Source organism: Vulpes lagopus, chromosome 12 (genome assembly GCF_018345385.1).
Source record: "Vulpes lagopus strain Blue_001 chromosome 12, ASM1834538v1, whole genome shotgun sequence".
NCBI lineage: Eukaryota > Metazoa > Chordata > Mammalia > Carnivora > Canidae > Vulpes > Vulpes lagopus.
In genome coordinates this window covers 81,888,241-81,960,329 of record NC_054835.1, presented here as the reverse complement: position 1 = coordinate 81,960,329, position 72,089 = coordinate 81,888,241, and the positions used below count along the sequence as shown (strand labels likewise).

Below are 72,089 nucleotides of genomic sequence, written 5' to 3'. Positions count from 1 at the left end.
TGATAGTTGTTTTGACATCCTGACCATACACTAAAATAATGTGCTTCCAGATTTATTTTTTTCTCTATAGATACGATTGTTCATGTGGATCCAGTATATTTTCCTTAACCCCAAATAGTTTCTAAGTTATATGGTAGTAGAAATTAAAATGAAAGTACAGTTTGACAGTATAGTAGCATTGTATGTTCTAGTGTCTGGCACTTTGTTCATGTTAGACATTCAGTACATGATTGAAAGAGTGCAATTATGTGCCAGCCTTTAATAATTAGTTTTTATTCTGCTGTCTTCTGCCGTTAGCTATGAAATCTGCTTGCCTACTTATGATCCTGAAATATTTCTTTAGTGCCTCTCAAAATTCTAGGAGACCCTTAAAAAAATTAGAGAACTGAGAACCAAAAGTAACATAGATTTGATGTTGCATATATATATATATAACCAACATGTTCTTGGAACCAGCCTTGCCTAAGAGACAGGAAATCCTCTTATTGAGGCAGCCCTGTCCAAAAGCTCAGAGTTTTGTTTATTTGTTTGTTTGTTAGTTTGTTTGCTTTTTGACACTCATTAATGACAAAAAGTTACAAAATATCCTGTAGTGATTCAGTTTTCTACTGAGGCATCTCAAATGAAAATCATTTCATGGGTTTATAATTCTGAAAGCTGTTACTAGATGATCAAACACAAGGTCTGCCTTAATGCTATCAAATTAAACCATGGCAACTGATACATTTGGGATCCATCTGTTTCAAATTCCAATTTAATGTTTGAGTTTATATAATAACTGAAAGCAATCAGAATATGTATATATTAGGTATATCATATATAGTATGTATATTTAAATATGGTAGCTTGGTTAATTAAGGACTTGGAGAAAAAGTTGACGTAAGATACAGTTGGGACCTTCAAAGGCTTTATTTTATTTTATTTATTTATTTATTCATTCAAAGGCTTTAAATGAATTTCTTCTTCTCTTCAGTTTCTGTTCTGGGCACAACAAATGTCACATATTTGATTTGAAAACTTTATTATCTAGGAAATAAAGTTGAGAACCCCTATTTAAACATTCGTAATGTACTCCTACTTGAAATTATCATTAATCTTCTTGGTTTAATATTATACAGTAAATGTAAAATAAAGAATAATTGCATCAATCATGGCTTTTGGGGGGATACTTTGGAAGAAAATAGGGTAACCTGTCTAGTGCAGCATTTGAATTTCAGACTCCAACCGCAGTTGTGATTGTTTTTAGTTTGTTAGCTACCTCGAGTGTTATTTTAAGAAAGCAGAAGCGCCATCATTTGCACATTCCTTATAGATCACACACCTTAACCCTGACTTTTTAGCTTCAGTTTCTCAAAAAGAAGTGAAGTCATGATGAAGAACTATTTGCTTTTCTGGGGAGTCCTAGCCATTTTTGTTAAGGCTGTTCTTGTGACAGGTATGTGGTATTTTGAAAATTAACCCACATAAAAGGAAAAATATAACACAGATCTGCTCTTCAGATTTAAACATTTGTGTTTGTGCTTTGGTTACCTAGCTAGCTGGCTGCTTTTTCTAACATACCTTAATCTTTATATGGGCAGTGATCTTTTGTAGAGAAGATTCACTGTAATTCTTTTTATTCTTTTTTTTTCTCTTATTCATTTGCCTACTATAACTTAGAAAATATGTATTTCTGGATAAGTATTGATAGCTATACTTATATAAATATTCATATTGAATCTTGAAAATAAGTAATCATCTCCTTGAGTACCTTAAATAAATATTTTGGAGAAATGAAGTAATAATTACTATAACTACAATATGGAATGCATTGGGATTTTACTTCCCCAGAGACTGATATTAGTTCTAACAACTTTCCTGGATCTGAGCCTACAGATTTATTATGTAAACTTTAACAATGTTTAATGTTACACAGGTTGCCTATGACTTGATGGCATAACTTTGGTTATTTTGTTTGTTAACCTTTCAAACTAATGTAGAAAATGGAATACACTCTGAATATGTAGTAATTTTCACCGAGAAGGGTAATGCGTTAGAAGTGATATAATTTGGCCTGATTGTTTCTAACACTGAGCTTACTATTCTTATTTCAGAACAGGGTATGATGTAATTAAGAATAGTCATTTTACATATATTTTTAACTAATTTAGCATTAGAAATAATAAATTTCTAATAATATTTAAACACAATGATAGTATTAAAACATGTACAGTATTTATAATTATACATAATAAATAAATGTTTATGAACATGTTTATATACCTAAAATATATATAAAAGATCTATCATTTATTGAGTACATACTATTTTCCAGGCATTATGCTTACTACTTTACATGTACTATTCCATTTAATTCTCACAATAACCATTTGAGGATAGGTACTATTAATATTTCTAACATATAGTTGAGTCCACTGTGATTTAAAGAGATGAAATAACTTACCTACAGTCACACAGTAAACATGTGGTAGGTAGAACCCAGGCTATTGGACCTATAGCCCACACTCCTAACTTCTGTCCTATTTTGCCTGTATTGAAGAACCACCTTTTAGGAAACTCATTATGTTCATATCAAGTATGTGTTGTTAAGTATATTTTCTTATTTGTTTGAACTAAATTAAATTTAACAATATTTACTGAGCACCTGGTATATGTCTCAGGTACTCTTGGATAAAGCAAGGCACAATCTATAACAACAGATTTATTTGGAAAAATATTGCCTGTCAGTGAGAACGTTAGAATTTTATAAGTCCTGGTGAATTAACTGTATTTGTACATTTTCTGGTAGATATATTAGGCTGCCTAATATTTTTATGTGATAACAGTAAATAGTAATAAAAAGTGATAGCTATTTCCTAGGTTTCTGGTAAGAAAATAAGTTATATGCTATAAGTAAAATACAGAAATTTTCTATTTAAGACTTAATAGTCAAGTCTCATACTCAGTCTGTATTTTTGGTCAGGCATTACACATTCGTTTGTGTTTTATTGAGAAAAACATTTAACAAAATAAGATGAAATTGGAGAGGGAGACAAACCATGAGAGACTCTTAACTATAGGAAACAAACCAAAGGTTGCTAGAGGGGAGGTGGGTGGGGGATGGGGTAACTGGGTGATGGGCATTAAGGAGGGCACTTGAAAAAATGAACACTGAGTATTATGTGCAACCGATGAATCACTAAACTCTATCTTTGAAACTAATAAAACACTATATGCTAATTAATTGAATTTAAATTAAAAAAGAAAAAACATTTAGGAATATAGGAGCAGCAAAGAGAATACAATTTAAGTCATCTCATTCTTTTCAAAATGTTAAGAAGAGTTATATTATTATCTTGGATTGAATTCCTGATGTTTCTTTTCCAATACTATACACTTTTATCAGAAGATGTATTAAAAAGTTATGAATAATGCCATAATAATGCTTGTAAAGTACTTCCAACAATTAGAAGTACAAAACAATGGTCTAAAGTGTTTTTGTAATGACTGATATCATCAGGACTGAAATACTGTAATTAGGTCCTTTCTGCTCTGGGACACCTCTGAAATAATTAGACTTCCTGTTACAATTATATATATCCCGATCATTTAACCTTTATAACTTGGATTAATGTGCTAAATATTTTTTTAAGTTGAGGCTTGATCGGAGGAAATTTTAACGGTCGTTTAGTTAAAATTATAGAAATAAAAAAACATATTTAATGGGTTAATTTTATGGTATTGTGTTATAAGTTTTTTTGTTTAAGTACCCTACATTGAGTAAAAGCTCACATTAGTAAATTCTATCAAAGTCAGTATTCTAGTTGGGAAATTGTACTATAGTTTTACAGGATGTTACCACTGGGAAAAACTGGGTAAAATGTACTTGGGTTCTCTCTCTAGTATTTATTATGACTGCATATGAATTTACAGTGATCTAAAAATAAAAACTTTAATTTAAAAACAAAATAGAACAAAAATGTATCAAACATCATTATTATTGTTTAATTGTTTTTGGCAAATTTATAGCACTTAACATCTATCTATGCCGTATCTTTAAAAATAATTTCTTATAAGAAATATTCATAAATATAGCACTTATTATTTTATTTGATTGAACCCTTATGCAATAATAACCTGATTGTTATTATGAAAAAGAAGAATATAATCAAGTTTGGGAAAATTATAGTGGAGAATATTTAAAGGTCTCACAAAGTAGGCTTATATTGGGGAAGATGGTACCTGTTTTATTTTTTTTTTTTGTCTGTTTTTTTTAATACATGAGAGACACAGAATGAGAGAGACAGAGAGAGGCAGAGGGAGAAGCAGGATCCTTGTGGGGGGCTGATGCAGGACTCGATCCCAGGACCTCAGGATCATGACCTGAGCCAAAGGTAGATGCTCAAACATTGAGCCACCCAGGTGCCCCCAAATGAGCCTGTTCTTAACTTTTTTTTTTAAGATATTATTTATTTATTCATGAGACACATACACACATACACAGAGAGGCAGAGACACAGGCAGAGGGAGAAGCAGGCTCGATGCAGGGAGCCCGACGTTGGACTTGACCCCTGGTCTCCAGGATCACACCCCAGGCTGAAGGCAGCGCTAAACTGCTGAGCCACCCGGGCTGCCCACCCCCCCTTTTTTTCTCCTGTTCCTAACTCTTATTCAATCTAAGGAGAAAAAAAAGTGTGTAAGTGGGAGTTCAAGAAGGATGTTACACTTCAAACTGGGACTTAAAAGTCTGATGTTATTTTTTGTTCATTTTTGAATAATTACTTTGGCCTGAGAGAAATCTAGTCTATTATTTTGTCATTTGGCACTGATTTTTACAAGGCTACATTATTCAGAACGCTGTGCCTCTGTTAAAAGCATTAGGTGAAAACTAGCCCAAGTTCCCACAGACTGGTGTAACGGAAAAAGAAAACAATTTGTTTGGAGGGCATTTGTATTTCCTTCATGATGCTGTGAGATTCCACTTAGCATTTTAGATTAGGAAAGAGAACAAAAATGGAGAAAGCTGGGGCTCCTGGATGGCTCAGCGGTTGAGCTTTTGCCATCAGCTCAGAGTGTGATCCCAGGGTCCTGGGGTTGAGTCTCATACATCGGGCTCCTTGCATGGAGCCTGCTTCTCCCTCTGCCTATGTCTCTTTCTCTCTGTTTCTCATGAATAAATAAACAAAATCTTAAAAAAAAGGGGGGGGGGGAGAAAGCTGAAACTGATCATAAGACTTAATTTTTCTACTGAAAAAAGATAAATTAACTCAATAAAACTATACGAATAGGCCTTTCTCCCCTTTCTTCTTAATATGTTTTGTCTTTCAAGCCCAAGATGAAGAAGAAAGGACTGTTCTTGTTGACAACAAATGTAAGTGTGCCCGGATTACTTCCAGGATCATCCCTTCTCCCGATGATCCTAATGAAGACATTGTGGAGAGAAACATCAGAATTATGTACGTGGCACTTTAAATTTCTTTTTTCTTCATGTTGTAAGCAGAGATACTTTCTGATATTAGCCATTGTTTGAACGTAATACCTATGTCTCTACTCCTTTCCTTTTCTTTCTTTAGAGAGCACACACGTGAGAGAGTGGGGTGGGGAGAGGGGCAGAGGGAAGAGAGAGACTTAAGCAGGCTCCATGCCCAGCCTGGTGCTCTTTGGGGGGCTCTATCTCACAGCCCTGAGATCATAACCTGAGCCGAAATCAAGAGTGAGCCACTTAACCAACTGAGCCGCCCAGGTGCCCCTCTACTCCTCTTTTTGATATGTAGCACTTACATGAACCTGTTAGATAATTATCTATGTATGTATATGTACACATAGACTTCATGTGAGAATTTTTTTTAAAGATTTTATTTATTTATTCATGAGAGAGAGAGAGGCAGAGACACAGGCAGAGGGAGAAGCAGGCTCCATGCAGGGAACCCGAAGTGGAACTGTATCCCAGGTCTCCAGGATCACGCTCTGGGCTGAAGGCAGCACTAAACCACTGAGCCACCCACGCTGCCAAATATGCAAGAATTAAATATGCTAAATGGACAAAATTAAATATGCTAATAGACAAAAGCATCTAGGACAGTGTTTGAAAACCCATAGTAGACACTCATATGTGTTTATTATCTTTCTCATTATTTAAAGCCTTTTCTGATATTACTAGAGCCTTTACAATTTAATGAAGAATAAATCCATTCACTCATTCATTCATTTGGCAAACATTTATTGAGTTCTACTGAATTCCACTGAGGATTGGAGCTGATACAACAATTTATATAAAACACAGTCCATGCCATGAAACAATTTACAGTCTAATAGGGAACTTTAAAGGATTTAAAAGGCAATTACAATACAGTATTGTAAATGCTATGGCAGGAATAAGCACACGATGTTATAGGAGACTAAAGAGGGGCACCTGGTCCAATCCTGGAGGGTGAAGGGAGAGTGGCAGTGGGAGTCAGGCAGGGGTGTTTGGAATAAGTAGTGGAAGACGCCTTTAGCTGGTTGAGTGGGAGTTAACCGGGTAAATGTGTGTGCGGAATGATAGGGTTGCTAGTTGAGGCAGGTCATTCCAGGAAAAGGAAATGGTTGCTGTGCGGGTTTTATGAGATCATCACATAACATGCTTTCCCTAGTTCCAGGCACACTGAGAGTACTTAGTTAATGTTAGAACTCTTATCGTTTTTGTTATTGTTAAGACTTTGAGATGGGAAAAGCATGGTAAATTTGTGGAATTGCAGGTGGTTGTTTATAGCTGGCATGTAAAGAGGGTGGTATGGGGAGAGATGGGGCTGGAGAGGTGGAGGCATATCCTGAAGTGCCTTCTATGCCATCAAAGGGCTATTCTGTTTTCTTTGTGGAAACACTGTTAAGCCGAGAATATCAGGCTTGTAGTTTAGAGGCCATTTTGGCAATAATGTGACTAATACGTTGGAGGGGTCAAGACTAAAGGAGCGTATTGCTACAATCTAGGAGAGAAATGGCGGTGTCTTGAACCAAGTGCACAGATTAACAAGAATCCGGATCAGTTGAACTGTGAGATGGATTAGATACAGATCATCACGGGGTGGGGGGAACTCAGGGATGATATCTAAGGTTTTGGCGTGATATCTATGTAGATAGTCCTGCTAAATCCCTCTTCACGTTTTCCTTTGTGCCACTTGGTAGGGAGGGGTGCATGTGTGGAGGAATGATGACATATATGAAAAGATGTAAAAATTAATGAAATCACCTCAACTAGTTGATAAGTGTTACTTATTTTTTCATGGAACATGACCAAATCAAGAGGTCTCGAGTCCAGTTACAGCTTTACTATTTAGTTGTGTGAACTTGGGTAGGTCATTGAGATCTCTGGCTTATAATTTCTGCATTCCAAAAATACGGATAATAATATCTGTCCATTTATTCCAGAAATATTGAACATATTATACACACCACACATCTAGAAAGGCACTGAAAACACATAAGTGGCTTTGCCTCAAAGAATTTATGTAGTCTGGGGAAGCAACTTCTCTGTAGACAAGCAACTATGATATGGCATTTGTTATAATAAAGATATGTGAACTTCAGTGAAACAAGAGGAAGGAGTTTGTTCAGGAGTGAGAATGGATCATTATATAGAGGGTAAATCTTGAGCTGGTTTTTGAAGGAAAAATAGGGATTTGCCAGGAGAGCAATGATCATTGACAGAGGAGTTTCTGTGAGGTTTATTTTGAATGAGAAATGTTTCAAATATGGCAAATTACTGTGAAATCTGAGCAGTAGTATTACTGTGGAGTGCTTTTAGAGTGTTTAGAGTGCTAAATGTACTAAATTCCCGATGAAATAGTAGGTACTGTCTCAGCAATATACCTATTACCAAAAATAGCAATATCTGCTTGTTTCATTATTTTGATTTCTTTTTTCTTTTTTTTTTTAGTGTTCCTCTGAACAATAGGGAGAATATCTCTGATCCCACCTCACCAGTGAGAACGAAATTTGTGTACCATTTGTCTGACCTGTAAGCGATTTTCCTTCATGCTAACATAGATATAGAAGTTAATAACTTTAAATTTGTTAGTAGGAATGTTTCTGAAAATATGGGGTGCAAACATTTACCAATACAATTTGAGATTTTGAATGCATTAATTTCTATGTTAATTATTAGATATCATAAATTTATGACTTTATCACATAAAAATTAGCTATAAATTCATTCTAAATAAGATATTACTGCCATTAGTACAGGAAGGGCCAGTTTGTCTTAATAGTAAAATAATTGGACTTCAGACATATTAACATGCAGATTTTCTTTAGAAGCTATGGAATCCAACAGCAAACAATTTCTTTTTCCTAAAGATATTCTGCTTTCCTTGTCACCATAGAAAATTTGTTTAATCCCAGTATACAGGTGGAAACAAACCTAACAGAATAGGAGTTGCTGTATGGTATAGACAAAACAATCATATTATCATAGCATTAATTACATTGTTTACTTTCAACTAACTTTTATATATTAAAGATTGAAAAATCCTATAAACTATTCTGTATTGGAGAGTAGCTGAGGTCTGAAAGAAGTTATGTTTTGTCCGTTGTCAGATCTAGCTGATTTTGGATAGGAATGAACAGTCACTCAGATTCTGAGGCAACATTTGATGGGGATTGTCTAATGAATTTATTTATTTTTCAGCTGTAAAAAATGTGATCTTGTAGAAGTGGAGCTGGATAATCAAGTAGTTATTGCCTCGCAGAGCAATTTCTGTGATGAAGACACTGAGACCTGCTACACTTATGACAGAAACAAATGCTACACAAATCGGGTCCCAATTATGTATGGCGGTCAGACCAAGATGGTGGAAACAGCCTTGACTCCGGATTCCTGCTACCCTGACTAATTTACATCATTGCTAACTGCACGGCTCCTTTTCTTAAAAGGCTCTTCATTTTGGCCCAGAAAGCTAATATGTTTACTACCAATGAATTTGAAACCGTGGTGTTTTTTTGATACTATAAAACTACCCCCAGTAGAATAGTAACATTATTATTTTTATTGAAATTACATCTCAACTGTATGTTCTCACTCTAATATTGAAATCTCTCATACTTATAATAAACTCAAAGAGTAAAGATCAGAAGATATAACTAAATATCACTTTTTTTTTTTTTTGGCCTTGCCTTGGAGAGCCAGAGCTTTTGCACCTTCCACACTATTCTCTTTCTAAAATGTATCACTGTGTAGAGAAAACATATGTAAATATAGGTCAGTTACATATCTTCATTAGAGAAATAATAATTGGAAAACATATTTTGGGAATTCACAAATGATTTAAAATAGGATGTCCATTTAAGAAACTGATGAGCTGAAAGTGATGTAATTAAATGGATAATAGAAAAATATCTTTTGACATAGCACAGGTTTGGTGGCAGATGATACAAACTGTTTTTGATAATCAAGGTAGTATAAGAAATACCCATTGGAAATAATCTATGTTGTAACTGAATCTAATGAAATATGTATAAAAATATGTATTCTCTAACACAGCTTAATTAAATAGATTCATAAGCATATACCTGTGTGAAATAATTTATTGAAAAGTTTACTCGTATTAACTTTGTTGTATATAAGTTAAAATATAAATTACTACTGATGAACAGTTTGTAAGTATGAAATAATTATGCATTAATCACTGAATTCATACACAACATATTTGAAATAGCTTTGTAATTTAAACTTTAAAAGGCAAGGTCCCTCTTGACAAACATAGTGTTGATCATGGCACATAAGAGTTCTTAGGGCAGAAAGCCAAGAACAATTGATGTATATACCCAAAGGTTCTGTGGAATGTAAATGCTTACTCTGGATTTAAAATAATAGGAGGCTGATTAGTAAAAGTCAGTTTTCTGAAGAGGCATTGTTCTGTTTTCTCTCTTTTTTTAATGGTAACAGTAAATTTACATAACTTCCACTGTATTCATACTGATTATTCAGTGTTAGGTTTTTGTTTTTGTTTTATTTTGTCTTAGGGATAAAGCTGGGACACTCTAGTATCAGTAGGAATCATAGTTTTGATGTACTAAAGACACACCATTCTTGACTAATCTAGTGTGTGGTTTTAGCCACGTTTTTGAATTTTATTTAATCAGTAAACATTGATTAAATATTTATCACATGTAAGGAACTGTACTACATTTTTTGGTGATTAAGCTGTGATAAGTGCCCTCAAAACAGTCAACACTACTCACTCTCCAGACATCTGCTCAGTTTTAATCTTCTCATGAAGCTCACCCTGTTTTTAAAAACTGCAAACCTCATTTCTTTATCCTGGTTTTTTTCTCCCCATGTACTAGTGGACTCTATAATTTACTTATTTATCATTTTACGGCCTCTCTCCTCCACTAGGGTATAAGGTCCATAAGGGTGGACATTTTTATTTTGCCCAGTGATGTGTCCCCAGCACCCAGCACACTGTCTGGTATACTGAGATGCTCAATACATATTTGTCAAATGAATGAACACGAATACAGCTTACTTGAGAAGACAAGACATATGCATAAATAACGACAGTCATTTGCCAGAATCTCATAAAGGCAAACAGTGTTCAAGATGTTATGAGAATTTATGGGTGACTTCCTGTTGGGGAATGTGACTGAAAACAGATGTGATCACTGATAGACCTGTGAGCTAGATGTAGGCACTTAGGGTCTTCTCCCCCCTTCCCCTGACTTTGGAATGTCGGTTCCCCTTGGCTTTCTTGCTTCTTGGGGAGTCTGCCCCGAGGACATCGCCTTGAGATAGTGATGTGGTGTTGAAAACACCTGGATAGTATAGGGGAATAAGCCCAGTTAAGACCTCTTTATAAGCTTTTAAGATTCGATGGATGGTTTTGGGGATTTGTTTTCTTGCTGCTGCACAAGGCAAGTCTTGTATGTGAATTCCCTTTGCTATTATTAAAATTGCCACCAACCAACATGGAATGGCCTGCTTCTTTCTTGAGTCTCTCTGATCTCTATGTCAAGGGGCTGCTTTCAGATTATACCAGAAAAGTTCCCGGGAGGCTTGGGAACCTACATTTCTGCCCTCCCCTACCCCCAGTTTTATTGAGATATTACTGACATATGACACTGTGTAAATTAAAATGTACAGCATAATGACTATTGTGAAATGATTACCACGATAGGTTTGGGTAACATCCGTCACCTCTTACAGTTACAAAAATATTTTTTCTCTCTGTGAGAGCTTTTAGGGGAAGGCTCTTTTTGAAGAGGCTCCTCAGCTCTTTCCCCATCCTTGTTTTAGTTTTTCTGCACACTCAGTAGAAAGCATTTTTGGCTACTGTGGACATTGCTGCCATAGGAGACTCTTAACCAAAGGAAACAATTTTGATTGGTTCACTTGTTTAGTAAGTGGTGATGAAAACTGAATCACTGCTATGGTTTTAACAAATATTGATAGAGGCTCTTTGGCAGTCATTTATTCCCACTATAACATTTTCTTAACAACTCATGCAGCATTTTGAGGTTAATGTGACCGATGCATTGACCTCTCAAAAGTCAACTATTTTTTGTACTTTCTGTTCTTTCTTTTTAATTTGAATTAAATGGATATTTTTAAAAGATAGGCATAGTGAATATTATTGGTGATAATGTTTTCCTTCTGCATAGTTCTTGACAAGTTAGCCATTTAAGTGAACCAGTAGAGAAAAATTACATTGACATTAGGAATAATGTTTCTTGGTACCAAGGCCTTAGAAGCCAGTAGACCCAAGCCAAGTGGTTAGTTTTCACTTTAAGACTATTGTCATTTCTGGGACACCTGGGTGGCTCAGCAGTTGAGTGTCTGCCTTCAGCTCAGGGCGTGATCCCGGGATCTGGGATCCAGTCCTACATGGGGCTCCTTGTCGGGAGCCTGCTTCTCCCTCTGCCTGTGTCTCTGCCTCTCTCTCTCTCTCTCTCTCTCTGTCTCTCATGAATAAATAAATAAAATCTAAGAAAAAAAAAAAGACTATTGTCATTTCTAATTGTTTTATATAACTCGATATTAAAAATGAATAATAATTACAGTTCTGCAATCACAAATATACCAATGTACACACATTCATAATCAGATATGCATGGACTCCCTAACCTAGAAGCAGTGGGATAGGAAAATTAACCTTTGATATATTTCCCAGGTCTTGGCTTCTGGGTAGCAGTGTAGTATATGGGTAAATCCCTGGCCAATACAGACTATACTTGGTGACTAAATGACAGGTCATTAATGGCAAGTTCATTGAAAAATGGGAATAAAAATAACTAACTATCTTACAGGCTTTTTTTTTTTTTTTTTAAAGATTTTATGTATTTATTCATGAGAGACACACAGAGAGAGGCAGAGACACCGGTAGAGGGAGAAGCAGGCTCCGGGCAGAGAGCAGGATGCAGGACTGGATCCCAGGACCCCGGGGGTCACACCCTGAGCCAAAGGCAGACGGCCAATTACTGAGCCACCCAGGTGCCCCCAATCTTACGGTTTTTTTCTACAAAAGACTCGATATACATTATGTATGTCAGTACAGCTGTTGTAGCTGTTGTAGCAGTTACTAACCTGTAAATTACAATTGCTTTTGTGTATGAATTGTTTTTTGGCTCTTTCGGCCCAGGCAACAAATCAGGGACTAATGTAAACATGGATTAGATCAGTGATTCTCAAACTTTAGAACGCACGAGGCTCACCCGGAGGACTCATTGTAACAGGTTGCTGGACCCCACCCCAAGAGATTCTGATTAAGTAGTTCTGGGACGCATCGGGGAAGCAGCGGGTCTCCAGGTTCCCGGGTGCGGCTGCCTTTCGGGGACCACAGCAGTAACATCCGAAACCTCTGTTGTCCCCTAGTGGTTAATTTGTGAAACACAACGTATGTGCATTTTTTTTTTTTTTTTAAGATTTATTTTTATTTATTTATGATAGACATAGAGAGGCAGAGACACAGGCAGAGGGAGAAGCAGGCTCCATGCACCGGGAGCCCGACGTGGGATTCGATCCCGGGTCTCCAGGATCGCGCCCTGGGCCAAAGGCAGGCGCCAAACCGCTGCGCCACCCAGGGATCCCCTGCATGTGCATTTTAATACACCTTTCGTTTAATGCTCGAAACTGCCCTCTGAAATAAGGACGGTCTTCATTTTACAAATGACAAAACTGAGATATAAAGAGATGAAATAATCTTAAGATTTTAAATATAGTATATGGAGAACCTATAATTGGACCCAAGAGTCTCAGACTCCAAAGCCATTGCTCTCACTATGTTATCCTGTCTAAAACACATTTTCAGACCATTTCTCTCAGTAATCCCACTTCTGAGGAAATAATAAAAAATAGACAAAGAGGCATAAAGATATTTATCACAACATTATTTATGATAATGAAAATTTACAATAAACTTTGCATCTAGCATTAAAAGGAATGATAGAAAGGTATATTTCTGAACATTTCGCAGACAATGAAAACGAAGCTTTCAGTATTTTTAATTGTATGGAAATTGCTTATATAATGTGAAGAGGGAAATGTAGCATATTTCATAAAGGAGCTACTTTAAGACCCCTGTTCCCCATACACACATATGAGAGAAAATAGGACAAAATACTAACATTAGATGGTAGGATTATGTGTTATTTTTATTTGCTTTTTAAAAGGAAATATTTATTTCTTTTTACTTTTCATTAGTTGCCAAATATTCAAAAGTGAGTGTGTATTTTGTTATTACAAAAATATTAATCATTATTAATTTTTATTTTTAATTAATTATTAAATTTTGGGAAATTCTGAATTTCTATTCATTTATAAAATGTATTTAAAGAAAAAGTGATGTTTATTTGGCATCCATCCTGTGCTCAGCACAGTGCCAGATGTTATGAGGGATATGCAAGGAGGATGAGAAGTGGGCCTCACTTTTTAGGAATTTTCTTTTTCCTTCTATAGGCAGAACTAACACAAGAAAAAAGCAATAGTGATAAAAGACAATGTGTGATTAAATATAAAAGATGATGTGCTGTGAGCCCTCAGGGAAGCTGAGGATATTGGGGCTGGGGTAGTCTTAAAGGATTTATTAATGAATTAGAACGGGAGTGGAACTTGCTGGAAATAACAGGAGTCATGCAGAGAGACAGGAAGAAGCATAATGTGAATGTAGGACTGGCCTGCTTCTCTTTCTCCTTGTGTTCTCTATTCCGCTTACATGCTTCATTTATGCATGTCCCTTCAAGTTGGTAATATTCAGTTTCTTCAGTGGTCAAGACCTTTCTGTCCCTCACCTGGTGAGTGTGCAGTTGTTCCTTATTTATAGGAAATAGCCAATCATTTTGCCACTCCAGCTTTGGTCTACCAAGTAGCTAATTCATCATCACCTGGTGATATTCATAGTGTTCATAATACAGAATCAAAGGTCCTCATTCTAGATGAGGAAATAAAAATCTACATCTTAACAGGAGTCATGTGCACAGTAAAGCTTGCGTAATGCTCGCGTACCATGGGACACCGTCAGAGAGAACCTGAGTCCTCTGTTGGAGATACAGCTGCCAGCGAGATTTTATAGCTCAGGGACTGACAAGGTCCCATCCAAATAAAATTTCCTGCCATTATCCTATTGTTCTTCTGTAAATATGAAATGATTAGCTTCACTCTTTAAGGGTGTGCATATTAGCCAAGTGCATATTAGCCAACGTTTGGGAAGGAATTTTTTTGCCAAGTTAATCACGGCCAATACCTGCTTTGTGCATGGTTATTTGGATAAACTCAGAGGAAATTACTGTCCAAGTTCTGAAGAAGCACAGAAAGACAGGGTGCGGGGTCCTCAGGCAGATGAGCTGGAGCGCTATGAGAGCAGAGGACCTTGCCCGAGCAGGTGACAGAGCATTGAGGGCAGCTGCATCAATTTCACAATTTTGTCTGTGTCAAATTATAGTTCGGTTGCCTCCTTCTCTATTTGAAGCATTTTCCTCTGCCAGCATGAAATTTTGTTACCAGCTGAATCTTGTTTCTAAATGTTATTGGCTATGAATTTAAAATGAGAGAAAAGGTCCAGTGGCTGATATTATTGGATGGGGGGTGACGTGCAGAGGCAAGGAAAAACAGGTGGCCAAAACCAAAAGCTATATTCCGTTGTGAAGTGGTGACGACCTATTTTTCCATCAAGTGTTGTTTTCTTCTGAGTTTTCATTGGGAAGTTGGCCTGAGTCACAATGAAATCCTTGAGGTTTTGTGAAGGAGGGACAAAGTTGTTGATTTTAAGTCCAACATTTCTAGTTCCCCTTTTGGTTTTTAGAAACAAAGTTTGGTTTTCTGAGGGCAAGGTGAATCTTCTTAAGGGTCTTTAGGGTCATGACTGAAGGAGACAGGTGGGAAGCAAAGGCAGAGACGTGCCAAGCAAGTGAGAGAAATAGCTGAAAGGTCATGCCTTGTGAATTTTCTTTGAAATTATATAAAGTTGAGACTCTGATATGAGTGACTAAAGTAAAACATGTTCAGGGGATCTGAGAACCAGAGAAAGAACCTCCATGACCATGGCGACTAGGCCAAGTTTTTGGAGGTAGCTGTCCCCACATTTCATCATTCTACTTTGCTTCCTACTTCAAGTGAAAAAGTGTAAGATTTCCCCAGCCAACTGGATCTATGGCCGATACCTTCTAGAGAAATCTATTGTAGGCTATGAGACAGAAAAGCTTGTAAAACAGGTGTGTGTTCATTTTGGATTATCTTCCATGTTTGTTATCTTCAGGCATCATTTTCTTATTTTCTATTTACTTATTGACTAAAGACACCACCAGGATATAGCCAGTCATTTTAGAACCAGCAGGTGACAGCCTGTAGACATAGGAACTTGCCATAGAGGTGGGGGTGTGGCAGTAAGATGTGGGTGGTAGAAAAAAAGGGGATCACTCGCAGAGCCTTGTGTCTTCACTGTAGGCACCTTAACCTTAGGGTTTATTGATAACTTACCAACGACACACAGACTAATCACTTTACTGTGAGTCACTCAGGCCTGGTGTCCAGTTTTGTACAAGGATACCTGAGCTGATGAGAGAGAGTGATTTTCTATAGAAGAATTTCCCTCTCCCCTTATTTTTCACTCTGTATCCTCAAATTCAATATCTATTGATATTTCTGTCCCATTGTGCTTTTACATTTTACATTATGGAGATCTTAGATGATAATTTAAGCCATGGTGCCTCATAGGTGAAGATGTGTCAATACATCTGCCAAAACAAATATATGATTCATATATTTTATGAAATATTGAAGTGAATGCGGATTTTACAATGAAAGTATTCATATCTAGATTAAAGATCATTTAGAAAGAAAATGAAACAAAAATGTACTTTTATTTTGATGAGGATAATTCTTTAGGGACAGTTTTATATAGAAAAAGTTAATGACTTTTCAGTGTGTGATTAAAATATAAAAGTGTGAGTGGGGGGATTTTAGTGACTAAATAATAATACCTCTAAGATCTACCTAAATAATCTACCTCTAAGATCCCTTCTTACCCTGAGATTCTATGTTCTGCAAATGTTGCTGAGTATAGAAAGCTACAGAATATGACATGGCTAATTCAGTATCTCATATGGTTTACCCACAGGAAAAGCACACCACAGGATTTTCATGGGAGTTTTGAAAGCCATTTTAAAATTGGTAAATCAATATTTATTGGGTATATACTATGTGCAAGACACTGTGCCAAGACCTTCCGTAGACTCAAAGGACAAGATTCCTTTCCTCTTGGTGTTTTCAATATTGTATATTCTAAAGTATCTCAGATCTTCTTATAGGAAATTTTCTCCTGAGAAACTCCTTAGAGTTAGAAGTAACTTTCTAGATAATTCTGAGCATTCTTCCCCTCTAGGAAGGAATATGCTGATAGTAGGCCAAAATGCCATTATTAAAAAACAAAACAAAACCCCTGGATGTATTCTAGCAAGGCAATACAGAAATCTCTACTTTACAAAATAATTTACACTATTTAGTCAGGATATAATGAAACTATGTCTGCAAATAATTCTACCAGGACATGAAAAATAAGACTTTATGTTGGTAGTAGCATATGCCAGCACAGTCACTTAAACTATTAAGGAAAATTGACCATTGAGTGTTTCTCTTATTTGATTAAGATAGTGTTTCCCAAAACGTATTCTCTAGATCCTGCAGAATATGAATTGGTGATGGGGTGTCACAAGTCCCACACTTTTTATCTGGATGCTCAGTCCCAGAGTGGCAGTGTTTCCCTCCCCACATTCTTAAGCCTTTTCTCCAGGCTGCTAGTTCTAGGTCACTAGCCTGTCTTCTCCCATACTTCTTGAATGTGTTCCTCTGGCTAAGCTGTATCTATCTGGTAAAGGCCATAAGAAAGTTAAAAACAAAAGGAGGTACCAGTGTTTACTCTTTCTGAAATATGTTCTACAATGATAATTAGACTGGATCAAAAAACTAGCATAGAATTTGGAAAGTAGACACAAAAAGCAAGAGAGATACATTGTCTTAAGATATGAAAATGGTGTAGCAGGAGAAAAGATAAATTGAAGGGGAGAAGGTCAGAGAAGAAAAGGATTGATTGACAAGTGATCCATTGGGAGACAGAACAGAAAGATGGGAAGAGGGGAAAGCATAATGAAGAAGGTAGAGGTAAAGACTAGTGATGGTTGATGATAGCGTAGTACGTAAAAAGTGACAGAAGGTGGGAAATATGGGGAAAGAAAGATAGGAAGCTATTTTGACAGAAAGAAAACACAGAAGGGAGAAAGGAAATGATAAAGAGGGAAGTGTGGGAGATTAAAGATGTCAGAAGAATATTAGCTAGGAAAAAGCTTGACAAAGACCAACATAAGAAAAAAACTGTACAATCACTTGGATTATACTGATATATAGATATCCATACATAAAATGGAAAGTTCATCTGCCTTTCTGTCTTGCAAAACCAGAGAACTTTGCAAGTATGGAACTTTGAAAGAAAAAGGAAGAATCGACAAACAAAGGGAAACCAACCCAGACAAGTGGCTTCCAAGTTTCAAGGTGATGGAGGTCATAGCCTTTCTGCTTCTTTGTAAGGTCTGTGTTAACTAGTGGCAGTATGGAATCTAGCAACCCCTGGAGGCCCAACCTCATCAGCATCACCTGGGCCACTATGCCTATTGCTGGAATGGGGATAACTTAAGGATCACCAAGAGGGTCAGATAATTAACTGAGTCTGGGAGCGGGGAATGTTGGGGAACCACTGTAGAATATCACATATTTTCTTTCCCCAAAGAGTGTTTTGTTGCAATAATCCCTAGGCCTGAAGCAGCAAGCAGTCTTGTACATGGTCCTGTGGATTGGTCCCTAATTGAAGAGAATCAAATGGAGTGTGTTCACCAGCACTAAGTGGGTCTACATTTATACTCTGAAACTGTGCCCCAGTAGCTAACCTAGACAATGAGTTAGGATTTTCGGTAGGCATAATCGGCTCTTCATCAAATGGGCCTTGCCTTCCGATGCTAGATGGAGTTCCTGTGCTGGAGGAGTGATACTTTGTTATTTTGGAGCCAAAGCATGGTAACTGTATGATGCTTGATGGCCTTTGTTGCTGCCTGTCACCCTCATTTCCTTGCACTTCACTTTGGATTCCTTCTGGCTCAGGGCCTTCATCAGGTGTACCAATAACAAGTTGTTCAGGAGTAAGGTCAACGGTTCTTTCACTGAGCTGGTTGTCTTCAAATATCTCTTCCAAAACATTGTTGCCATCTCCTCCAAGATCACTTGTGAGACAAGGTGTATTCTTTGATTGAAGGGAACCGGCTTCAGGAAACGGCATAATTCCCCTTTGGCTCAGTTGATTCTTCATAGAGCATGGTGTGTTCCTTCTCAGAGTGGACACATCATCTCTAAAAGGACTTAGGTTTTGACTTTCTCCAGGCATTCTTTTCTCTGAGCTGTTTCTTTGGCCAGGTAGGTTGCTGGCAGGAGAGATGGTATCTCGTGCATGATTAGCATGACTATCTTCTGTGTACAGAGGACTGGTGTCTTCATTCTCCCCTGGTGCAAGATCAAAGGGTGGAGTGTAGTCCTGTAGAGCAAGTGGATTGTCCTTGTGTCCTGGGGAGCCACCAGCACAGCAAGGGCCTCTCTGGCTTAGGTGAAATACATGTGCTTCTTTTTGACCTGCTGGGTAACTTGGAGGAATTAAATCTGGGAAAGCCAAATGTTCTCCCTCTGGGGAATTTAACCTAGTAATCTGCATGCCGTAATTCAAATTCTCACCTTCACGCCATGTTGGATTTTTCTGAAGCCCAGCTGGGGAATTACTAGGATAGGGCTGGTTCTCCTTCTGGTGTGGTGGACTAGGGGGCGCTTTGTGTAAAGTTGTTGGCTGATCCCAGTAATTTCTGTTAAAAAATGGCTGCCTTTCTTTCTGTCCTTGGGCTTGAACCCTGTGGTCCCAGGAGTTCCAAGAAGGAAACAGAGGGCTTTCTTCTTGTCGGACAGCATTATTAGCATAATAGCCCCTGCTCTCCACAGGTGGTGGTACAGTGGGAGCTGTATTATATGATGGAAAATTCTCATCTGGGTTCCAGGGGTAAAACTCACCATAAGGGAAATCCTCCCTGGTTTTTGATGGATTATCTAAGGAATAGGGAAGGTATTCCTTTGGTTGATTTACCGTATATTGCTCACCTTCATAGTGCCTAACTGTTGGACCTTCTTTAAAGCTTGGCTCTTCCATTCCCCATCTACTTTGTCCTGGGAAAGTTTCATCTCCAGTTGGATCAATTGGGTCCTCTTCATTGTAAGGGACTGTTTCTTTCAGCTCTGGAGTATTTATGGGATACAGCGAATTTTTGGGTTGCCCTATTGTGTTGGGAGAATCATCTCTCTCATCCCATCTATTGCTTCTAAGGTATGGTGAATTTTCCCTGGGATCATAAGAGTTATAGTCAGGGTAGTAAACACCTCCCCTAGAGCCCTGGGAAGGAGGAGGTAAGAGTTCCTCCTGCCTCCCAGGATCTTCCTTAAAAGATGGAGAGATTTCTTGGTGATGCCAAGTATTTCTTCCAGCAGGAAAATGTTCTCTTGCAGGGGAAGGAATTTCCTCAGGGAATACAGGTTGATATGTACTGTGCTTTAATTCTGGCCGATGAGTTTCTGATTCATATGGGTTTCTTCTTGGCTCTAAAATAATCCCTTTGGGCAAATTCTGGCTTTGGGTTTGTCCATCAGAATTTGGGGCTCTTCTGGAATCTCCTCGTGAGTAATAAGAGTTTTCATGTTGATCAACAGAATTAAAATTTGGGACTAGCACATTACTCTCAGGGGGAGACAGTTTATAGTTTGATTTGTTAACTCCATAATCTTGAGAGTTTCTCCAGGGGCCAGATGGATCCCTTGTCGGAATGACTATTCTTTCTTTTGGGCCTACTGGTTTCTCTCCTGGATTTTGGATTTTTTCATTGTGGACAACAGTACCATGTTTGGGACCCAGAGGAGCAACACTGGTTCCCATAGGGTGTTTATTTGGTCCCTGAGGCTTTCTTCTGACATTCCCCAGATTTCCTGCATGATTAGGAGAATTCCCTCTTGCAGTAGAGGCATAAGCCTTACGATAGATTGGATTTCCTGGACGCATTGCTTGTTTGCGTTCCAAAGCAAAGGAGTTCCACCGAGGACCCCTTTGTACCTGTTGATTTCGGTAAAAAGGCCCATTCTGTCTGTGCCCCATGAAAGTACCAGTGGGACGCCATTGTCTCCCTGCAGGAAAATTTCGGATGTTAGGATTTGGATAATTTTCATGAATATTTGGCTGATTTGGTCCCCATGAGATTTGAGTTCTTGGTACTCCCTGGCCTGAAATATTAACTGTAGCGGGTGAGATAACCCCGTTTTGAGCCGTAGGATTACTCACAGCGTTTGGGCCAGGGCCACTGTTTCCTGTTGGGCTGGTGTCATTTCCACTCTGACTCCCTCCAGGATTTGGTTGAGTAGAATTAGTCTCGGGACCTGTTGAATTACCCGAGGGCTCAGCAGCCGGACTCTCTGCTTTAGGAGGATCTTTTTCTTTGGGTTTTTCAAAATCTTGTTCAAACATCTCTTCTGAATAATAAGGAGGACGACCCCCAAATCCCTGATATCCAAAATATCCAAAGTAAGGATTCTGTAGGGAAGAAGGTGGAAATTGGTAATTACTCTTTGTTTCCCACCATGCTGTGGGGTGGAATTTTTTTACTGTAATAGAGAAATTAGCCACATGCTTCTTTTAAAACCATTAGCTATACTTTTTTTCTTCAAAGTTAATTCTTTCTGTTCCCTTCTGGTTCTCTCTTTGAGTACTCTTTCAGACTGTTAGTTCTCAGTTTTCTTTTCCTAGGCCTGGATCCTAAATCTGAGAGGTTTTTGTCTTTTTAGCAAAGGATTCCATTTTCTATCCTTCTCATTCTTCTTTTCTCATTTTGCACACCTGCCTCAAACAGTCTATTGCAGGCCAATTTTTTCAATACAGATACATATCAGTGACCCCCAATGCCATAAGTCTGGCCCATGACACTCCCTCCTGAGGCTGAAGCAGCAAGACTGCATCACTGAAGATCTCATGGGTACCTGCAATGGACTATGCCCCCCCCCTCCCAAACTTCCTTCTCCCATATTCTATATCTAAGCAACATTTGCCACTATCTACCCAGCTTTCCGGGTTTCTCCTTTTCTCTATTTCCCCCAGACAATTAATAACCAAGTTCTATAAAATCTAAACTTCCATCCTGTCCCTCTTCCTTTATTCCCAGTACCCTTGAACTATTGGAGTAGTTTTCTTACTGGTTACTCCGGGTATAATTTTCCGTCTAATCTTGTCTCTCCACTGCCGTCAGAACAGTAGAGGCTGGGGGTGGGGGGTGGTGGAACTTCTGTCACTTTCCCCTTTAAATATTATTTAAAGTTGCCCTTACCTTACAAGATAAACTCTAAACCCCATATCATAACATAAAAAGCAGCATGGCATGGCCTAAAGAGTGGAGCTCTAGACAGATATGGGTTCAAATCCCTGTTCCTCCAGTATTAATAGTATGACTCAGGGCTAACGTCAGTTTATATATATTTATTATTTGTAAACTCAAGATAATAAAAGGATATCTATCTCATAGGTTGTCATGAGGGTCAAAAGAGATAACATATATAAAGCTCTGTGCCTGGTACTTAGTAAATACCTTGGAAAAGGCAAATGTGGTCAAAATACACCATGGACTACTACTAAGCCTTAAGAAAGAAGGAAATTTCAATAGATGACAACATGGATGAACCTTGAGGACATTATGCTAAGTGACATGACAGGAGGAGGAAAACAGACTTTTTCATGCCTATGCTAACTGCCTGGGCCCTTATGCTTTTATTTTCTCATGTTATTGTTTTGAAAATTTGAAGTGCCAGTTTCTGGGTTGCAGGCAATTATCTGAATCATTTTTATCTGGCAATTCTAATTTCGAAAGGATATTTTTATTTTATTTTTTAAACTTTTTTAATTAAAAAAAATTTAAAGTGTGTTTGTTTATTTAAGCAATCTCCATATTCAACGTGGGACTCAAACTTAGGCCCTCAAGATGGAGAGTTGCTTGCTCTTCTAACTGGGCCAGCCAGGCACACCTTTTTAAAAGCACCTCATGCCATTACTTCCAATGTCATTATTTTAACTCCTTCCTTGCTCCCTTTCCCAACCCCTCATCCTCCAGAGTCATTTCACTGAGGACATATCATATTTTTAGGGAGAAAAAAGGGAAGTAAGCTCCAGGGGTGGATTTCCATGCCACAATCACTATAATGACTTTTTTGATGACACAGGGGCTAGAATATTTTAACAATGTATCACTCTGTGACATGCATTTGGCTCTTCTAGTGTGGTGTGGTAGAGAAGCCATTGGATGGGGTGTCAAACGAGCTCTAGGTTCAATTTATCCACTAACTCAGTGGATAGTAGTTGAATAGTAATTTACCTTTTTGGGGCTTCAGTTTATTTGTTCAATGAAGGAGTTAGATGATTACTTAATTCCCTTCTGGGGGTAACTTTCTAGGATGTGTTTCCTTCCTTCTCTGCTTTTTAGTTGCTCCATCACTGTCCAGAGTCCAAAGACTCTAGAGCAAAGGTTATTAGGTTATCCTTCTTAGAGAGAGACAGAATAAAAGAGAGAAAAAGAGAGGGAGAGAGAGAAGAAGGGGGATAAGGAGAGGGAGGGAGTGGGGGAGAAAGGGAGAGAGAGAGGGAGAGAGTTCAGTACATGTAGAGGAGAAATGATGTGTTTATTTTTGTTACTAGCTTTTTTCTTATATCACAGGCACTTGAGCTACAAATTCATGTGTTGAATTTTAAAAATAGGAATTAAAAAGCACAGGCTAATAGATTGTAATTCCTTTTTTTTTTTTTTTGGATTGTAATTCCTAATGGGGAATGTAGCTCTACTTATACTCACCCCGCCTTCTTCATTGCTGACTGGCGGACGTCCATAACCTGGTGGTACCCTCTGAAATGTGCAAAACATAATGAATGCAAGAGAAAACCACATTCTATACTGCCATTTACTTGTACAGCTCACGGTATCTAAAAATAGTCCAACTCAGTGATTGGGTGTTAGCATTGTTAGTTTTCAGCTTTTGAGTCATTAGCTCTCACAATCTATCTATTAATTCTAATTATTATAATTATAATCCATCAGTGAACACTGGCAAATACAAAGGCTTCAGCTGGATTCTAGATTATCCTACTCAAAATACTATGTATGGTTGCATCTCCTAGCAGTCACCCCATCCCATCACCCCAACACACAGACAGACAGACAGACACAGACACAAACACAGAGACACACAGACACACAAACACACACACACAGACACACACACACACGGTGGTGGGGGGTGGAGAGATTTGAGTGCTGTTGGGATCTAAACATCCATATTAGAACATATAACAATAGAGATTAAATAATGATGCTATTTTTAGAGAGTCTGTGTCACATTTAGGATGACAAACTGACAATTTCTCCTGGATTATTACTATAAGTTTTGTTTTTTTTTATTTGAGCAAGGTTTATTTTCCTAATCAAACTTGGAGGCTGAGTGTTTGCTCAGGGGAAGGTTTAGAAAATTATTCCAACTCCCACAGACCTTCAGGAAGCTCTATGTGGGTGGGATCATAGTTGAGCATGAGAATCATGTTTACCTGCTTTTTGAATCTTTACCTGGTACTGCCTTAGTTAGTAAATACTTTATACTTATATAAAATTATGCCCAGAGTAACCAGTAAGAAAACTACTCCAATAGTTCAAGGGTACTGGGAATAAATAAATAAATAAATACTTAGTTCAGTATGGCCAATGAAAAAAAAAGTCACTCTTTTAAAGAAAAAAAAGTAAGGAACTCTTACTCCTTGAGTGAATAGTTCCTTATTGATAAAGAGTCTTCTTGGCTATAGAGTTATAGGCAAGAAAAACCAATGCTATAAGCAAATAAAAAAATCATCAAATATTTGCTGTTTCTGTTAGTTAAACAACAATTGTCCTTTAAACTTTTCTTTACTTCAAATAGTTTATTTTGTGATTTAGATTTTTAATGCCTGTGATGCAATTTTAATATTATGTTCTGTTTTATTTTATTTTATTTTATTTTATTTTATTTTATTTTTTTAAAGATTTTATTTATTTATTCATGAGACACACACAGAGAGAGACAGAGGCAGAGACACAGGCAGAGGGAGAAGCAGGCTCCATGCAGGGAGCCCGATGTGGGACTGGATCCCAGGACCCCAGGATCACACCCTGAGCCAAAACAGACACACAACCGCTGAGCCACCCAGGCATCCTTATTTTAATACTTTTAAACTTCAAAGGATTCTTGTAAATATTAATCTTGTAAGATTCTTTATAATGAAATATCTGTGGCTAGAAGTAATAAGATATCATAGAAAGCTCTTAATCTAATCATAGCTTATCTTATGATTTTCAAACTCTATTTTGTATCAATTTTCCCATTACATTAAATAAAGACAATCTTTGTATTTTCTATTCTCTTAGGGAAGTGGGGGGATAGTAGTGAAGTAACACAATCCTTTAAAATCAATTCATTAAGTTATTAGTAGTTGGTGATTTCAACTGTTCATGTCACCAATCTGAGTAAAAAATACATTAAACCATTTTTTTCCTACATGATTACAGATATGATGATTTTTTTTCATACTCTCCATATGCCATATGCCACGTGATTGGCATATGGTATTCCATTTAGAGAGTATGAACTCATACCAGTTTGAGATATAACATGTTAGCATTAGTTCTCACTTCTAGTATAAAGAAAAAAACTCACGTGTGGAACTTGCCATGGTGGCTGTTGATAGAGAAATAGCCCATTGCCAAATGGTGGGAATGCCTAAAGAGAAAGCAGGAATCACAGTGATGCAGAAGTGAGAAGAATAAATGGAAAACGAAACAAACCTATTAAATACAATTGTTCAATACTTGGGAGTCTGCATCTCCCTTTGCATTAAACTGTGATTTCCTTCTTTTAGGCCTGAGTTGATAAAAATAACAACAACAACAACAACAACAACAGTTAGTATTAGTATCATTAAACACTTATGTTCTAGGTACTGTGCTGAGCATTTTATAGAGGTAAACCAATTAAATCTTCATTTAAACACAGAAGACATGTGCCAAAGACATTTCCTTTCCACTAAAGATTCTGAGGTTCAGAGAAGTTGAGTCATTTGCCTATAATCTCTTAGTTGGTAAATGATCCAGGAGTGTTTTTTCATTCAGTTTTATATTCTCTACATCTATAATAGTGTCTGATAATAAATAAATAAATATATCTGTTAATTGATGAAGAGACAGCATTTTAGAAGTTTCACACTGGATAGTATCTTGAGAAACCATTTGCACACCTTCTTGTTTTCTGTCAGGACTACTTATGCCACACAGAAGTATTGGAAGCAGTGTTAACCTTTCAGGTATTTGGGATCATCAAAGCATAGATCTGGAAGGAATTTAGAGATTATTTCTTTACTCATAGGGAACCTGGAGTCCAGAAGAGTAAGATGACTGCTCAAGATCATTCAACTAATAAGGGCTGGGGATAGAACTTGAATCTCTTTTCCCTTACTCTTCATGTTACAATACCATGCTGTCTCTGCATTTTAAAAATAGCCCCTTTAAGGTTATAGTATTTTGGTCATTTTTTTAAGAAAATATTTTTTTATATTTATTTGAGAGAGAGAGAGAAAGCATGAATGGGGGGCAGATGGAGAGAGAAGCAGGCTCCCTGCCAAGTGGGAAGCCTGAGGCAGGGCTACCCCAAAACCCTGGTCATGATCTGAGCTTAAGGTAGATGCTTAACCAACTGAGCCACCCAGGTCCCCTGGTAATTTTTCTTTTTAATGAAAAAAAAATTTTGAAGTAATTTGTATACCTAACGCAGGGCTCAAACTTGTGACTATGGATTAAGAGTTGCATGCTCTACTGTCTGAGCTGCCCCTATTTTGGTAACTTTTAATCAAACAAAGGCTGGCAGGCTGAACCTGCCAGGCGATTTTCAGTAGGTGGTGCAGCATCACCTTAGAAGAATGTAAAAGCTAAAGATTCGTTTTCATACATAGCAGTACCTGTATTAAGGAACATTGGATAAATTGTGTATGTGGGGATGGTATAGCTCTCCAAATCCCTCTGAGGCCACTTATTGACTCTGGTTTGGAATTTTGCAGGGCAAGCCTCACCTGAGGTGGCTGGCCTTCCTCTTCTGGCTGTGCTGGGGTAGGTGGTGGCTGCTTTAAAGGTCGCTTTGGTGGTGGTTTTTTCGGTTGAGGCTGGGGTTTCTGAGTCTCTGGGGCTTGATCAGTCTTGCTCTTTTGGCGTTTGAGTGCTGAAGGAGATTTCTGTGGGTGCCCCGTGTTGGGTGGTGGTTGAGGCCACATAGGCATCTGGTACTGTGGGAAGAGCTGAGGCATACTATTCCCATATAAGGGGCCCAGCTGTGCCATCTGCAAAGATAGCAAATAACAGTCAAATTGTGGAAGGGCTGAGATTCCACCTTTATTCATCCACTAATGTTAGTCTCTAAAACTCAACCAAACTTCTTAAAAATTCTATGAAAGTTAACAATGGAAGCCTCCAGATCTTTAGCATTTCTTTAAATGTTGTCTTATGGAAATAATTTCAGTTTTTTTTTTTTTTTTTTTTTTTTTAGAAAACCAACCAAACAAAGCAAAAGACAGAATTAGGTGAGAAATTTCATTTTAAGAATTTGGCTGATAATTTTCTAACTCTGAAGCACTGACTCACGTAAGAAGTGTACAAGTCAGGTTACAGAGGAGTTGACATCAAACTCAAAACTCCTGTGACTTGTTATAAACTAGAAAAGGAGAAAAAGCAGAAAGAAGATAAAGGAAGTGGGAGTGACAAACAGAAAAAAAAATAATGAAGAGAGAGAGAATACAAATTCTTTGTATGAATATCTTTATATGGTGCCTATGGTTTTTGGTTATTGGTGAATTTTCATTAATTCCTTCTTCCTTATTAGAATCTCCACAACTTTGAGGCTGGCAGGGAAGCAAAAGTAGTTATAATCTGAAGAAGCTAATTTATGAATTGACCTCCTATAATGTCAGTTCCCATTCAAACATTCCTACTCTAGTTGAACACCAGTCTCTATTCCCAGTCTCCACTAATCAGTATCTTGCTATCTGTTGGGTGATAACACAAATACTTTGTAAACGCCATGTGGATTAATGGAAGGTGAAATTGTGAATCTTGCATTATGATGCAGAGTTTCATGCCAATTAACTTGATGAAAATTTCAAATCATGGGCAAAGTCACTAGAACCGAGAATGAGAGTTTGAAAGAGTGAGGTCAGTCAATACTTGAAGAGAAAATTGACAAGGATGACGACGATGGTAGGTGAGAAGGTTTCAAAGAGAATGGCTTGAATAACAGAATAAGAGGAAATTGATGGAGTCCTTGATCTTTCCCCCCAGTGGTTCTTAGGATCACCACAAATGTCCAGAGTGACATAATATTGCTATACTGTCATGTAATTTTTTCAGAAAAATTATGCCAAAAGATCCAACTGATACATGATTCATTATTAGTTGGTTCTAAGAATTAGCACTAATGGTTAACCCAAATTTATTTAAAAAAATCATTGCTATATAATTTTAGTGTTATCTTTCAAGATAATCCACATGAAATTTATCCCCCACACACATACAACTGGAGTATTTACTATGCTATTTGTTGTCCTTATTATTTGTGAATGTATGTTGTGTGATCTTTTCCCAGAACCCATTTCTCTTGAATATAAAGAAGGTTGGCAATTAATAACTGATTTTTATTTACATAAGAGAACAACAGTAATGAATAAGAAGAAAATTTGGGGTAAGGAGACAGGTGAGACTTTTCTCCCTTAAAAGTCTTATAATGATTACACTGTAATTAAAACACTGGATTGGTATCTTTATTAGCTATAACAAACTTTATAATGTAATTATCTGTGTGTAAATAAGAAATTGTCAGAATACAAAGCAGAACTTACATGTGGGGAGTTCATAAAGTTGAACTGACCATATCGCATCATCTGTGACCAAAAGAATCCAAAAATACAAAGTGAAAACTTTTTATCTAATCAACCCACAGATCATCAGAAAGAAGTTGAATTTCTGATTTTAACATATAGCAGTCATAATGTCTTTTACTAGCTATGCATGAATTTAAATTAAGTATGCGATTAAAACCTTATGTCACTTTAATTTTTTTAGTTGGAATTTTATTTTGAGAAGAATCAAAATAAAATACAGAAAATAAAAATCTTGTCAACTTTGAAGTTTGTTTTGTTTTTTTTTAAGATTTATTTATTTATTTATGATAGACATAGAGAGAGAGAGAGAGAGAGGCAGAGACACAGGAGGAGGGAGAAGCAGGCTCCATGCATGGAGCCAGACGTGGGACTCGATCCTGAGACTCCAGGATCACGCCCTAGGCCAATGGCAGGCGCTAAACCACTGAGCCACCCAGGGATCCCAACTTTGAAGTTTTTGAATGTTCTACTCAACTTTTGAAGTTCTTGACTTGAGAATGTGATAATTCTATGAAAAGATGATTCTCCTTTCGGATGTACATTGAATTTGGCTAATGACGTTGGCTATGAGTCATGTAGAAGATACTATATGCTTATGTGTCTACCTTCGGAAAATCTTTGGTACAAATGTCAATCTTTGCTGGCTTGAAAACTTAGCAAAGAAACGAACATTAATTATACTTGAACCCATATTTACACTAACCTTGGAAAGGAATATTGAAGTATGTAAGTGTGTATGCTGCTGGGGAAATTACTACTTTGCCTTGACTTGAGAGTTTAAGTCTTTCAAATTTCCCTCTTTCTGTCTCTTTCGTAAGAAATTTTATATAACAGAAAGTTCTCCTTTTTTTAATGGACTCTCAGGACAGGGCTTAGGAAAACTTCTCCCCAGAGACTTAATTAATATACATACCTCCTCACTTTTACTGCTAAATCCAGGCATTCGAGGCATTTGCATCTGGTAGTGAGAGAATATTGGTGACAAATTCAGAACACCAGTTGAAATAAACCCAATAATTATCTCCAAGCTATGCAACAATAGAATACAAAGAAAAGTCCTAAAAAAATTTTGATACTCACTGGCATAGCAAAAGAATTACCAAGCAGACCTAGAAAGACCAGGAGAATCTTCATTTTTCCACTTGGTACCTGGAATACAAAACTGGATTTTATTTTTGGACTGTGAAATGATTCCACTGCTGGCACTCTGCCCAGCTGTCTGTCTGTCACGGAGAACACAGAAATAGACCATGGTGGGGGCCTCGGCTGCCATTTTTGCTTTATAAGAAACTACTAGTTATTACCTGGTACTGTTCTAAACTATGAAAAGGGTCAGGTTAAAAAGGAAAGAGAAAATGGAGAGAGAGAAAGAAGATTGATACTTGAGAAGATGGGAGATGGTTTACAGCACAGGAATATGGACTTTAGAAACTAGGAGTTTACCTGAACAATATGAATATTGGTGACTTTGAGGTGCTAGTTGCTAGGCTGGTTTAGAACAGCATAGTAATGTCCGAGTATAATCACCATTCAGGATGATCTCAGTTTCAGTAAGGGTGGAATCCAAAACCAGTACTTTGAGCTACTTTCTAAGATGCCATAGACAACATTCCATTATATAGAGACTAATTAAATAAGCTGGAATATTCCAGAATTCTATCCTTTTATTCTTTCCTTTATTGTTTTTATTATTGCTTTTATTATTATTTCATCTAAAAAATCATTTCCATTCAAGGGCTGGTCAGAGAAATAGGAAAATATAGGCAAAGGTATATTTATCACTCTGCTAGATACTTTGATTAAATATATGGAGGAAAAGATTGAAGACAGTAGAAGTGAAGTTTGAGAATGTGAACTTACATGTGAAGTTTGAGAATGTTTTCATGGATTTCATTTATCGCCCTCTAGTTATTTATGCAAGCCTTGTCTAATTAAGACTTGTAGTTACATCTTTGAACAAGGTTTTTTTCTGAAGTATTTACTTGTGTAATTCCTTAAGAAAACTCTGTACTATTTGCATATGCAATAGAGGAGAATGAAAGTTTTAATCAGAATGATTTATTTTTGTGGTACATCAGATACAACACAATTCCTAGCATATAGACACCAGTAGTTGCTCAGTCTTTTTTGTTCTTCCTTCCTTTTTCTGGGCATGAAATGCATCTAGAAGTATTTTGAGCCAATGCCATCCTTCTGTTTGCTTCCCATAGGAGCAATATAATTAAAGGACACTTCAGCATTTTCCTAAATTATAAGTGTAATCAATTACCTTTTATATATCAGAAGAATCAGGAGAGTTTAATTAAACAAAGGAAGCAGTAATATGTAAATGCCTTTCCTGTTAATTAAGATTTTTAGAATAATGACTTTGTAGAAAATTAAAAATAACAACTAAAGCTAGTGTTTCCAGTATAGGCTCACAAGAACACAAGGAAACTAACAAAGAGAATATTGGGAAATGTGTTCTTTTCTAAATCTACTTTCTAAGATTATGGCCCAGATTTTGGGTAACTTTTGGTCGTTTAATTTCTCTCTTACCTAATCATCCATTTAATCTCTATAGTAGCTGTTGCTGAGATTTTTGATAGTGTTACACACTTGAATAAGAAGATGTAGTTTTTTATTTTGCCAGTACTAAGTGCCACTTATTTTCTCTTTTGTAAAGTTAATATATTATACTGGATGACTGATAGTTTCCTTCCATCTCTAAAAATTCATGATTGGATGAAAGTCTCTGATTAGCTTTTTTTTTTAACAGAAAATAATATGCATAATGGTTGCTATGGAGTACAAAGACTATGTAAGTTCTTAAGTTTTCATCCCATCTTTGTTTCTCCCTGACATTTAATAGTGTTTTACCCTCTCAAGTGTACTTCATACAATATTTAATATTTAGTTGATATGTACCTGTATATATTATAAAAAATGAATTAAAATACTCACCAAGTTATCTAGCTTAGGAAGAGAGGCTCCATGCCTGTACTGAAACAGCAACATTTTTTCACCAAAATTTTGAAAAATACAGATTTGGCATGAGAAGAAACTCAAACACAGAAATGAGACAAATAAGTGAAATGAATAACAAAACTTCAGCTCTAAGGCAGCGCATGTCATGTTAATTATTTTCTCCAACTATCACCTTAATAGAGGGGCTTCAAAATCAAGCCAAGTCTTTGTTGCTTTAAGAGAAGGGTAAAAGCTAAATCAGAGAGAAAATGGCCCAGGAACAGCATTTTAAGATACTTCTAATGCAATGTTGACAAAACTTGACTGCTCTACAGGGAGATGTACAAAAGCATAATATTAAATGAGATCTAAATAGGTTGGAAGAAAAGTTAGAAGAAAAACAATTGAGCAAATAAACGTAGTTTAAAGTTTTATCAGAAGATCAGTATGCAGACAATGACTATATAACCAACATCAAAGAATGCAATAAGGACGTCAATCAATATCTATGAATTCAGTTCATTTTTGACACTCTGTTATTTATGCTGATAATCTCTAATACTCACCTGATGCCAGTTAGTAGCTCCAATATATAACAAATAACTTTTACTTGAACTTTGTTAGCCTGTCTTTGAAATATATTCTTACTGGTCTACAGTATAAATACAAGTTGCTGAAGCCAAGGAGATCTCAAGGAGCAAGACACATTTATTTCTTAATAATAAAACAAAAATGCTTCATAAAGATGTCATGTTGTGTAACAAAAAGGCTTAAAATAAAAAAAAAAAAATTCCTCCTGTAGGAAAGCTTGGGATAGCAAGGTCACATTTAAGCTCTGTTGTAGACCTGTATAGCCAATCAGCTTTGAGAAAGATGGTTTTGCCATCACAAGAGTTTAAGGTAAAAAAACACATCCAATGTAAATTTATAATGTGTTATTATAGGAGCTGTCAAATCAAGTCTCTTATTATGTATAATAACAGTCCAGGAAAATGAGCTTACAGCTGTAAGATTTAGAAGATGCTTTCCTTGATGAATTTGGGGTTTTTAAAGTATAGAAACTTTGTTTATACAAAGATATTTAGGGAACAAGAGTGAATATTAACTATATCCTGTTGTGATAAATCATTGACTATCATTGAAATCAGACCAACATATACACATACTGTAATGTCATCTATTCAATTAATATTTATTTAATACATAATTAAAATTAGCCATAATGTTGTATACATGGACTACTCAGTGACTTCATTTGGTTTGTATTACATAAAGGCTACCAGGACATAGTGTTCTTTTTGAAGTCAAATATAGTTGAGTCACTTGGGCTTCAGAGTTTTGGATCAGATAGGCAAAATGATAAATGAACTTTCAGCTATTCATGATGATACAACCTCATGAAAATATGAGTCAAGAAATTTACTGAAGAGGTTATGGATGTTTTTTGAAATCTGACTTTTAATAGTAAAGCTTTCACTTCTAAAGAATGGGAAATTTTTGCTTTTCGTTAATAAGAGCAAATTTGCTCTCTTTGCTGTACTTGGATTCCCCTGTTCTCTTATAGCTCCACAAGAGAAAAAATGTGTAGTGGTGATCTTTGCTTATTTTCATGTTAGCATTTAAAAATTAAGAATATTCTAATTTGATGCCAACAACTGGTTCCTACTCGGTATGATTGTGCAAATCAGTTCATCCAGTGCTTTCACAGGGGGCTGCTCTTCCTCTAAGGTGCCAGGGGTGCTTTATCCTTCCTCTTGGGCCAAATAATCCTGCATTTCTTAGCACTCCCATCCACGTCCCACCATTTCCCTGAATCTAGTACCACAATGAATATAATTGCACCAGGGGGTTTGATTTTAAATTAGGTTCTAGATACCTTTTAAGTCTGTCTGTATTCAAGATATACAAAGGTCTACCTGCTGCAAATGCCTGTCTGTCTTGGATTTTGTAGGAACTGAGTAGCAGCTATATTGCTATTTGTACTCTGTGGATGTTGAGATGAAATTTGCAAGTGGTAGGACACCTAGGGGACCGTGTATTCATGTTGGTGAAATGGGAATCATGATGCTGGGTGACACTGGCCTCTGCTGTCCCCTTCACAGAGAGACTGGAGTTTTTCTTTTGGCCTTAGCCATTTAGGTTATTTTGAGTTGTCACTAAACTTCACTTTTATTTTTAAAGTTAGCTCTAGGCCCAACGTGGGGCTTGAACCCATGACCCTGAAATCAGGAGTCACATGCTCCACCAACTGAGCCAGGCAGGTGCCCCTACTTTTGATTACTTTCTTTATTTACCCTTGTTCCCTCTGCCACAAGGCTGGTTAATGGCCATGAAATAATTAATGTTTTAAATATCCAGCTGAGCTACTGAATGGGTGAATTCTTAGTAGTGGTGGGTAGGATAGAAGAAACAATCAAGTTTCTTTTTTTCTTCCAAAACACTGAAGAAGTGCTTAACTTGATAAAATATTTTGAAACCAGTCTTTTGTGACTTTTTCCCTTTACTCCAATCATCTCTGTTGATTTTATAAATTCTTTTTCTGTCCTAACAATTTAACAATTACAACTACGAGTGATCGTGTTAATTATTTGGCCTTTAAAAAATTTTAAGTGTGTCTCCTTTAATTTTAATCTGTGTTTCCCTTCTTGTCTATAAAACAAGTCTTCTTAACCTCCTAACTGGGATTTGTAAATGTAAGAAACTGTATATAAGAATTTGTGTATTTGGGGGTAAATGCATTTTTTTTTTTTACCTGAAGGAGAGCCCATATCATCCAAAGGTCTCTGACCTCCCCAATGTTTTTTTTTTTTTTTTGCCTCAATTTATTAAAATTCTCTCATTGTCCTAGATTTGAAACTAGTAGGAACAGAAAAGTCTTTTGGTTTCTTACTATAATGGAAAGAGGCCAGGCTTTGGAGTTAGCAGGCATGAGTTTAAACCTCTTACAAATATCCAGCTGTTTGCTTTCCTGTTTAGTAAAATAAGGGTACTAAGTTTCTTCTAAGAAGTAGATGAAATAATGCACGCAAAGTGCCTGGCATCGATTAGGTACTGAGTGATGATCAGTGACTGGTCAGTACATGTGGTCTCGTTCCACATTACACTTTATAATGATTTATTTATCTTACTTTAATTCTACTATCTTTACATTATACCTTGTCATGATTTACTAAGGACTTCAGAGGAATAAAGGCAGTTTTCAGAGCAAATAGATCCTCCTCTAAGCACATCTGTGGCGCTAAGTCCTATGGACTGCTATTAGTAGGACACTCTTAACACTGCGGGACTAGTGAATGAAACACTTGAGATGAGTAGTGTCTTAGGAAATCGTTACTGGTGGCCACATAGCTTCTAAGTACCCATGACCTTGACTTCTCTCTGGAATCATTTTTTTAAAAGTATCTTACCACCAATTTTTAAAAAAGGATTTTATTTATTTATTCATGAGAGACAGAGAGAGAGGGAGAGACACAGCCAGAGGGAGAAGCAGGCTCCACACAAGGATCCCGATGTGGGATTCCATCCCAGGACCCCAGGACCACTCCCTGAGCCCAAGGCAGACACTAAATCACTGAGCCACCCAGGCATCCTTCTCTGGAACCATTTGAATAGCATATGCCTAGGCTCTAAATGTGAGACACTCTTCTGTCGTAGGAGAAGAGGAAGTATTGTTGAACTCTCGCAGATTAAATGGTTGATAATGTTTTATTCTACAAACATTTCCTGAGTGGCCTCTTCATGTGAAGCCCCAGCTTTGGTGCCCACTCATCCTACACAAGGTACGAGGAAGGAAGTTTTCTGAGTCAGAACTCAGCATTGGGTTGGAACTCCAACTTCCATGATTTGTTTTAAAATCTTGGTCAAGTGAATTAATCCTTTTAAAAAAGATTTTATTTATTTGAGAGAGAGAGAGAGAGCACGAGTGGGCAGAGGGGCGGTAGGGGGGATAACAGACTCCCCAGTGAGCCGGGACTCTGAGCAGGGGCTCAATCCCAGGACCATGGGATCATGATTTGAGCCTAAGGCAGATATATAACCAACTGAGCCACCCAGGCACCCCAATTAATCTTTTAAAGCCTCAGTTTCTTCATTTATAAAGTGGAGGATAATAATAGTATTTCCTTTATTGGTTTGCTAAGAATTTAATGCGGTAATTCATTTAAAGTTCATAGCACAAAGCTCAAATAAATCTTATAAGTAAATAGGTATATAAATGTTACCCATGGTTATGGTTAGAGCTTGCTTAATAGCTGTTTTAATACTGACCAGAAATACTGACCAAAAAAGTCCTGAAGACTTTTTTTTAAAAGAAGATTCATTTATTTATTCATGAGAGACACACAGAGAAAGGCAGAGACATAAGCAGAAGGAGAAGTAGGCTCCTTATGGGAAGTCTGATGTGGGACTTGACCCCAGAACCCTAGGACCACAACCTGAGCCAAAGGCCCACCCCCACACCCCCAGAGCAATCAAACATATGTAAATAGAATATAGAAAAAAAGGAACGGGATCATAAAGTTGATTAGATTTATCCAGTTTAAGTCCAGCTTTTGGTCTTCAAATGCAAAAGTTATTTTGTGATGTCAGTGAGTTACTGCTGGTGGGTGGTTATTTATTCGGACCACCCTCAGAGGTAGTGTTTACTTCTTGGAGCTCTGAATAATAACTCTCTTGTATGTTCTCAAGATCAGTGTTGAAATGATTTAGAATCTAAAGGAGACTGTCTTGTTCTTCATCTTCCTTCTTCACCCTGAGAAGGAAATGTAACCCAGAGGCTAAGAACACAGGCCTTGCAGTTCAAAATATTGAGTAATGTGTACACTGTGCTTTCGAACAGAACCTGACTCCTACTGAGTCCTTCATATGCGTTAGATATTTTGCTACTTTGGATACTTCATATAAGCTGATTGTGATTTCATCTCATTGTAGAAATAATATATTTGTTGACCATTTGCTTTGTGTATTGAGAACTGTTTTAAGCACCTTTTGTGGACTAACTCATTTATTCCTCACTACAGCCCTATGAGACAGCTTCTATTATTACACATATTTTACTATGAGGAAACATACAGAAGAATTAAATTATTCATAGTTCCACAGCCAGTAGGTGGCTAAAACTAGACAGTGTGGCTCCAGAGCCCCTGTTCTATCTTCCACTCCTTGCTGCCTTGGCCTGAATTGAAGCAATAACGTGAAGACAGAACTTTTCTAGCTTTTCCATTCATAACAATGGTTGCCATTGTTCTATTTAGGTGTCTCAAGAGTTAACTGTGGAGAAAAATCACAGGAAGTCAGACTAGCTAGTTTCTAGTTCTTGATTGATCACTCACCAATCCTGGGACTTTGGGAATGTCATTAGACTTCATAGTGTTTCAGTTTCTTTAACAAAAACCTGTCTTATTCCCAAGCATATGACATTGTGTTTCCTCAGTAGAGGAGTATATCAGTGGGCTGGACTTCCAGTCTAAGAGAATCCTAAAATATTTGCTGTTCAGTTCTGATGAAATGCATAATTGAGGAACATAGTTTTGGAAAAAGAGCTATCGAGCCACTCTACTGGGAACCCCGAGGTCTGTCCCTGGGTCAGTTGGTAGCCCACACTTGGATTAGCTTAGCTCCCTTAAAAAATCACCTTCATTATGTTACACTTACTAAAGCTCACAAATGGGAGATAGACACAGGAAATCTACCTTTATTAAGTTCCAGTATGTGTTGGGCACAGTGCAAGCGAGTGGCGTTAGGATGGTGAACACCATTGTCTGTGCCTTTAAGAGGCAATTTATTCAATGGTGGATCTAGACTTTGCAATATCAGGTGTAACACCGTGTAGTAAGGAATAAAATTGGTGATGTTCAGAGCACATGAGAGCGATTCTATGGAAAGCATCCCAGAAGAAGTGAGATATAAGCTGTAATTGAATATCTGAGCTGAAGATAGCCAGAAGAGCATAGAAAAGTATGCAAAGAACAGCACTGGTAAAGTCTGGAGGAAGAATGAGAAAGCCGAATCTCAGCAACTTAGAGATATCTAGAATGTCTGGAAAAGAACTCCAGGGCTGAGAGTCTGAGAGGCAAGTCTGGAAGAGGTTAGCAGGGCTAATCAAACCGATCTTAAGCCTAGCAAAGGACTTTTCCCTAAGATAATGTTGAAAGCTGCACTGTATTACTTATTATGCATTATACAGAAGTGTCTACAGAGGAAATTTCTTCTAGAATTTTATTTCATGAAAAGCCTTGCTGTCCTTGATATATATTATTTTTCTGGTCACTTTGCTACTGGGAGAATCCAGATCAGTGACCTTCCATTCCATAGCTTTTTTTTTTCCCTTTGAGAAATATTGATCTCTTTTCTTATAACTTTTGGGATGATTTATTTCCTCTCTTGCTATAATTATAAGTATGTAATATTCTGGTTACTAGGAAACTCACAGCTGAATTTGATGCTTAATGGTGAACCCAAATTATACGAGACCTAAGCGAGTACAATTTTGGAGGCTTTCTTTGAGGAAAAAGCCCACAAAATTTAGGTAAGAAAATAAATATTTGTTTAGCTAAGAAAAGAAATTGCAACAAATTTCAGATTTTTAAAAAATATTTTATTTATTTATTCATGAGAGACAGAGAGAGAGAGAGAGAGAGAGAGAGGCAGAGACCCAGGCAGAGGGAGAAGCAGGCTCCATGCAGAGAGCCCGACGTGGGACTCAGTCCCAGGACTCCAGGATCATGCCCTGGGCTGAAGGCAGGGGCTAAACTGCTGAGCCACCCAGTGATTCCCCAAATTTCAGATTTTAAAACAGTTACAGATAGTGCAAACATCACAAAACCTGGAAAAAACAATATTTTTACTAACTGCCTGACCTCTATCATGGCATCTGTATGTTTCAAGACCTGTTTCTCCTCTACATACATATTTCTAGTGTCAGCTGCCAGGGACATATTCCTATCACAATATGCTCTCTGGTCCTGCATGTTTGGGTCATAGGCAGAATGAGTGGGCATGAGAAGCATGGGAAATAGGAACATTTCTAGAAGCCATTTGTACATGGAGGTGGCTAGCAATATTTTAGCTACATACCAGAGTTGACTGAGGATCACCTATCTACACTGTATGAAACTCAAATTAAATGTCTCCCCAACACAACTTCCCCCAAATGTCCACAGCTATTCCAATGCCATTTGAATTTAGGAGAATTGTAATTGAGGTACCACAGGAGTCAAAAGAAAGAGTAGTTGTAGCTAATTGTGAGCAAATTTCATAAAAACTCATGGTTATGTTGAACACAACCCCTCTAAGGGCCCTGTGCTTGGTAAATATAATGGTCAATCCACCTCTGACTCCATTTGAGCTTATTTCTACTTTTCTGCTTATGCCTACCTTCTTTTTTTAAATTTTTTTTTTAAATTTTTTATTTATTTATGATAGTCACAGAGAGAGAGAGAGAGGCAGAGACACAGGTGGAGGGAGAAGCAGGCTCCATGCACCGGGAGCCTGATGTGGGATTCGATCCCGGGTCTCCAGGATCGCGCCCTGGGCCAAAGGCAGGCGCCAAACCGCTGCGCCACCCAGGGATCCCCTATGCCTACCTTCTAATTTTACTAGCCTTACTACTATTTCTTGCTGTTGTCTAAAGTACCTTTTGGAAGAGATAGCTATAAAAATTTAATTAATGAAATAAAATAATAACCACAAACCCTGCCTAATTACCATTCTTTTATAGTAATAGAACCTTGAAATATGTATAATAGTAATAACCTCACTTACTATGTGCTGGGCACTGTACTAAATGCTTTAGAAGATTTTTCTCTTTTTTAAAATTTTATTTATTTATTTGAGAGAGAGAGAGTACAAGCAAGGAGGAAAGGCAGAACGAGAGGGAGAAGCAGACTCCCCTCGAAGCAGGGAACCTGATGTGGGGCTCCAACCCAGGACCCTGAGATCATGACATGAGCCAAAGACAGCTGCTTAACCAATTGAATCACCAAGGAGCCCCTAGAGGATTTTTCTTATCTAATATTCACAAAACCCTATGAGATAGGTATTATGATCCTTCCACCAATATCTTACCATTGAAAAAATGAAATCTTAATGAAATTAAATAACTTGCCCAAGACTAAGTGGCAGAATGGGGATTTGAACCCAGGTCTGCCTGTGGTTAACCATGTCACTCTAAATAGGATAGACTTACACAGTATGCATGTTTTCACTAGTGGTGTCAAGATACCAGGACCAAGATTTTGTAAAGGACTTGTCTGCAAAAATGAAGTGGGATATGAACTTAAATGAAATGGTTTGTGAAGTTTCAATTCCAAACACTAACACAAATTATGGCTTTTTAAAGTTCAATTGCATGGCAAGTAAAAAAAAAAATCTTCCTTCTCTTGAAAGCAAAAGGCTGCCTCTTGGTATTGGGAGGGTAGTACATGATGGATGGGCAAGGTGATTCAGCTTTTAAATGAACAGTTAGAGCAGACTAGATAATTGAGTGAGTTGAAGCTTGTTGAGTCTATCACATCATTTCTTACCAGACATCATCTAATCACTTTTTCCAGAAAATGCTAGCATCTACACTGACACAACCACATTGAGACAGTATACAGATTTCAAACTCTTCTCCCTAAACAGGCCCATATGTACGGGGTGCAGCCCTCTGCTTATGGCTTTTGTATGGCGTGGGTTCCATTTCCTACCCATCCCCACCCACATTCACCCATCTATTCATAGCAAATGAATCCCAGAAGCCCACCCTCAGGATGTTAGGTCAACTCTTTGGATTCCAAGGAGCTGCCACTCATTTGTTTAGCATATGACTTAGGGATAAAGTCACGTACTTCAGATATATTGTTTTCTGCTCAGACTCTGAATGGTAGATATTTAATGATTGTGGGGATGGAGGCTCAGGGCGACTAAGAGACAAATCTGGACTGAGGCTCCACAGACAGAGGGTGGGTTTGCACAGAGGTCTGTGTGCCTTTATTTTCTGTTTCCACAATATCATCATCACAGGGCTGGACACACAATGACACAAGGGGCACCCCTTGATGAGACCACCAGAGTTAGTAAGTCAGAGTGTCACCTACAGTCAATTTTCCCTGTGTCTGCCCTAAGGCCAGTCTTGGTTCTTTTACTTTCCTCTGACAATGAGATCATTCTGGGCCCAGCAGCAATTCAGTACTTGCCTTATCCACAAGAAGTGTAGGGACCTAGCATAATTTAGTGTTCAAAGATAAGTAACTGGAACAGTTTGGGGTTTTAAACAATTAGCATTTTTCTTTCATTGTTTTTAATGAAAAGTTTTTGTCACAGATTTTTTTTATTGCAAAGCCTTCTGAAGAGAGAAAATAGTTTAAAAGAGATATCACATATTTTTAATTTTTTAAGAACTAGTTTCTAATTGAGTGGAAGTTTCCACGACAGGAAAAAGAGAAGAAGATTCTCCAAATCATAGAGTTTCAGAGTCAGAAGATAATTTAGAATCACCTGAAGGGATGTGCCTATGTCTTCCTAGTTTCATAGATCTAAAACCCTTCTCTGATTCCTGGGCAAATCCTGTCAACCATACCTTCAAAATAGATCCAGAATCAGACATTTTGTACCATCTCCATCCACTGTGATCCATTCTTACTCCTTAGTAGTTGCTCTGGTTCTTGCTCCTCTTCACTTTATTCTCAAATCAACAGCCAGAGTGATACATTACATATATAAGTCAGATCATGACTCCTCTTCTCAGCCTGCATTAAAGATAGTCCTTACATGGCAACAAAGGCTTATGTGATCTGACCTCACCTGATGTCCATCTCCTCCAGTCTTCTATCCTTCTCCTCTGCTCCAGCCACACTGGTCTTGTTACTTTATCATGATATCAAATGTGCTTCTGCCTCAGGACCTTTGTGCTGGCAATGCCCTTTGGTTGGATGCTTCTTCCCAGAGCTGACATGGCTCACCTTTAGGTCTTCACTCAAATGCTACTTTCTCAGTGATGCTTAGCCTAATGAAGATTGTCACCCCATCATCTTCCTTAATTCTCTTTCTGCTCTATTTTTTTTCTATTGCACTTATCAATTCACACATATTTTCTTAACTTACATTTTGTTGTCTGTCTTTCATTTGCAATAAAAGCAGGGACTTTTGCCTGTTTTTCTATTACTAAATCCCTAACACCTAGAATATAGTAGGCACTGAGTAAATACTGGAATGAAATAAAACCTAGTAATTCAACTTCTTTATTGGGTAGAGGAGGGAACTAAGATTAGGTGATTTTTCCAGGCTTTCATTGCTGATTGGGCTCAGCGTTTGGATGCATTGACTTTCAATTTAGTGTCCATTTCAGCACACATTTTATTTTCAGCAATTTTTAGCAACTGATACCATATTCCACGTTTGATGTTCAATACATCAAATAACGATAATGGGAGAGACAAAGAGCTTCACTAAGGTTGCTTCTTATGATAAGTGGTTATGGGGAGTATGCAGTAGGGGCCACGTAGATGAAGCTGCTTATATGATGCAAAGCCACCCTATGGCTTACTTAAAGCCCTCTCTTCTGACAACAAATAGCAAGTTCTAGTGAAGCCTCATTGAGTCAAAGTGGGCATTGGCAGTTTGTCCTGGCAAAAGTCTCATCAGCTTTACTTCCTTCCCAATGACTATGGTAATTATGAATTTTAAATTCATGAATTTATTTAGTATATACTTATTGAGCACACGTTCTGAGTCAGATACTGTTCTCGGGTCTCGAACACTGGGGTAAACAAGATAAATAGCCCTGCCCTGCCGTCAGACAGCTTATCTAGTAGAGAGCTAGCTAGCAGGTGAGGCAGATCTTAAATACAAAGCACCTTATTAATTGCTCTAGTAGTCGTGATAGATGATATTATACACATCAGCAGCTCTAAAAAGCACAGCAATACCCAGTGTTTATTGAGTACTTAATGTGCAAGTCATTACCTCTTTTAACCTTGAGTGTTTTATTTTGTTTTCAGATAAGGAAATTGTGGCACAGAGAGGTTAAGTAATTGGGTCACAGCCAGGAAGGACAGAATTGGGAATCAAACTACTATGTTATATTGTTGTACAGTATTTGTGTAGGAAATGATGTTTTCAAGTTCTAATTGAATCTGGGCGTAGAGTTAGGGTTGATTCATGTGTTTTATTTTATCTGTGTAACACCAAAGCTAAGAAGGTACCTCAGACTGTGGTAGAAAGTAGCAGAGAACACCAGACTAGAAATGCTTCATTCAGGCTCGCTTTCAGTTGTGGGTCCCATATTCTTCTCTGTGTCACTTTGAGCAACTTATTTAGCATTCAGTGTTCTATTTTTAAAAGTGTGTATATGACTAGTTTTCCTCTAAGGACTTTTTAGTTTTGAAATCATTGCATTCAAATGTTACCTCCTCAGGGAGCACTCCCTGACCACACTGTCATCCCTTCTTCCTCTTTCTCCCCTCACCCTGCTTTGGTGTTCATCATGGAGCTATTATTATTTGACACCATACCACAGATTTGACATTCTGTCCATTACTGTTTTCCTGATGCATAGAACAGTGCTTAATGCATGGTGTTCACTTGAATCTTTGGTCACCAAATGTATTTTCCAGGTTACTGGGGTAGGTAACAGTCCTCAGACCCCGCATGGTACCCGCCACAAAAATGTATGCTCTGTACTAATGTTTCTAAAACTGAAAAGAGAGAGAGAGGAAGAGAGAGAGAGAAAGATAGGGAGAGAGAGAGAAATACTATGTTTTTAAGAATATACTGTTAAAGAGAAAACTACATCTCATAAGTTTGGCTTGAAAGTAGCTCCCTAGGCATATTTGGGCACTGGTTGAATATGAAAGAAAGCCTTAGAAATCCAAGACAGAGAGACAATCTCCATCAGAATTCCTCCCTTCTTTCCTATCTATCTTCGATTTTTGCCAAGTTTGTTGCTGGTAGAGCTGCTATGGCTTCTGTTCTCTTGGATTGGCTCCTCCTCCCTGCACAGAGACCACGTAGTCCTAGACAATTATATTGAAATGAACATCAGTTCAAAGTGTGCTAGACACTTAACTCTAGGGTTGACCTTTTTTTTATGTCAGTTTTTCCAAAAACATCTTTAAATATTACCTGCACATTTCTAGTTTGTGAATAAATTAGAATGTAAATTCTTATCCACTCTGGAAAACCCACAGTCATTTCCTTCCCTGCACTCCCTGCAGCTAATCTTTAAGTCATTATCAACCTGGTTGTTAGGTGGGTCTCTGGGTGGAAAGCTGCTGAAGCCTGGGGAAAGATGAAAGCGCAAGGCAGAGCTGAATGCATCAGCAAAGGTGTTATGACCAGTGGCCTCATAATATCCACTTCTCAACGCTGGCGATTGTGTTTCTAATGTCTGGCTTCTGTGCAGTGATGCTGCCAGGACTTCTGCTTTCTCTCCAGTCTCTAATGCTTATGGAAGAAAGGAATTGTCTAAACTCCTGGTTTGGTCTTCTGCTTTGTCAAATGCAGCACAGTCTGTGTGTGTGGATGTCATTTGGCTCTTGACCACATTGTTGTCTGTACAAGTCAACCCTTCAGTACTGAGCAGTTTCGGATGGAAGTGGAATATGCTTAGGGACTCAAAGCTTTTATGTATTTGAGACTTATTTTCCCAAAGAGAAATATATTTAAATTCTAATGACATTCAGATTTTGAGTCTGAGTCAGTGTGAATATGTGTTTAAGCTCATGCACTATGGTAGGTATTTGAATGATTACACTTTAGGTCATCTGTGTAATCACTGAAATTTTGGGGGCAGAATTTTATGCATTCTCTCCATTTTTTTAGAGGAAATATGATGTATAGTTTTTGTTAGATTCTCAAATGAATGCTCAACTGCTATGAGGGGTCTATGTGGGAGAGCACTGAATGGGGCATCTGAGGGCCTGGAATTTTCAGCCTCTAACAGCAACTAGAACTTGAAAAAGAAAACATTACTCTTCTGGGCACTGAGTATCCTCAACCATAAATGAGAAAATTGAATTACATTAGTGTTTTCCCAAACATTATTCATGTATATAGCCATTTACGTACTGCCTTTGTGATTATTATATCTTATTATAACCTGTACTATTTACTTAATATTTTTTAAGCATCAAAAATTTTATTTTAAAAGGAATCTCATTTTTGCAACTCTAAATGGGAGACCAGCATCCCTTGATATAAGTAACAATAAAGTCATTCATGTACTGCATAAAAATTATGTGACGGTGTTTATCCTTCAGACAAGGAGTATGTGATTATTACGATAGGCCACAGGATGGAATGGTAATCAGGGAGCTTTGACCAACAGGGATCTGTGATGATGACTAGCAGATCATGGGTTTCTGGATAAAAATAGATGGACATTTTGTTAAGATGCTTCTTGACACGAAAAGACAAAAGCATTGTACTCCCTGAGCCTAACTCTAGTCACCTAGTGGGATTCATAGTGTCTTATCTAGTTTCCAGACTGACAGCGCCCCAACTGAGGGAACATCAGGTCTCTGTGAGAAAAGAATACATGTATATGTCATGGAATTTTCTCTAAATCTTCTCCAGAAGAACCTGAAGCAGTTTCCTAGGGTGTGTGGGATGGAGTAGAGGAAGGGAAAAATCCCCAGACTGCCAGGAGGTTATTAGAGGGTGATTCTGAACCTGCAAAGCCCTCATAGTTTACCAGTTCAGTCTTATAAAAATCAGCTGAGAGATGGAGTCTTAGTCCGGATCCAGGGGATCGATCTTATACTAATTTTCCAGTCCCAGGATGTATAGGAGAATAGACGTATCTAGGAACCAACAGAATCCCATGTAGGCTCCCATTAATGGAATGAAAATGAGATGAGAGGAAGGAAGCTCCTGGAACTGTACCCTCTCTTGCAATGCCCCCAACAAGATGGCAAGTCCTGTAGGGGGCATTGCAGAGATTAGTGTCATCACTGAAGACTTGCCGGGTACAGGGAAGGTGTCTTTCCACATGCTCTTTAACTCCCTTGTTTGGCTGTTGCAAAAGGTAGAGGGGTCATGGGAAACCATGGTGGATTATTGCAAACTGGGTCAGGTGATGACAGCTGTAGCTGGCTGTAGATATGGAACCTTTATTGGAGCAAATCAGCATAACCTATGGCACCTAGTTATTGATTCAGGAAATGCTTTCTTTCTATTCCAATCAGTAAGAAAAATAAGAAGCAGTCCCTTCTAGTGTGGCCAGCCCTACAGAACCCCCGGCCCCTCTTCCTTCACCAGTAGAAGACTGCAGAATCTAAGTGGGCTTCTACATCATTCCAGCAAAGTTCCCCTGATGTCTTTGGGGGTGTCTTTGAAGACTGTCTTGAAACATCTTTGTTCTTTCTTTCCTATTTTTCTTGTCAATCACTGCTGAGTGTTGTTATCCTCAATGCATGTAGAGCCATCTCTGGTCTTTCAAGTCAAGTCTCTGATGTGTCCACATTTGGTCTTTAATTTGTGTCCTTCTATAGAACGTAGTAAATTGTATTTGAATTTAAAAAATCAGGTTTTAATGTTTGTTATTAAATATGGATGATTTTATAAGGTGGGGACAATATTATAAAGGCCTTATATGAAAAGTCCACAGCGAATATCATTCTTTTTTTTTTTTTTTAAAGATTTTACTTATTTATTCATGAGAGACAGACAGAGAGAGAGAGAGAGAGAGAGAAGCAGAGACACAGGCAGAGGGAGAAGCAGGCTCCTCATGGGGAGCCTGATGTGGGACTCGATCCCAGGACTCCAGGATCACGCCCTGGGCCGAAGGCAGACGCCCAACTGCTGAGCCACCCAGGCATCCCAACGATTATCATTCTTGATGGGGAAAAGGTCAGGAACAAGATAGAGATGTCCACTCTCGCCATCATTGTTCAACATAGTACTAGAAGTCCTAGCCTCAGTAATGAGACAACAAAAAGAAATAAAGGCATCTGAATAGGCAAAGAAGAAGTCAAACTCTCACTCTTCACAGATGACATGATACTCTATGAGGAAAATCCAAAAGACTCCACCCCAAAATTGCTAGAACTCATATAGGAATTCAGTAAAGTAGCAAGATATAAAATCAATGCACAGAAACCAGCTGCATTTTTATACACTAACAATGAGAGTGAAAAAAGAGAAATTAAGGAATCAATCCCATTTACAATTGCACCAAAACCCATATGATACCTAGGAATAAACCTAACCAAAGAGGCAGAGGATCTGTACTCTAAAAACTACAGAACACTTCTGAAAAAAAATTGAGGAAGACACAAAGAGGTGGAAAACATTCCAAGCTCATAGATTGGAAGAACAAATACTGTTAAAATGTCAATGCTACCTAGAGCTATCTATACATTCAGTGCAATTCCTATCAAAATACCACCAACTTTTTTCACAGAGCTGGAACCAATAAGCCTAAAATTTTTATGGAACCAAAAAAGTCCTGAATAGCCAAAGGAATGTTGAAAAAGAAAACCAAAGCCAGTGGCATCACAATTCTGGACTTCAAGCTGTATTTCAAAGCTGTAATCATCAAGACAGTGTGGTACTGGCACAAAAACAGACACATTGATCAATGGGACAGAATAGAGAACCCAGAAATGGACTCTCAACTCTATAGTCAAATAGTCTTCCACAAAACAGGAAAGAACATCCAATGGAAAAAAAGACGGTCTCTCCAAAACAGTATTGGGAAAATTGGACAGCTGAAGAATGAAAGAATGAAACTGGACCATTTCCTCACACCGTATGCAAAAATAGACTCAAAATGGATGAAAGACCCAAATGTGAGACAGTAACCCATCAAAATCGTAGAGGAGAACACAGGCAGCAACCTCTGTCACCTCGGCTGCAGCAACTTCTTGCTAGTCACATCTCCAAAGGCAAGGGGAAGAAAGACAAAAATGAACTATGGAACTTCATCATGATAAAAATGTTTTACTCAGCAAAGGAAATAATCAACAAAACCAAAAGACAACTGACAGAATGGGAGAAGATATTTGCAAATGTCTTATCAGATAAAGGGCTAGTAGCCAAAATCTAGAAAGAAATTATCAAACTCAACACCCAAAGAACAAATAATCCAATCAAGAAATGGGCAGAAGTCATGAACAGACATCTCTCCAAAGAAAACCTACAAATGGCCAACAGACATATGAAAAAATGCTCAACAACACTTGGCCTTAGGGAAATACAAATCAAAGCCACAATGAAATACCACTTCACACCTGTCAGAATGGCTAAAATTAACAAATCAGGAAATGACAGATGTTGGCAAGGATGCCAACAAGAGAGAGGGGAATTCTCTTACACTGTGGGTGAGAATGCAAGCTGGTGCAGCCACTCTGGAAAACAGAATGGAATTTCCTCAAAAAGTTGAAAATAGAGCTACCCTATGACCCAGCAATTGCACTACTTGGCATTTACCCCAAAGATACAAATGTAGTGATCTGAAGGGGCACCTCCACCCCAATGTTTATAGTAGCAATGTCCACAATAGCCAAACTATGGAAAGAGCTCAGATGTCCATGCACAGATGAATGGATAAAGAAGATGTGGTATATCACACACACACATAATGGGATACTACTCAGCCATCAAAAAGTGAAATCTTGCCTTTTTTTTTTTTTAGATTTTTATTTATTTATTCATGAAAGACACAGAGAGAGCGGCAGAGACATAGGCAGAGGGAGAAGTAGGCTCCCTGTGGGAAGCCTGATGTGGGACTCAATCCCAGGACTCCCGGATCATGCCCTGACCTGAAGGCAGAGGCTCAACCACTGAGCCACCCAGGCATCCTGAAATCTTGTTATTTGCAATGATGTGGATGGAAGTAGAGGGTATTATGCTAAGCAAAATAAGTAAATCCGAGAAAGACCATCATGATATGATCTCACTCATATGTGGAAATTAAGAGATAAAACAGAGGATCATGGGGGAAAGGAGGGAAGAATAAGGCAAAACAAAATCAGAGAGGGAGACAAACCATAAGAGACTCAATCATAGGAAACAAGCTGAGGGTTGCTGGAGAGGAGAGGGGTGAGGGGATGGGGTAACTGAGTGATGAGTATTAAGGAAGGCACCTGATGTAATGAGCGCTTGGTATTACACAAGACTGATGAATCACTGAACACTACTCTAAAATTAATAATACCTCTGAAATCAATTAATACATTAATTAATTGAATTTATTTATTTATTTTAAGGATTTTATTTATTCATGAGAGACACAGAAAGACAGAGAGAAGCAGAGATACAGGCATTGGGAGAAGCAGGCTTCCTGCAGGGAGCCTGATGTGGGACTCAATCCGGGTCTCAAGGATCAGGCCCTGGGCTGAAGGCGGCGCTTAACCGCTGAGTCACCCCGGCTGCTCCATTTCTTTTTTAATTGAATTGAATTTAAACTAAAAAAGAAATGTATACACTTACAAAGCAAAAGAAAAAAAGGCAGAGACAATATAGACTTTTACTATCTCGCCTCGGGACAATGTCAGCTTTCCTACACTGCATCATGATACCATCCTAAGGGTGCTAGAGCAGCTTCAGATCCCATCGGAAACCATACCAGTCTAGTGCACTGAAGGCACAGTGCATAGGCTTTGGTGAGCATAAATAGCAAGCCAGAAGGTGGAAGGTACACGCTGCACCACTTCACAGGGATGCTGACATTTCTAGAGGTCTGGTGGCCTGGGGCACATCAGGATAGCTAAAGTGGACGGCAAGCTGTGGCAGCTTCCACCACCCTACAAGAAAAGAGAAGCACAGTGCTTGGTGGACTTTGTCTCTTGAAGATAACACATATCGCTGCATAACTTGAAAGGCTGCCAGTTTTGAGTAGAATTTAGGGCAAGAAAGGGGTCCATGCTGTAGCATAAACTTCCCTGTCACTTGGGCATTATGGCTCAGGGACCTAAAGTATAGGAAGTATCAGTGAGCGTAGGGAACCTCTGGCAAGCCCTGATGGAAGAATAATAGCACAGAACTTTAGAGTTTCTTTTTGTGAAAAGAAGTTCTTGCCTTGCTACTGGACCCTGAGAGGATGTGCCTGATTATATGGCGCCAGGTAATTATGCTTAGTTGCCTATCTTGAACTCGGTGATATATGATCCTTTGAAACCATAAAACTGAATATAAACAGCAGCATTCCACTGTGAATGGAGATGATATAAATGACACTGGGCTTCAGTAGACCTGGAGGGCTCAAGTGAATTGCACAAGCAAGTGGTTCAGACTTCCATGCACTTCCTCTTTATAACTTTGATGCCTTTCCCTCAATGCACACCTTTAGCTTCACGGGGAGTTCCATATAACACTAAAACCAAAAATAAAATAAAGACCATAAAACAGATGTCCTGATTTGCCCTAGGTGGTTTATACCCGCTATCAATATTCATTTATCATTTATGATAACACTTTTCATTATCAAAAGTGTCCCAGTTTGGAAATTAATTTGATGGCTACCCCATCAATGATCAGTTAATAGAGAGGAAAGAATGTGACCCTGGGTTGGATTTCTGTATGGGATTCTAGCATCAGCTGGAAGTGCACAGCCAGGGCACCACGACCCAGCTCAGTGGGCAGGACATTGAAAAAGGTATGTCTGGTTGTCTATTTTGTTTGGAAGGAGAGATGGCCTGAGATACAGATTCATACTGACTCAGTGTCAGTACCAGATTGGTCAGCTGGTTTGGGACTTAAAAAGGATAAAATTGGAAAATCTGTAATAAGAAGGTCTAGAAGGGAGCCTGTCTGCATAGGACATACTATGAAGACATTTTTTCTCATGTGAATGCCCGATAGAGGGAAACCATGGTGAAGGAATTCTAAATAATTAAGATGGCTCTTCCTGTGGGTGACATTTGCCTCTTTCCCTGGCCACCTTGGTGTTCACTCACTGGACCAGTATTTGAGGTGGTCATGGTGGCAAGGAGAGAGGTTATTCAAGGGCTCAACAGCACAGTAACCCCCCTTGTCAAAGTTGATCTACCAGTTAACTGTTCATTAACACTCCCAGTCTGCCAGTAGGGGAGCCACCTCTGAGCCCTTGCTAGGACAACACTCACCAGGGAAGCCAGCATATGTGATCTCACAAACGCATGCTTTGAACTGTAAAGAAGAAGCCAAAAGGCAGTGTGTGGAGGGTAAATGGGAGAGCCCAATTCACCAGGTAATGGAAACAATTCCATTCTCTTCCCATTGCCGCTGTTTTGCTGGATTCTTTTTTATAAAAAGGATCAGTAAGAAAAGGAGAAAATTGCTGGGACTCAGTGATTTTCTCTGAGGACTTTACATCATAAAGTTTCCACAACAACCTCGGGAGGTGGGTTGGGTTGTAGCTCTACTATAGAAATGAAAAACAGGATCAGAGAGATTAAGTCTCACTTCCAAAGGCTCACAGATCAAGGTTGAACCTAGATCTGTCATTTACCATACCGCATAGTAGGAGACTGGCTTGCTAAGGTGGGTCTCAATGGGCATCTGCTGGCTACTGTGGAACTCATTTTCCTACCCTTGCACTTCTGTCAGAGCTGCTACAGGACATACACTGAATTTCAATCTCCTACAGGTCTCCTTTGGCTCTAGCCTCAGAGTGGAGGTGAGCAGAGCTCTGCCTGAAAAGAGGCAGACAATAGGGAGTAGCTGTATGTTCCTGCTAAGACTCTGAAGTACCCAAGGTCTGGAGGCATCAGAGCTCCTTTCCTGGGCTGCATCCGCAGAATCTCCACGGGGGATGGAGGGGAGTCTGAGTTCCATTGAGTCTAAGACCTGGTTAGGCAACTGGGGAGGAGGTGGACAGAATGGGGCAGAAGGCTACTTTCCACAGATGACCAGACCTGGTCTCAGAACCTCTTAATATAGGTGAATAATTCTGACTGACACATACCTAGCTTTGGTGACAAATAACAACCACTTTCTGGTTCCTTTTTTTTTGCTCCAGTGTAGTTCACAGGAATGAGCTAATTCTCATGTGGCACCCACTTGACTCTTCTTGGGTTTCTTACTCTTGGAGGCCTTGCTCTGCAAATGCTTTCAATACTGTTCTGAGAAAACTCATCTGATTGCTCCCAGGCCCTCCGGTGCCTCTTAGGCTGGGTGAAATGACTCTTCTGTGGCCTCAGGGGCACTCTGGGCTTGACATTTTCATAGCACTTTTCACATGTACTGTGGGTTTGGGAGTATCTATTTTGCAGTGCTGTTGTGAGATAATATATGTAAAGTACTTGAGTTGGCCCAAAGTGGCTGTTTTTATAAAACAAATCGTGGCTGGCTGTCTACTTATCAAAAGTCCCCATTGTAAGCTCTGAGGGAAGGGACTGTGTCCCTGTTGCCTAGCCAGTGCCAAGGACATTGGTAGAGACTCCATAAACTTTCCATGAAAGAATGAACAAATTAAATAAAATGGGCTAAAGAGTAGGAAGGGTAGGGAATGAGTATGCCTTTCTTAACTATTTGAATATATGTAAATAATAAACATATAATTCCTGATATTTTCAATGAGAAAAATTCTTTATTTAAAATAGGCTAGGTGTTTTTAGTAGATTAAATAAAATATTCTACAAATGAGAATTTTAAATCCAATATACCAAACTCAGTAATACCAGTCAGGGATTGCTCATCAATCCCTGTTTCATAATGTTTGAATGATATATCTCATCATTCTTAGAATATGTGCCTTTGCTTAGGGAAACATTTCCAAAGCAATGTCACATTTCTTGGATATAACAGTATCATGCTAGTTAGAGAAATTCCGTAAGGCCTAGGATAGCTGAGAGACAGTGATTTTCCAATGCAGAGGCCCTTAGACTTGCTCTGATGTTATTAATAGTATTTCTAAATCACAGAGACGGTCGACACATTTTATTTCAAAAAGAGAATGAAAGCAAGAAGGGGACCTACACTATTTCTAGCCACTTGTATTTATTAATATATGCTTAGCATTTTTAATGCCTTTGGTGCAAAAGGATAGGAAGTGTGTTAGCAAAAAGATATACTATGGGGACAAAGCTGGGGAGCCTGTGCATACAGAAGGTAGCTGATAATCTTAAGGTTCTCAGGGCTCTTGGAAATGCCACCCGTCAGGCATAATCTGGGGCTGCTGGGCCTTGTTTTCTGGCATCAATGTTTGCTCAGTGTCTGGGATCACTGTGGTATCCGTGGGCGTTTCTTCCAGGGGTGTGGTCACATCAGCACCGTAGGTCTCATAAATATCAGCTAATTCAGGGGTCATCAGTGGGTCAGCGTCTGCCGGGGTGACCCTGGGGGGTCCCCCGCTCTGCCCTGCAGGGCCTCTTGCCAGGCTGGGATCATTGTCCTTTGGATGAGCAAGAAGCCCTCCTAGGGCACCAGGTGCTACCTCGGTAAGGAGAGCCGGGTTTTCTGGATTGGCTGGGTTGACATCGGGCATGGGGGAGCCTTGTGCCCCTCCTTCTCCCTTCTCAGGGCCTTTGGTTCCCGCGACTGGGGAGTCAAATTCCAGAGTAAAGTCCCCGCCCATGCCTGGATTGTGGGGCATCCCTCCAAGGTTAGGCCTCATGCCTCCAAATCCTGGGAACATGGCTCCATAGGCCATGGGGCTTCCTCTGCCTCCCTGGAAAAAAACCATTGACCAAAGATAGGGTTATCACATATTATTAAGTATACCATGCAATCATAATTGGTCAGATTCACCAAGAAATCATAAAAAACTGATAGGGAACAATTTGTTGGCCGATAGCTTTGTGTAAGCACGTTTCTTACTAAACTGGCTTTCACATAAAGGAGAGGATGCTGACTTCTCTGGATGCTCACTTCTGTGAAAGACAGATGGAGACCCTTTGCCATGTCTGGCTGAAAACGTAGGAATGTCAGAAGTGGGGACACAGGGCAGAACAAAGGCTATGGGCAAAGGTAGTTTGAATTATATTTAAGAAAACAATAAGTAGCCAAAATAGGCAATACCATCCTCAAAAAAACCAAACAAAAACAGATCCCATGGCTGAGTTTGTTGAGGGTTATTTTTAGAGAATTATGTCAACATCATTTCTCAAATGAATGAAGCCTCACATAACACTTCCTCTTTCTTTCTTTCTTTCTTTCTTTCTTTCTTTCTTTCTTTCTTTCTTTCGGAACATGTGTAAGAAAAAGAAGCTTGATTTCTCTGGAAGAATGGAAATATTTTCTTCCTGTAGACAGAACTGTAGAATTGTTCATGTTTCCTTTTCCTGCCTTTGCTGTTAAAAATGTCCAACCCAATATCTTGGGCTATTTACAGAGATTGTGCAGTTTTGTAACTTGCATATTTGTAATTTCATTTAATTAATGAATCTTTTACACTTTTAACTCATTTTAAATTATATCTTCAATTTTTTGGTTACATTTATTGTGAGTTTTTCATAAGCAAAATCTTTTGAGCAAGAGGCAGAGTATAAATATATTCATTAAAATGTTAAGATGATAATTAACACTTTCTTGAATTTTCAGCCAGTTGCGTTGGTGGTACGTGGATACAATATTCTTTTCTCCTACCTTTCCTTAGCTCTACTCTCTCAATGTCCCCTCCTCACATCATCTCCTCAAGGGATGAACTATGAACCCCTGGGCTGAGCTAACTGCCTCTCCCCTTTTTCTCTCTCATAGCTCTGTTGCTCATTATCATATAATTTTAACACTATCTGCCTTTGTATCTATCTTTTCCATTGATAAGACAGTAAACTCCTGGAAAACGGAAATCTTGTCTAATTTATCTTGCCTCTGTAGTGTCTTTCTATGCATCTAGTTCACAGAAGGCACTCAAGAATGCTGGGATGCGAGTTTTCTTTCAGTGATACGTAATGTCACACTGGTTTGATGCATACAATATTGCAATAGTGTTGTATGGTGACAGATGGTGGTTACACTTGTGGTAAGCACGACATAATATATAAACGTGCTCATTTTATTTTTCTTTTTGATATTTCAATTTTGAGGTCAAAATTATTTGCAACACTGTTGAATTTGTTGTTTTGAGGGGTTAATTGCTCTAGAAGAAGCGGGAACTCTGTACTAATCACATGTATCTTTTTTGGTTTGAAGCATTTGCTATTCAAACCTCTTCAAGAGAGGTTTCTCTTCTGCTCATATTCAAGAAATGGAACAAAATCCTATGTTCCAGAATGGTCACTCTCAGAAATGACTATGGGAAACATGGGGAAGTCTCTGCACTTTGTGGAAGAATCAAGTTTTTGGTTTTGCAATAGAATAATCTGAGTTCTGTGCAATGTATTCAATGACTTTCATGGCCAATGCTTCTTGCAGCAAGTCATCTGTGACTGTTCTACCAGGACCACTATTTTAGGAAAAGTTGGAAGACATTACTCACAGCCATTTCTTCTGAGCTCATGATGCCAAGTCTGCCAGGAGCGTTCTGTTCAAAAAGGAACAGTGCATCTTATTACAGAAGATTCCTATCATCCTATTAGCTACTCAAGACAATGCTAAAAGTCACTTAGTTTTTCCTAAAGCCTTAATATTAATGCTGTGCCCAGAATAAGAATAAAGTAGAGAGATGAGTCATTATTGAGTAAATGTAGCCAATTTGGATAATCCAGAAAGAAAATGTACCTTTTTAAAAAATGTCATTGTGTGTGTGTGTGTGTGTGTGTGTGTGTGCGCGCGCGCGCGAGTCTGGCCAGAGTTATTCAAATAGAAAGTGTGCTTCCTTGCTATTTCAGTCACCAACTTAGGCATTCAGAGAATATGAACTATTTTGTGTGAGGCTTAGATTTTATAATTTTAGCTCTTAAGATAACATTTAATTTAAAATGATACTTTCTAAAAAAAAAAAATAAAAAAAAAATAAAATGATACTTTCTGTAGGATACAGACTTACCAATTGATTTGCTCCATAGGACATGTAAAATATTCCCGGATAAAGCTAAATATAAATACGACAATCATTATTTTCCAAAAAAATTTTTTAAGTAAATTGTAGGTAGAAACATATTTTTAAAAACTTACCGGAGATGGTTTATTTTGTGGCATTGGTCCCCGAGATATCAAACGAGCTATTTGGAACACCTGGAAATGGTTGAAAATAGAATTAGTAGTTCATTTTTGCAATAACATAGGCAAACCTCCCATAACAGCCATTTCTAAGAGTTATAGGAAATGCCTTTTCAGGTGGATTAGAATAACAAATAAGTATTTGATATTTAAGAAAACCAAAGAAACCATTATACTTCATTATTCATGGATAAATGGGGCAATGAAAGTTTTTCACTCTTTTTTCTTGAAGTATAGATATTTCTCCCAAGAAAGTATCTCACTGAAATCTATACTTACTGATGGACCTTGTGGTTCAGCAAAATCCATTCCTGGTAGCTGCATTACAGATAAACATTAAAATTACTAAACCATAAAAATAGAACTGGGCACACTCCTACCTTATTTATGACTATGATAAAACAATTTAAAATGAGTTTCCTGATTTTCACTTTCATTTAGTCTTGAGCAATACACCCAAGAGATAACAATTGCCTTTCACTGGCTTGTCTCAAATGAATGGGCAGGGAGATGAGGCATGTTTACCCCGAACTTGCTTGGTTTTGCAGAGTAGGAAGTAATTAGTTTTGGAATCAGAGCATGCCAGGTTTATTTGAGCCCTGACTCTATCACTTTACTTTTTCTTAATACCAGCAAAATTTATAACCTGTCGAAGTCTTTATAACCTGTCTTCTTTTTAAAAAGGATGATGATATCTATCTTTATAGGAATGTAATCAGGATGATATGGTGTAATGTTAAATGCCTGTAACATATTGGTTAAATGGTACCTTCCTTTTCTTCCACTGCTCTTTTCCTTACATCATTACATGATTGTCTTCTCTCTATCAGACAGAGAAATAATAATCCAAAATACTACATGCAGTGCTGTGGCCTCAATTGCTCTTCTCAATCCTTCCAGCACTGAAAAAGATCTTGATAGGAAGCCATGGACTTCTCTGGACTGTCCTATTTCCTCTGAAAGCTTTCATCTTTTTGCAACTAAGAAACTAAATTTTACAGGCACAGGAGTTTTAGAATCCATGCCTTAGCTCTGATGGCAAAGGACAGGAATGGATATTTATATTCTACTCCCAGACATGTCAACTCCAAAAACATATTTGTATTGTCATATATTAGCCTGAGAGTTCTGATTATTTAAATGTGCTCTGCAAATCAGTTTTCCTTCATTGAGTTAGTGGGTAATACCAATTTGACTTCAGAGAATTACCTCCGCCTTTGGTGGCTTATCTGATGGTGCCACCTGCTGTTCAAGCATTGGCCCCTCTGTTTGCTGCAAGGGCGGTTGTCCTTGGTAAACTGGAGGCTGAGGTCCCCCCTTCTGGGCGGTGTCCTGGATGTCAGTTACAATAGCAGACTGGAGGAAGGGTTTCTGTCCTGGCTGTTGAGGCTGCAGGGATGGCTGCGATGGGAGAGGTGGGGGATGCACAGGCAAAGAATATTCATACTGCAGAGAAATTTGAAAGGAGTGTCAGGAAGCGATAGCTCACTGAACTATGGTCTCTAGAATTTCTAGAGCAAAAGGACCTGAGGAACTTTCTACTCTCAAGAGAGTCTGAGGGAATTGTCTTGAAGTTGTAGGAAACACAATTATGCAATTGTGCATTGCATAAAAAATTGCAATTATGCAATTTATTACACCAATAACAGTCAGTGTTATTTGGGGCAGTCTGGTGTGTCTCCCTTACTTCCTTTGGGACTATCTGTGCTCCAGAATATGGAAAGCTATTGGACTTCTTGATAGAATGGTCACTTCCTCCCCTGAGTTTCCTTGGATATGTCTATTCTACCACTCTCATTGGATTACAATACTTTGTTATATATCTTTGCCCCCAGTCCCCTGACAAATGTCTTATTTGTCTTTATAGCCCTAGGACTTAACATGGTTCCTAACAAGTGCCTGGCACATGATAAATAATATATTTTTTGAGTTAATGAAAGGGGGAGGATCATTAAGTAAAATACTAATCAAATTCCTGCATTGTGGAGTCCACTTTGGAAACAATCAAGTGGAGAAACAGTCACTTTTTACATAATTTATTGTCCCACTAAATGTGGCTTGGTGAGTAATGCTACTTGTCGTGGAAGGCCACCTGGAATCAAAGATTCCTGTTAAAACCACCATGTTTATTTGCTCCTTTTTGAAATTAAGTGTGGTAAATGGCTCCCTGTTATTTTTAAGTCATTTTCAAGCTCCTCAACGTGGTATGGAAGTCTCACAATAATCTGGCTCTGCTTTGCCTCTTCAACTACTGTGCATCTCTAAACTCCTGTGGCTTTTATTTTCTATACCTCACAATGTAGTACCTTGTAATATGTTGTCTTATCATATCTCCCAATCAGAACCTTGGAACCGTTTCACTTTCACTCCCAACCTACCAATTGGCTTATGCATTTATCAGACAACTAATAAATAATGGTTAACTGATTGATGTATTTGTTGATTGTTGTAGGGTTCACGATATTTTGGCCAGGGCTTTGGCATCATTTTAAACATTCCTTTGAAAAATTATTTTGGGAATCCTGACCAAAATGAGGATTGTTCAGGGCATAGTCTGTTTCCATCTTGAAGGGTACTTTACCTATTGCTATTGCTCGTGTCATTAACATAAGTCTCATTTTTGGAGACCATATCTTCCTACGTGAAGTGAATATATAAATAGGTCAAAAGTTTGAACTACTTTATTTTAAATTTTCCTAAGTACTAAAAACAATGATAAGTTTTGATTGGTTAATATTTGGATAATTTTTTGTTCATTATTATTATTGGTCTGTAGCTAGTTTGTGACAATTTAGAGAAGGCAAATAGGGGAATAGTTTTAAGCTTGGAGTTTCAAGCACATTGATACAATAAACTTACCTGTTGAGTTTCATGTTCCCTTGGTCTCATCCATGGGAAAGAAGAATGCGGTGGGAGGAGACCATGCATCCACAAAGAATTAAATGATTTTCCAAAACCAAATCTTGAATACTAAAGACATGCAGGGGAAAAAAAAAGCATGCTTATATTTCAGTATTGGCTTAGTTTTCATCTTCTAAATATCCATAGAAAGTGTAGAGATAGCAAAAGTAAGTGTGACATTGGTGAATTTAATATGGATGGGTAAATACTTTCTTCCAACACTTACTTTTCATTCTGAGTCAACTGGAATATTCCCATAAACCTACTTGAGATTTAGCTTTTTAAGCTCTCATATTTTGGGCCATTTAATAAAATTGATGGTACAAAATAGGATTTTTTTTTTTTACTCAAGAAAATTCAATATTGCTTTACCTACCATCCCATCCCAGGATCTTATTTTGTTTTAGGTTATTTCAATTATTCATTTTTTCTTCCAATATTTGGGATAATGTCTATTCACTAACGTATGTTATGAATTTTTATGTTGCTATTAATATCACTACCATCACCACCATTAATTCTTGCAATAAGAAATATTTGAAACTATGGTTACCTGAGAAAGCATGTTTAATCCCTGCAAACTTCCCAACTGTCTCATTGTCTATTAAAAGAAAAAAAGTGTGTTAATGTTTGCACAAATATTCCTTTTCTGTATGATACAACTGTTTTCTCAACATATGGTATTATTAGCACAAAGTTTGTGGTGTGTCAGTTTGAATAAAAATAAGCACAAATCATTACTGAAAAGTGGAAATGTTAAATGTGGTTGTGCCATTGTTGTTATTGCTACTAAGTTAGTGAACTTGATTTATTAATCATTAATCAAATTAGGAGGTCACATTGAAACATTGGAAAATAGCTCATGCAATGGAAACTGAAATTTGATTGTGAGAATATTATTTCATTGACTCTCCCTCCACCCTAACTTAACTTACTTTGCCTTTTATAAATCTAGCAGCCAAACAGGGAAACAAAACAAAACAAGACAAGACAAGACAATATAAACCTTACCTCCTTTCCAAATAAAAAAGGCCTCAATATAATGAATATAAAAGACATTGGGGAAAATGATGGAATCTGCATAAATGGTCAAGAATGCTGCCAATTCAACAAAAAGTCAATTTCAATTTTATGGGAAGAGGTTTAGAGTGCTTTGAGTTGATTTTAATCTAGAAAGTGAGAAAAAATAACTCAATGAAATTAGCTTCCATTTGAAATCAGCTTCTAGCCTATGTAAGTAGTGATTCCCCTACATTGTCATGATATAAACAACACTTTGCAAGGTCTTATGAAAAATTTATAATCTCATGCATATTTTTCTACTCATAACTCAATATTTTCTATTCACATGGTCGAATATTTCTATTGTGCTGAGATTTTCTAAACAGTGTTATTAGTTATGAGAAATGCAGGAAGATAGACACAAGGTATGAAACAGGTACCACAGAACAAAGCTAATGTTATTTACAGTAGTTCTTATAAACAACTACATTTTGTAAGGTAAATTTTCTTCATGGGAACATTGTCATATAAGATACTATAAGGTGATAGAATTAGATATAAACCATTTGTGGCTTCAGAACAATATGTTTTAATTAATGTAGTAGTTATATTATGTAAATATAATTTATATTAGGTATTAAATATAAGTATTGATCTGATTCACACACAGATGACATTCTAAAGACTAAAATATCTGAGAGTTTAAAATTGCAGTAAAATGATAAGATGAGGCTCTAACAAATGTCATAACACTTCTCTGGTGCTTCTCTAGATTGCCCCTGACTTCTGGCTGGGAAAACAGAACCAGCTCCTGGTATTTCTCTCTCACTAGGTCCATATAAATGTAAAAATTATATGTAAATACTCTGACAGTACCTACCTCCAGGCTTAAACTAGCCATGCCTGGTGTCCCAGGTTGCTGAGGAAACACCTAGAAGGAAATAAGAATAATTCTGAGATCTCTGGTAGAACTTCCTTAAAAGTACACTGGAAATAAAAAGCTACTCAGGGCATAAAGACCAGCTGAAGGCCTTTGACTTGAGCTTTTAAGCAGAAGAAAGAAGAATTTAAATTAATTGGGGAATTAACATCATATTTAATAATTTTGCTTCCACATGAACCATCTACCTGTTGTATCTTAATGCAGAGAAATTTGATTTTGTTGGAGGTTACATCAAAAACAAGAAGTAAAATCAAGCTACAAAATAGAAAACCAAGAGTACTTTGTATCCTAAAAATTATCCCATGGAGAAGCAAAAGGGACAAACATAGCCTCAATTTTCTTGTGCTTTTGGCAAACCTACATGCTTCTGATTAATGGAATGTGTCATGGGATCATGGCATTCAGCAAAACCAAATGCAAAACCTTACTTGCCATCTAGTCAGGGGGCTTCAACAAATCCTCTGTCATCTTTTGTGAAAGATTATTTTATGTATAAGCTTATTGCTCTATGTTTATATTTTTTGGATCGTATCCAAAAGATTTTATTTATTTATTCATAGAGACACAGAGAGAGAATGAGAGGCAGAGACACAGGCAGAGGAGAAGCAGGTTCCTTGCAGGGAGCCCGACGTGGGACTCGATCCTGGGTTCCCAGGATCAGGCCCTGGGTTGAAGGTGGCGCTAAACCGCTGAGCCACCAGGGCTGCCCCAAATATATAATAAATTTATTTATTATTGGTGTTCAATTTGCCAACATACAGAATAACACCCAGTGCTCATCCCGTCAAGTGCCCCCCTCAGTGCCCGTCACCCAGTCACCCCCACCCCCCGTCCTCTTCCCCTTCCACCACCCCTAGTTCGTTTCTCAGTTAGGAGTCTTCATATTCTGTCTCCCTTTCTGATATTTCCTACCCATTTCTTCTCCCTTCCCTTCTATTCCCTTTCACTATTATTTACATTCCCCAAATGAACGAGACCATATAATGTTTGTCCTTCTCCGATTGACTTATTTCACTCAGCATAATACCCTCCAGTTCCATCCACGTTGAAGCAAATGGTGGGTATTTGTCATTTCTAATGGCTGAGTAATATTCCATTGTGTACATAAACCACGTCTTCTTTATCCATTCATCCAAGATATATATATTTAAAAATAAAAAACTTTCTAGCATCAAGTATTCCTATACTTGATGTGTTCATCTAAAAGTTGTCAAAAATATAGTTAAACTAGGTTTTTAAAGTTTAAGATATTTTTCTTTCTAAAGCAATCCTTATTAATGGCACAAATACCAGTAGAAAAACATGAAGAATGGAAGAAAAAGAATTAGAGTACGTTTTGAGGGTCTCTGGTTCTTTGGAAATCCTTACTATTGGGGTCACTGGTTCTTAATGCCTTCCTTCCTTCATTTATACCACAAATATTGGAGTGTCCACTAAATATATTGGGACTATTTATTTTTTATGAGTAAGAAGCTCAGGAACAGTTTCCTGAGTATGTTATCTACCCTCTACTTTCTGCTTTTTTATAAGGGTAAAATCTCACCCTCTGAATCATGGTGCAAATTTTTCTAAATAATTCAGTTTTAGAAATGGATAGCTGGAAAGGAATTATAAATGTGTAGCAAATACTCCAAGCAGAGGAAAAGATTAGTTGTGTTAGACATGAAGAGTGAAGGGTGTGTGTGTGTGTGGGGCAGTCAGCAAGTTGTTCAGCATTTGAGGAAACTGTGAGATTAAAACCTTCTTTCCTGCCATTGGCCAGTACACAAATAGGGTATCTTGGACACATCCACCTCCAGGACAAAGTACACTTTGCTTTCCATTTGCTCCAAGTCCTCATCTAAACAATATTTACTAAGTTCTTTATAGATCTTGGAAACTAGCCCTTTATCTGGTACGTCATTTGCAAATATCTTCTCCCATTCTGTAGGTTGTCTTTGAGTTTTGTTGACTGTATCTTTTGCTGGGTGTTATTCTATATGTTGGCAAATTGAACACCAATAAAAAATAAATTTATAAAAAAATAAACAATATTTACATGAATGTAAATGGACAGAGGATACATTTCCAACAAAGAAGTAAAAGGAGAAGAACATTTAATTTGACAAGCAGTCAGGTGGCAGTCCTAAGCAATTGTATTCCTCAGGGTGGACCTGACTGACACAGGCGTGGACTAGCATAGGTTCCAAGAGTGTCAAAGTATTAGACAGATAGTGGATGGCTGAGGCTGACCCCAATGTCAGTATCATACAAAGGTAAGCTAGGGTGGCCACTTCAGTTTTTCTTTCACTTGAAGTTCATGTTGAGTAATGGAATAGAACTCTTCTTATTTGTAGAATTGAGATTTTTATCCTTGTAATCAGTTTCCTCCCCCTCCTCTGAAACATTTAACTTTAAAAAACCCAAGTAAGCTAAACTTTTTTTCTCAGGGAAGTATTTTAGGGTTTGTTTGGGTCTAAACTATGAGTTCCTCTAGAGAAGAGACCATGTCATATTTACCTTCATGCCCCCAATGCCCAGCACATCGCTGGATACGTGGCAGGTGCTAAGGCATATTTGCCAAATGCACATAGCAGCTGAATAAAATCTTCATGGAAACAGAAACATAGCTTATTGGCTGGAGTACAGTATTTTGAGGATTGTATTCATATGAGATCATATCAATATGTGATGGAGTGAACTGTGTAGGCCTATAACATAGAATTAGCCCCATTGCCATGGCATGTTTTGATTTAAGAAACTTCAGCTCTCAGCCACATAATCTCTTCTGATCAGGCAAATCTGTTGGTTAGTTACTGTCTTCAAATGGAATTACTTAGCTCTGTTTTATAACATCATAACTTGGCTAAATATTCTTCTTAAAATGAAGAAAATGTACTTAACCTTTGTGGAGAAACTTCTCCATTTCAATTACATAAAGGTCACAAGTAGTTGATAATAAAATTGTGTCATGATGTTGTGGAGGCCACATAAGTCCTTTATCCTTGAATGATGGAATAAGGCTGCAAAATTGCCTTTGGAATACTTTAATATCTTTTTGAATAGAAAAGTTATATATTTGACTTGTTGCTTTTGGATAGTAAGACTGATTTCTGGGTGACTATTACCTTTGACTCAGTAGGAAGGCTACCGCTGGATCAATTCAAAATGAGTCCATGCATGGACTTCAGCCTATATCCTTCAGTATTGTTCAGTAGCCAACAATGTCTCTTTTAGGGTACAATCTACAAAACTCTGACTTACCGGCACTGCAGAACTCATTTTCAGGAGACATAAGATCAGTACCAGGTCCTTCATCTTGAAAAGTGGGATCTGAAACAGAATTAGGTTGGAGAATTAAATAAGATCAATTTTTATTTCAGAACAGCTAAAAGACAATATTTCAAATGAGCCACATCTCTGTTCTTGCAAACGATCAGTTTCAAAGAGCAAAAACAAAACACAACCAAATGTTTCAAAACAACTTATTTGTATTTACTAGTTTTTGGAATGAATTGACAATTAAAAAACATCTAAGTACTTTGGTTTTTTCAATGGAGCCACAACCTAAATGAACATGTAGGAACAACTTCTGTGCTGTGGTCTTTAAATGTTGTATTACGTTTTGTAAATGAACTATGAATTTGAAAATCCTTTCCAATATGTAAAAATGTGGTCTATTAAATATCATTCACATTACTTTCTCTCAGAGTAAATTTTGAAATGCATTTGAAATATAATACAACCAACAATTATTTTATAGCAGACCTTTATTTGCAGGTATATTGGAGTATATGATTCTAGGTTTCAGTTACCCAGATAAACATGCTCAAACCTACATTTTTAAAAATAAGAATGAACTGAATATTTTAATTGTCTTTGGTATTAGTGGGAAATATGTCTCAAAATTGAGTTTTCTTCTGTCTTTGTATTTTAAATTTTTAAATTTTTTTAAAAAAGATTTCATGTACTTGAGAGAGAGAGAGAGAACAAGCAGGGGAGAGACAGAGGGAAAGGAAGAGGCAGGCTCGTGGCTGAGCAGACAGCTTGATGCAGGGCTTGATCCCAGAACCCAAGATCATGACCTGAGCCTAAGGCAGATGCTGAACCGACTGAGCCACTCAGGTGCCCCAAGTGTTCCTCTTTCTAAAATGAATTATCTCTTTAAGTTTACTCCATAACTTGAAAAGCCTCTTTACTCTTACATGAACAGAAATCTGACTAGTCAAGAGATTTGCTCGTCTTTTAATACCTTTCTAAATTAGGTAGTGTTACTAATAATCACAAATAATAATAAAAAAGTCTACAGATTAGTCTTCTTTTCTTTAGCTGGTAGGGTATTAGACATGTCTTCTCTGGAACATGCTAATGGTTTACAATAAAGTATTATTCAGCTTCTGGTGACAAGTAAAAATCCTCTTTATAGAAGAAGATGCCTGGAGATAGAAAAAAAGAACGTATAGGAATCACATGGAAATCAAAAAATCACATTTTACCTTCAATGCTGACATGCACTGTGTTCTCAGGGCCTGGTGATGCCAATCAAGACAGTTCTAAGAAAAGAAGATTAAATTTTTTTCTGGACTATGCCTAGGACTTGCTCTGTATCTCTCATTCAGAGAAGACCAGAAACCTTTATTTAAAGTGCCAATCCACCAATCAAAGTGAAGCAAAACGGGGAAAAAAAATAAACTCTGCTCCTATAATTAGCCCACACCCTTTTATTGCATGCAAGGACGTTGGCCCTGTGGAGTCTCATTATTTTTAATTGTAAACCAACCCTTGTATTTATTCAGAGAACTCAATTTCAGGGAAGACAGTAAAGGAATAATGGACATAAGTTCTGAAGACAATCATTTTGGTGAGCTGAAGGAAATATATGTAAAATAGGTGTAAAATTAACCATGATCTGTTTTGTGCAGGTTTTTATCTGCAGATAAAGCTAGCCCAGTGCCGATATTCTCAAAATGTTCACCCTCATATTTGTTGCAGTAAAAGTATCTCCCCTCCCTTACCCTAAATACACATAGTCCAGAAAGAAACAAAAAATAATGTTCTGAGCTGAAAATATTAGATGGATAAAGAATATGTTATAATTTTTTCTTCAGAATTTCCTAGATAGTTTTACATCTGAAGATAATAGACCGGTGTTTAGCCAAGCTTTTGTAAGGGATTTTAAATTGGACCCTCTGAGAGGACCACTTCAGGTAAATCTTTAGTGCATCTCCCAGTTCTCTGTGGGGAGAGGGATATAAATAAAAACATTCTCCATGAATCAATCAAGTCCACGGGCCTCATCTCACTCCTTAGATAGACCCACTTTTACACATTTAGGACCAAGCCAGGTTAGTCATATTTGTGTTACTTAAAAGGCTAACATCAACATGGATGAGTTTTCTCTCCATGAACGGATAAGAATGTCTTGGATATGGATTGAATTTTAACTGCTTTTGTTATTTCTCTGTCCCTCCTTATCTTTCCAAAGATGTGATTTCAGATGTGGTGAGGATAAGAATTTAAGATTAGTTTCTTAAGAAGGGATGAGTCAGTATACTCTTTAGGGACGTAGGGGTGTTGCCAATTACAGGGAACGCCAAGGAAGCTGGTATTTTGGGAGAAAGATGTCTTCATACCTAAGTGTAGGCCTGACATCTTCAAATAATGTTATCTAAGAAATTGTCCCTGAAAGCTCCATTTCCTGTTGGTAACAGAATATTTTTAGGATGCAAAGAAATAAGGAATATGAATATGTTTTGTAAATAGCAAAATGTTACTGAAATAAAAGTATTATTTTTGACTCTACCTTCCCCATTTCTCTTAATTCCAGTTCTGGTGCTTCATCAAGTCCTTTAATCTCTCTGAGCCCTCATCTCTTCCTTCCTTCCTTCTTCATATAAGGATGATCATTTACTACTATAGGTTTGTTTTGAAGATTTGGTGAGATGATAAAGACACAGCAGGTGCCATCCAGTGGGTGCTCAATAAACAGGCGATTGTCCTTAGTATGAGAGAAGCTACATGAAACATGGCACCACAAAGACACTGTGTGTGTGTGTGTGTGTGTGTGTGTGTGTGTGTGTGTGAGTGTGTATTAAAGGAGGAGAAGCAAAGGCAGTTAGGTCTATGAGCTCCAAGGAGAGTAGAGAAGGGACCTGATGGAAGGCATTTCCTCTGTATAGAGGTTGATGCTGAATCCATGGGATTAAGCTTCCTAGTTTTCGGTTAACTAAGGAAATGGAATATGTGTGTGTATGTCTTCTATAGTTTATGAGCATGACCATAAAGTGCTAATAATAATGTTTTGGTAGAATTCTTATAGTCTGCTTTCCCTTAAGCCAAGTATCTAATATACTACAAATGATGTTACTTTTACCTTTTAAAAATGACCTTTACAGTTAGTCCTGGATTATTGTCTTCCAGATGTTTACCTGCTAGTTTTTTCTCCTCCAATTTCCTGTATATCCAATTTAGCTTCCTAAAATATTGATTTTAGCATTTCCCAGCTCCACTCAAAAACTTTCTAAAGATCCATAAAGCTGTAAAGTTCACCCTCTATAACTAGACAGTCAAATTAACATTTCAATTCACATTTCCAATCTTATTTCCCATTTTACATGAGACTGTACATTGGTATAGTAATCATGACTGTTGTAACCAGTTCATTTTGCAGCTAGCAAATAGTTTTTTATTTTTGATTTATGTTATTGAGGAAATTGACAAATATAAAATATAATCCTAATACATTCTATGAAAAATATTTTAAGTACAAAGAAATTTGGAAATTAGAATTAACATATGAATGAGTGGCAGTGATTATAGACATTAAGGAAGTGCTTCAGCTGATGGAAACTATGTTATACTGATCAATACCAGACGTTTATAAAGAAAAATGAGAGCACCAATTAAAAAAATGCTATGTCCAGTGTACAGCAAAAACAAGAAAGCTCAGAATGACAAGATCTGAGATATATAAAGGGACATGTACTACAGAAAAAGTTACAAAGAGAAAGCCAGAGAAAGAAGATCCTATGGAAAATGTCAGTACAGTAGCTGCAGCACAGCTTTTAAACTCTTCTGTGACATTGATCATGTGACTTTGGGTGAGATACTCTACTTGAATATATATATATAGTATTCTCAAGTAATTATTTAATCTGTGAAATGTGGTCTACCATAGGATGGCATTAACTTAGTTTATTTAAGACAAGCATACTAAGGAATGTAAGGTGCTCAGCACACTACCTGGTATGCAGAAAATATTCAACAATCATGAATTATTATTTGTTCTTGTTGAAAAAGAAACATGCTGCAAATCTGTTTCATGTTGGATTGTGGGCCTTGGCTGTGACTATTTTAAGAATGATTTTGATTGCTAATGAGCATGTCAATTGCATAAGACAAAACATGGACTTTGAATTTTGCTTTGTTCTCACACATGGTCATTTTCTTTTTTAAATTTAAATTTAAATTCAATTAATTAACATATATTATTAGTTTCAGAAGTAGAGTTCAGTGATTCATCAATCTTATATAACACCCAGTGCTCGTTACATCACATGTCCTCCTTAATGTCCCTCACCCAGTTACTCCATCCCCCCACCAGCCTCCCCTCCAGCAACCCTAACTTTGTTTCCTATGGTTAAGAGTCTCTTATGGTTTGTCTCCCTCTCTAATTTTGTCGTATTTTATCCCCCACCCCAATCTCATATGATCCTTTGTTTTGTTTCTTAAATTCCACACATGAGTGAGATTATGTAATTGTTTTTCTCTGACTGACTTATTTTGCTTGGCACAATACCCTCTAGTTCCTTCCATGTCATTGCAAAGAGCAAGATTTCATTTTTTTGATGGTTAAGTGATATTCTAGTGTATATCTACACCACATCTTCTTTATAAATTCATCTGTCCATGGACATCTGGGCACTTTCCATAGTTTGGCTATTGTGGACATTGCTGCTATAAACTTTGAGGTGCAGGTGCCCCTTTGGATCACTACATTTGTATCTTTGGAGTAAATACCTAGTGTAATTGCTGAGTTGCAGGGTAGCTCTATTTTCAACTTTTTGAGGAACCTCCACACTTTTTTCTAGAGTGGCTGCACCAACTTGTATTCCTATCCACAGTGTAAGAGGGTTCCCCTTTCTCCACATCCTCACCAACATCTGTCATTTCCTGGCTTGTTAATTTTAGCCATTTTGACAGGTGTGAGGTGGTATCTCATTGTGGTTTTGATTTGCATTTCCCTGACACTAAGTGATGTTGAGCATTTTTTCAACCTATGGTCCTTTTCAACATTCTGCTCCAGCCAGACTCACAAGTCCAGCCAGACTCACTCCATCCAGAATATGCCAAGGTTTTTCTCCTCTTGAGATTTTGATTGGATCTTTCTCTCTCCTAAACTCTCTTCTTATCTCTTCACAGCTTGTTTTTCAAAGTTCCAGTCAAATTTTTCTGTTTTGTGATTCCTCCCCCTCCATTCCACCCCACTTTGATTTTCTCTGATTCCAAGTATTTTGTCAGTCATTTGGCAATCATTCATACACTACATTGTGACAAATTGCTTGTTATAGGTCCTAACACTTTACTTTGCATGTGATCCTTTAATTTTTTGGATAGATTCTCAAATTTTTTTTAACCATATAAAACATTCCTGTGGGAACAAAAATCACTCACTCCACTAAGTTGCATCCTTTGATGTCATATGTACATTATAATAGGTAATATTTGAATCATATTTACTGTGGGCAGACATTATTTTAGTGTTTTATGTATATTAATTTATTTAATTCTCACAATGAATTTATGAAGAAGATAGTATTCTCTCTTTTTTATACATGATAAAACTGATCTCTAGAGATTTGAGCTAAGCTGCCCAAAGCGACAGTCAGTGAGTGGTGGGGCCAGAATTTAGACACAGGCATTTCACTCTTACACACCATGCCAAAATGAATCAGCCATCCAATAGCATATGTTACTGACCAATCAATCATCGGAAAACACAAAGAAGAACAGTACAGTATGCCTATCAGTTATTTACTCAAAGAAGAGAGATACGTAAAAAATAATTAATTAAAATACAGCAAACCAGTAATAATTTAATTAAAAAGCATATATAATATCAAAAAGGATATTCCTACATGGATTAACTGCTAAAATAAGAATGCTACAGAACAATGATTCTCAAACATGGATGATTTTGCCCTAACAGGGAACAATTAAAAATGTCTGGGGGATAAAGGGATATTTCTGGTTGTTACAGTTAGCTGGCAGGGGAGGAGGTGGTTTGCTTTTGGCATCTAGTAAGTAGAGACCAGACATGCCGCTAAACATCCTATAATGTACAGGATACTCCTCACAAAGATAGTTATCCAGTTTGAAGTGTCAGTAGTGGTGAGGTTGGGAAACTCTGCTATAAAATAATGCTATAATATTTTTGAGGTTGGAGAAATTCTTTGGGGTTTTGGGGTCAGGCATGATGGGCATAGGTTCATGCTGAGCCTTGAAGGAAGGATATTTGTCCAAATGCTCAATCAGTAGCTGATGACTGAGTGAATTGATAAGAATTAAGTTTTCTAGGGAAAGAATCTGATGGAGTGTCATGCATTAAGCTTTACTGGAAAGGAACAAGGTCAAAGAGTATGGTCAGGTCAGGGAAGGCCAATTTTTAATGATGATTTTTGTATATTAAAATAACATAAGGAATAATAAAGGTTTCATGGATCTTATGCTAAAGTCTACTATATATAATATTAATAGCTTATTTCCTTGACCACTTACCATGTGGTACATACTATGCTTTATAAACTTTATGTTAGTTCATCTTCATGAGCCACCTCATGAAATAAATACTCTGAAAACTGGGATTTAGGAAGGTACTATGTTCTTCAGAGTTAGTAGCATAGCTGGCAGTCCATCTCCAAAGACCATGCCCTTGAGTGTTATTACTTAGCGTTTTGTAGAGCCCATTATCATGTTGGTTTGGGCTAAAGTTTATATCTGCTTTTTAATCTCACAAAATACGGATAGCAAATTTTTGTGAAATCTATTAATACTTTGTTACCATATAGTCTTACAGCATAGGAATAAAATTTGAAGTATTTTTGCCTGCTAATAATATAGTCAAAGTTATTTTGAAAGCTGCAATCTTTGAAATTCATATTTTTAGTGGCCTCTATTTCATAATCAAGAATAATAACCAGAAAAATAACATGATGATGGTAAAAATTATATAAATATAAAAGAAAGACATATTAGATAGGATTTTACTACCTCACCAACTGATTTCATTTTTTTCCTGACAGTACTTACACATGTTGGATTCATATATTTTTTTTAATTTTTTTTATTCAAGTTCGATTTGCCAACATATAGTATGACATCCGGTGCTCATCCCTTCAAGTGCCCTCCTCAGTGACCGTCACCCAGTCACCCCATCCCTCTGCCCACCTCCCCTTCCATTACCCCATGTTCGTTTCCCAGAGTTAGTAGTCTCATGTTTTTTTCACCTTCTCTCATTTTTCCCATTCATTTTCCCTCCTTTCCCCTATAATCCCTTTCACTATTTCTTATATTCCACAATAAGTGAAACCATATGATGATTGTCCTTCTCCAATTGACTTACTTCACTCAGCATGATACCCTCCAGTTCCATCCACGTCGATGTAAATGGTAGGTATTTGTCCTTTCTGATGGCTAGTATTCCATTGCATATACAGACCACATCTTCTTTATCCATCATCTTTCATTGGACACCGAGGCTCCTTCCACAGTTTGGCTATTGTGGACATTGCTGCTATAAACACTGGGGTGCAGGTGTCCTGGCATTTCACTGCATCTGTATCTTTGGGGTAAATCCCCAGCAGTGCAATTGCTGGGTGGTAGGGCAGGTCTATTTTTAACTCTTTGAGGAACCTCCGCACAGTTTTCCAGAGTGGCTGCCCCAGTTCACATTCCCACCAACAGTGTAAGAGGGTTCCCTTTTCTCCGCATCCTCTCCAACATTTGTGGTTTCCTGTCTTGTTAATTTCCCCCATTCTCACTGATGTGAGGTGGGATCTCATTGTGGTTTTGATTTGCATTTCCCTGATGGCAAGTGATGCAGAACAATTTCTCATGTGCTTGTTGGCCATGTCTATGTCTTCCTCTGTGAGATTTCTGTTCATGTCTTCTGGCCATTTCATGATTGGATTGTTTGTTTCTTTGCTGTTGAGTTTAATAAGTTCTTTATAGATCTTGGATACTAGCCCTTTATCTGATATGTCATTTGCAAATATCTTTTCCCATTCACTAGGTTATCTTTTAGTTTTGTTGGCCTGTTTCTTTTGCTGTGTGGAAGCTTTTTATCTTAAGTCCCAATAGTTCATTTTTGCTTTTGTTTCCCTTGCCTTTATAGATGTATCTTGCAAGAAGTTTCTGTGGCCAAGTTCAAAATGGTGTTGCCTGTGTTCTCCTCTAGGATTTTGATGGACTCTTGTCTCACATTTAGATCTTTCATCCATTTTGAGTTTATCATTGGGTATGGTGCAAGAGAGTGGTCTAGTTTCATTCTTCTGCATGTGGATGTCCAATCTTCCCAGCACCATGTATTGAAGAGACTGTCCTTTTTTCCAGTGGATGGTCTTTCCTGCTTTGTCGAATATTAGTTGACCATAGAGTTGAGGGCCCATTTCTGGGTTCTCTATTCTGTTCCATTGATCTATGTGTCTGTTTTTGTGCCATGTTGGATTCATATTTAGCATCATTATGAATATCATGTAAGTATAGTT

General features: G+C 37.7%; 3 protein-coding genes across 3 annotated transcripts; 1 reads left to right on the top strand and 2 right to left on the bottom strand.

Annotated features, from left to right (window-relative positions):
- Window positions 1–1,276: 1,276 nt before the first annotated feature.
- On the top strand, window positions 1,277–9,522 carry JCHAIN (joining chain of multimeric IgA and IgM). The gene is made up of 4 exons (XM_041726090.1): window positions 1,277–1,435; window positions 5,309–5,435; window positions 7,895–7,975; window positions 8,645–9,522. Exons 1-4 carry the CDS (start codon window positions 1,369–1,371, stop codon window positions 8,847–8,849), a joined length of 480 nt encoding a protein of 159 aa, XP_041582024.1. The 5' UTR covers window positions 1,277–1,368; the 3' UTR covers window positions 8,850–9,522.
- Window positions 9,523–18,248: 8,726 nt separating this feature from the next.
- ENAM (enamelin) lies at window positions 18,249–31,547 on the bottom strand. The gene is made up of 8 exons (XM_041727243.1): window positions 31,494–31,547; window positions 29,631–29,699; window positions 29,464–29,508; window positions 28,509–28,550; window positions 26,694–26,957; window positions 25,289–25,351; window positions 23,404–23,454; window positions 18,249–21,104 (listed from the first exon to the last, which is right to left on the bottom strand). Exons 1-8 carry the CDS (start codon window positions 31,545–31,547, stop codon window positions 18,249–18,251), a joined length of 3,444 nt encoding a protein of 1,147 aa, XP_041583177.1.
- A 20,466-nt stretch (window positions 31,548–52,013) lies between these two features.
- On the bottom strand, window positions 52,014–64,924 carry AMBN (ameloblastin). The gene is made up of 11 exons (XM_041726569.1): window positions 64,821–64,924; window positions 63,589–63,657; window positions 60,283–60,333; window positions 58,954–59,001; window positions 58,359–58,469; window positions 56,709–56,945; window positions 55,779–55,817; window positions 55,455–55,514; window positions 55,327–55,371; window positions 54,817–54,861; window positions 52,014–53,067 (listed from the first exon to the last, which is right to left on the bottom strand). The coding sequence occupies exons 1-11, from the start codon at window positions 64,833–64,835 to the stop codon at window positions 52,531–52,533; spliced, it is 1,257 nt and encodes a 418-aa protein (XP_041582503.1). The 5' UTR covers window positions 64,836–64,924; the 3' UTR covers window positions 52,014–52,530.
- Between the last annotated feature and the right edge of the window lie 7,165 nt (window positions 64,925–72,089).

Excerpts from the sequence above, each read along its gene's own strand:
- JCHAIN (XM_041726090.1), top strand. The coding sequence starts at position 1,369 with ATGATGAAGAACTATTTGCTTTTCTGGGGAGTCCTAGCCATTTTTGTT. Across the intron at positions 5,436-7,894 it reads GAGAGAAACATCAGAATTAT|TGTTCCTCTGAACAATAGGG; the intron begins GTACGTGGCACT and ends TTTTTTTTTTAG. Across the intron at positions 7,976-8,644 it reads GTGTACCATTTGTCTGACCT|CTGTAAAAAATGTGATCTTG; the intron begins GTAAGCGATTTT and ends TTTATTTTTCAG.
- ENAM (XM_041727243.1), bottom strand. The coding sequence starts at position 31,547 with ATGTTGCTGTTTCAGTACAGGCATGGAGCCTCTCTTCCTAAGCTAGAT. Across the intron at positions 29,700-31,493 it reads TTCCTAAGCTAGATAACTTG|GTACCAAGTGGAAAAATGAA; the intron begins GTGAGTATTTTA and ends TTTGTATTCCAG. Across the intron at positions 26,958-28,508 it reads ACTTTATGAACTCCCCACAT|ATGGCACAGCTGGGCCCCTT; the intron begins GTAAGTTCTGCT and ends CTATCTTTGCAG.
- AMBN (XM_041726569.1), bottom strand. Across the intron at positions 58,470-58,953 it reads GATTAAACATGCTTTCTCAG|TATTCAAGATTTGGTTTTGG; the intron begins GTAACCATAGTT and ends GCATGTCTTTAG. Across the intron at positions 53,068-54,816 it reads TGAGCTCAGAAGAAATGGCT|GGAGGCAGAGGAAGCCCCAT; the intron begins GTGAGTAATGTC and ends GTTTTTTTCCAG.